Source organism: Pelecanus crispus, chromosome W (genome assembly GCF_030463565.1).
Source record: "Pelecanus crispus isolate bPelCri1 chromosome W, bPelCri1.pri, whole genome shotgun sequence".
NCBI lineage: Eukaryota > Metazoa > Chordata > Aves > Pelecaniformes > Pelecanidae > Pelecanus > Pelecanus crispus.
Genome location: NC_134675.1, coordinates 5,496,754 through 5,568,692, shown reverse-complemented (window position 1 = coordinate 5,568,692; position 71,939 = coordinate 5,496,754). Strand labels below are relative to the sequence as shown.

The 71,939-nt window shown below is 45.0% G+C and overlaps 1 protein-coding gene and 1 non-coding gene across 2 annotated transcripts; one reads left to right on the top strand and one right to left on the bottom strand.

Annotated features, from left to right (window-relative positions):
- Window positions 1–19,756: 19,756 nt before the first annotated feature.
- On the bottom strand, window positions 19,757–19,928 carry LOC142596594 (U1 spliceosomal RNA). Its single transcript, XR_012831843.1, has one exon. It is a non-coding gene; the product is annotated as a U1 spliceosomal RNA (small nuclear RNA).
- Window positions 19,929–36,206: 16,278 nt separating this feature from the next.
- On the top strand, window positions 36,207–47,821 carry LOC142596518 (disabled homolog 2-like). Its single transcript, XM_075725664.1, has 13 exons — window positions 36,207–36,300; window positions 37,490–37,629; window positions 38,365–38,463; window positions 38,775–38,906; window positions 40,916–40,999; window positions 41,245–41,268; window positions 41,532–41,579; window positions 42,639–42,701; window positions 43,797–44,429; window positions 45,264–45,417; window positions 46,001–46,528; window positions 47,050–47,141; window positions 47,759–47,821. The coding sequence occupies exons 1-13, from the start codon at window positions 36,207–36,209 to the stop codon at window positions 47,819–47,821; spliced, it is 2,154 nt and encodes a 717-aa protein (XP_075581779.1).
- The last annotated feature ends 24,118 nt before the right edge of the window (window positions 47,822–71,939 follow it).

Sequence of the window (71,939 nt, the reverse complement as noted above, 5' to 3'; positions counted from 1 at the left end):
AAGGTCGAGTGCTTATGGGTAAGGATGAGGGGGAAGGCCAGCAAGGCAGATGTCCTGTTGGGAGTCTGCTATAGACCACCCAACCAGGATGAAGAGGTCGATGAAGCATTCTACAAGCGGCTGGCAGAAGTCTCGTAAACGCTAGCCCTTGTTCTTCAACTTGGGACTTCAACTTGCCGGACATCTGCTGGAAATACAACACAGCAGAGAGGCAACAGTCTAGGAAGTTCCTAAAGTGTGTGGAGGATAACTTCCTGACGCAGCTGGTAAGCGAGCCTACCAGGGGAGGTGCCTCGCTTGACCTGCTGTTTACAAACAGAGAAGGGCTTGTGGGAGATGTCATGGTCGGAGGCCGTGTTGGGCTTAGCAACCACGATATGATAGAGTTCTCGATTCTTGGCGATGGAAAGAGGAGGGGCAGCAAAACTGTTACCATGGACTTCCAGAGGGCAGACTTTGGCCTCTTCAGGACACTTTGGGAAAGTCCCTTGGGAGGCAGTCCTGAAGGGCAAAGGGGTCCAGGATGGCTGGGCCTTCTTCAAGAAGGAAGCCTTAAGGGCGCAGGAGCGGGCTGTCTCCATGTGCCATAAGACCAACTGTCGGGGAAGACGACCGGCCTGGCTGAACAGGGAGCTTTTGCTGGGACTCAGGGGAAAAAGGAGAGTCTACCACCTTTGGAAGAAGGGGCGGGCAACTCAGGAAGAGTACAGGGATCTTGTTAGGTCATGCAGGGAGGAAATTAGAAAAGCCCAGCTAGAACTGAATCTGGCCACTGTTGTAAAAGATAATAAAAAATGTTTTTATAAGTGTGGTGGTACATCTTCCCCCTGCCCCTGTTTTTTTTCTCTGTCTGTCCTGTTTTTCCCCTTTATTTCGTCTGCTTTACAATCTCAGGAATTTGCAGGCCGCAGCTTTTGCGTAGAGAGTTGGTCAGTTAAGCGCCCCTTAATTGTACCAGAAATTCCTACATGGCTGGAGCAGAGAGCGGCTCTGTTCTTATCAAGATTCATATTATGGCTAACGAGGGAAATGAGAACAAACAGCTACCCCGGACAGGCTTGAAACAGGGTGGTATCATCGTTGCTGGAATTCTAAAAACAAGCCGACCCAAATTGTGGCTCGGATGGAAATTTACTGATGATTAAAGTCAATCATCTCACAATCCTATAAACAGCAGTCCTAAGTCAGGCCCTTTGAGCTCTCCTGGACTGCCGCGGGCCGCACCAGCATCTCCCTCTGATTGAAATGTCTCTCAGAGTCAGCGAAAACTAGCAGACTCCGAAATTCTGCTGCCACCAGAACTCCATTGCCGGAGATCGACAATGGAGCCTGGGCTGCTGATATTCTTCACTCCTCGAGACTCTGCTCTCGCCTGTTGAGAAATGCCAAGGCATTAGACGTATTTCACTAAACTCGAGGGGAATTTTTAACAGGTATACTATTTTCATATATGCATTTATAGTTGTAAATGTGCATGCATGAATCAATTTAAGTAGTTTGTAGATGTATGATTTAATTTTAAAAGGAGTTTTATACTGCTGTATTATTCTTATAGCATTACTCTCCTAAACCGTTGACCAAGTCTGAGACTAAGAGTGGGCCCAGCCGCACCTCGGCTCCTCTCTGAGAAGGAGTCTAGAAAGCAAGGGGGTCCATTCTGAACCTCGTGACTCAACGGGAGGGTTTCCGTATCCCCTACATATGATTTCTCTTTCTCTCTCATATAATCCAATTTCCTTTATATATTTTTCCTATGTACTAGATATACATATATGCATATATATGCACATTATACTTATCCATATAAACTGTTGACCTAGTCTGAACCTTGTGACTCAACGGGAGGGTCCCCTTCCACCCCCCCCCCCCCTTTTTGCCTTTATTCCATATATACGCAATGCTTTTATGAATCATCTTAACTTGTTGTGATTTAATTCTCTTTTATGCGCTTCTGTGTAGTAATAGAGTGAATCTTGCCATCTTCGAATCTGTAACTAAGTCACTGTTTGATCAATTTTGTCTAATCACTTTATTAATCATTGATGATTGAGTGCTATTAAAAATACTATAATCAAATTCTGCAATTCGCTACAAGTAAATTCTAACTTTTACTAAATCAAACTGTGTAAAGTCACTCATTCATAGTGAATCGACATAATCAGCAGGATTCATAAACCTGCATTCGTGACAATAAGTACATCAACAATAAAAGGAGAGCCAAGGAGAATCTCCATCCATTATAATTATTCATTATAATTAATCCAGCCACCAAGCCAGGAAACATGAAATTGCTACTACCCTTAATTGGTTTAGTGATGGACTTGGTAATGTTAAGTTAGTGGTTGGACTGGATGATCTTAAAGGTCTTTTCCAACCTAAACAATTCTATGATTCTATGATAATTTACACACAATCCACCCTTATCTACACTTATCTCACAAAGATTTTCTGCCACCTACTTCTGAACGCCATTGTCCTGGTTTTGGCTGGAATAGAGTTAATTTTCTTCCTAGTAGCTGGCATAGTGATGTGTTTTGGATTTAGTATGAGAAGAATGCTGATAACACACTGATGGTTTAATTGTTGCTAAGTACTGCTTATGCTAGTCAAGGACTTTTTAACTTCTCATGCCCTTCCAGCAAGAAGCTGGGAGGGGGCACAGCCGGGATACTTGATCCAAACTGACCAAAGGGCTATTCCATACCATATGATGTCATGCTCAGTATATAAACTGGGGGGAGTTGGCCGGGGAGGAGCAATCGCTGCTCGGGAACTGTCTGGGTATCGGTCGGCGAGTGGTGAGCAATTGCATTGTGCATCACTTGCTTCGTGTATCATTATTATTATTATCATTATTATATTGTTATTATTATCATTACCATTTTACTTTGTTTCAATTATTAAACTGTTTTTATCTCAAGCCAGGAGTGTTTCTCACTCTTACTCCTCTGATTCTCTTCCCCATCCCATCGGGGTAGGGGGAGTGAGCGAGCGGCTGCGTGGTGCTTAGTTGCTGGCTGGGGCTAAACCACAACAGCCATTCAGGTGATGCCTGGCACCATCCTAGCTGCATGGCACATGCAGATAATTCTTTAATAGTTCTTCAGAGATGCCCGCAATGAGAATGCTGTCTGTGCCATGTGATACCTGCCTCGTTATACAGCAGAGATAATGACAGTCTTAAAAATATTAATTACTGTCTTTTTCAACATAGGCCTGACATCAATAGAGACATGTAGGACAGGGTCCAGCTGCAGGTACCTACTGTGCTGCTGTTACATGAGACATTTTCCTACCTTTCATTGCCCACAGAGGTGTGCTATGTGGGTGCTGACACTAACTGCAGACCCAGCACAGAGTTCCCTATCATGGGGAGATTAAGACTAAGTTTTGCAAACTGAAGCCCATGAGGCAGCAATATCCCTACAGCTCTGCTGTCCAAGGCAGAGGCCCATTATATTGTATCCACAGAGCCCCCTCTGCAAAAGCAGGTGGATTTGCTGCAATATCTAGTCTAAGCAGATGGATTTATCATCCAATACAGAGAGAAAAGAGGAAATCTCCAAAAGATCTCCAACTTTTCAAGAAAACCCAAAGATTTGCAGCCTTCCTATCATAGCAACATCTATTGCAAAGCTCCACAAGCTGTGCAGAAGGTTCCACAGGCACGCAGAGCCCAGAACTAGCCACAGGTAAGTAGGTAATGTGCTAATGCTGCTTTACTGCGCTCATGAAGGATAAACTGGTCCACCCTTACTCTAGTGAATACAGCTCATTTAGGCACACCCTCTGGCTGAGTCAGAGCTGTCACAAAATGCAATAAGCTCCCCTCTTCTTCCCAGGCTGTGGATGGCTTTAACCCTTCCCTTACCAACATGTGTGCCAATTTTTGTTTGATCTTTAATTGCAAAGATTTTGTAGGGAGACAGTTAAACCATGTCTCTGAACAACAGAAGCTTTGGCGCAGGACTCATCCGTAAGTATAACTTGTGCTTACACATCGAGGGTCACCAGCATGCTAGCAAAGAAGTGGAGATATTTTTTTTGCCCTGACAACTACCATAGCTATCATAGTCACAAATGTATAACCACATCTGTCCAAACCCCATTCACTTTTAATCTGTAGGGTTTTTTTCCTTAGGTGCCATACCATATGCTGATTAATTTTTATGAGTTCCATTTATGCAATTTCTGTGTTGTTTTCCAATTACATCAGATTATAGAAGGATTTCCTTGCAGAATGTCAATTACTTCTCTGTATGCTTTACTAACTGAATGCAGATTAGATCTTCATTGCCATACAAATGAAAGATCACCCTAATAGACGATGCATAGGATGAATAACCCAGTTAACAAATTAGTATAAAATACCAAATTAAAAGTCATAACTACAGCTACTGATGCAATTAAATGAAACACACTGGTTATAATTTATCTCAGTTTATTACAAAAAAATTAATCTACTTCATCTCATTAGCTATTGAATTTCAGTCACTAATTATATACATTAGAAGAGTTGCTTTCCTATTATGCGCATGCAAGTTTCCATTTGAGATCACTGGTCGTCCTCATTTAAATTCTACTAACTATCAAATACATCTTCCTTGTATATCTATACTAATTTGTCTTCATTATATGTGCAGGTGCACTCTAGTTCTCTACATACACATGAACACATGAATACTTGCACTTAATCACGTCACTTCAAGTAATATGAGTTTCTAAGCATACAGTTATATTCTTTGGACCCTTTTTCCTGTTAGTAATGCACCTTGTGCCATACAGAAAAGCAGCAGTACACAGGAGTTGCAACACTGAAAATAGCCAGTCTACAATCAATATTGTCTAAGTCAATTCTCCTGGAAAGAAAAGAAAAATATTCACGAGCAAGATAATTCAGAAATTCGGAACACTCAGTTCCCCATATTGCCACAGCTGTAATGCTGAGCTGTTAACAAATATCCCTGTGTCATAGTTATCTTACTCCATTTTCACTTCTCCATGAACCAAATTTAGTCTCAGTCCTGGAAGTGGTGTGTGAGCCACTCTGCACTTCCCAGGGTCAGTAGCATTCATAAAGTTGCAGATGTAAGAGTGGGATCTAACTGGCTTGGACTGAATTCTGAGGTCTGTCCTCACTGGGGCAGGGGGACATTCAAGGGGGACCTTGAATGTGGCTCCCCCACTCTAGCAACGTGGTAGGAAAGGTCTAGCAGGAGGTAACGCATCTCCATTACCTTATCTGGCAGAGGTCCTTCAGCTCCCCAACAGATTAGTTCTGCCATGCACGTACCATCCATGGTCCCCAGAAGCAGGGGTAGAACAAGGAGGGAGGTATGCTGAGGAGGTCTGGGTGGGGGCCCCCAGAAACCAGAGAAACAGTGGAGTCCCACAGGGCAAATTCTGGTCCCACAACAAAATCAGATGATTTGAGAACATGGAAATAATGTGGAATAAGTGAAATAATGGAAAAAAGCCTCCTTGCCCCTACCCACAGCCTCCCTTCACCCCAATTATAGCTAGTTTTATGGTTTCACAATACTTTGTGGTATTGCAATACTTTTTTGGTGTTGGTTTTGAAAAGAATTCAAGTATATCATTCATCACGACTATGTACTGATTTAGCAGAAAATCAATGTACAGTCTTACTTGACTTTCACTTCTCCATGCCATGGGGCCCCAGAGTTTGTCTTGTACCCTTAGCTGAATTGATTATTAGAGACTTGGACAGCAGTGGAGGAGTGTAAATGCTTCTCTCAAGTCAGTAGACTGGAAAGAAATAGGTAGAGGTAGTAAATGGAAGGACACTTTACTCCCTGTTCCTCTTTTCCCTTTACTTCTGACATGGGCTACAGCAGCTGCGAGATCACCTACCCCATGTAGTGAAGGACCCTGCTTTTCCACCCTGACAACCAAGTGAAGGGTAAACAGGGGAGCAAGAGATGGGCTGCTCCTGAGGCAGATCCACTGTGTAAAACTGCAATCTAGACAGATAACACACTTCCCTCTCTTACTCTCTGTTTATACTTCTGGACTTTGTGCTGTATATATAAAACAGGAGCCCCTGTCAACTTCTGCTCCCAGTTCCCCATTTCAGTTACAAACTCCTGTTTTCAGAGGTTGATGATTGGGTTCCAGGATATTTTTACTGCACTGAACTTGGATGTTCCTTTCAGAAAGTTGGAAGGGAACTGGTGCAGTTTTGTCACTTCATGCAAGAAGACAGCAAATAAAATGAAGTCTTCCAATACTCTTTGAAACACAATTTTTTTTTGCTTTGACTTCATGCTTCTGCAAGTGCTAAGATGATAGCAGCAAACAGCAAAGAGTGCATTATCTACAGAGCAGATACATTCAGCTCTTTTAGCACAACCTGCAAGTATACATTACCCCTTGCCAGGGAGAGCTATGCTGTCATCATGGTCCTCCTGTGGTGTCATCTCTTCTGGAACTACAGCTCACCAGTAATAATTCTGATGATAGAAATTTTGGGAGTATCTACTAGGAATTAGACTGAGACCAGTCACAGTATTTGACATAAAGACTACACAGCTGACAGGCAGCAATTGCAGCTTTCAAGAAGGATCTTTCACCAGCTGACTCAGTGTGCTGGCCCAGCACACCAGCAGTGTAGCTCAGGTTCAGTGTTCAGCTTGCCCCAGCATCCTTGGCCACCACAAACCTTCCAGATGGAAATATGCATGCAAGCTGCAACTTTTGCTGAATTTGAATGTCAGGCAAATTCAATTGCAGATCCGTTTTGAGCTCATGTAGCTATCCTATGACATGGATGCAGTTTATATCACTCTAGTTTGCAGGGATACAATTAGGTTATTGTACCACTTAACAATAGCTCTGACAATCTGTGTCCTGTATTGACCTCTGTCATCACATTTCCATGGCTTTTCAAATCTCATCATAAGTATTGCAGATTTTAGCCTTCTCTGTGCCTCCTAATTCTCTTTTCCCTCTGCTATTTGCCTTATACTAACTGAAATTTTTCTTTCCTATCTGAACAACATTCATATACCATTTTTGTTGTCCATAATTTGTACCACATATTCTATCTGGTCTTATTATAGTAGTATTATACTGAGATGTTGGAGTCCTACTCTTGGATTTGCTCACACTTAGCTGTACTGTTAAGGACCTGTTGTCAGGATACTGAGGTACTTTGCTGATGATGGATGGCAGCAGATGACAGGGCTTTTTGAAGCATTTTATCCTACCTACAACAAGAGTTCTCAATCATTGCTCAACTGTCTAGTCCCTACCAAAATAAAACAGTAAGTAGGTAGCTAGGGAGTTGCGATGGGAGCCATATTTTGAACTGTTAGTGAAACTAATGCCAAAAAAAAAAACCAACCCATGATCCACATATATGAATCCAAATATCATAACACTTTTAAAAATCCCTACTGTTTTGTCAGGGAGATACAATAGCGGGGCTGCTCTGCATGGCAAGGCAAGCTGGGAGCCGAGGGGATGGCAAGGCAGGCAGGAGCATGGCCTCACAGCAGGGGCCCATTCCCACAGTGCTCAAAGAAGATGAACAGAACAGGTCCAGTGGCAGTCCACTGACTGCTAGACATGTCTGTAGGGATAAGGCAGGTCTGAGATCAAGCCAAAAAGTCAGATTGGCAAGGCAAGGTGAGAATCAGGAGAGCACAAGGGCAGGCCCAGCACACCTGCAGCATAGCTCAGGAGAGGACCAAGAGCAAGGACCTGATCCTGAACACAGGCCTGAGCCAAGGCCCTTGTTGCGTCAAGAGGGCTTTGGAAGGCACCCAATTTGTCGTTATAAGTCCAGTCACGTTCAGTGCACTGAACTATCACGATTACGGATACAGAAATAATGTAGGCACCTTTCGTCTAGTCGTGCTGCATGAACTACCACGGCCACACTTAAAGCGTCTGGTCGCGTTCACTGAGAACTATCACGGCTAGACCAATAAATCAAAGCAATTTATTGAAGCAACAGACACACAGGTTCTTTGGATTACCGGCGATAAATTCACTGACTGCAAGGCACATGCAAATACCAAAGCATGGATAACACAGATGCATCAAAAGATATAAAGCAACTCTATATAGAGGTTTCTAAGTTTCCCGGGGAGGCACTTGGTACAACCAAGTGTTCGAATCTTACCCAAAGGCGTCCCAGTGCGGGGGAAGAGACACTCAGCCCGTCGACTGATCCCAGAAGTCAGAGTGGTACGCGATGGTATCTTCCCTAACATCCCCTCTCTCTTAGGCTAATTTATACTATTTTTTACCTTTCAGGTGGAGCTTGAGTGACTCTACTCATACATACTTTGTTATGATTGGTGTAAAACTTTCTTGCTTCGCTTTAAAGGTATGGGCTAGGAAAAATTCAAAGCGCAAGCTCAGTGAGGAGTGGTCACACCTTAGAGGCAGGTAGGTTTTGGGATGGAGGTGTGTTTTGGTATTATAAATGATATTATAATGAGAAAAGTTTACCAAAAGGACAGCATTTTGTCAAAAACATGACAGGTTGTTGGCCCAGGGTCTCATATTATACCCTTCCCTATTGTCCTTCTTCATTCATCCATCGTTTGCCCAAGTTCTCACAGTGTTCCATTATACTGCACTCTGTTCCTTTGGTAAGTACATCTACAATAAATTGTTTGCCATGTTCTGGCACAGTCAGGACTATACAGGGACTAAAAGCAGCAGCAATAAGGCGACAAATGCTTTGTCTTTCCATGTCCGTAGATAGACCAAGTCTCTGGGCTTGACGGAGTGTACTGGGGAATCCAGGGGCACAGGAGCTGCCCCGGCTGGGCAGAATGCTTCACAGCAGTCCCATCTGGGGTGCCACACAGAGCCTGGCCGCGGTGTCTCCACATCGCTCCACCCTCCGGGCAGTTCCTCTTAGAGCCAACACACCAAGTTCCCCTGGTGTTGCCGACGTCTAAGGTTGCAGGCCCAGGAACTTCCGTGAATTGGATTCCTTGCATGGCAGCTGCACTCCACCCTGGAGGCTTCTTCAGTGCTGTGCCTTTCCTAAAATTGTGAATCTAAGTTTAATCTCTAAATCACCTCTAGCAATTACTCCACACCATGTGGCGGAAGGTGGTACAGAACGCACCAGCATCGTATGCCAACTCATCGGCAATACTGGCCTGGAAAAACGATGAGGCAACAACGGTGGATGAAGTGGCTAGCCGACTCCGGGAATATGAAGAAAGTATCTCTTCCTCTCTACGGGCCTGTGTCTCGGCTGTGGAAAATCTGTCTGAAAAAATATGCCAAGACTTCCAACAACTCAGAGAGGATCTGTCCTACTCCCCACCTGTATGGACCAGTATCTCAGCCATTAGGAGTCAACGTCCTTATGCTCAAGAGAGAGGATATAGAGGATACACACCACGGAGCACCCTGTGGTTTTACCTGCGTGACCACGGAGAATACATGAGGAAGTGGGATGGAAAAATCCACCTTGACCGTATAGGCACGGGTGCGTGAGTTGCAAGGAAAAACTATTAGAAAAGGCGGTTCTCCCAGGAAAATTGCAGCTCCAGTATCCAGTGAGCAGTTCCTCAGACAGAGTAAGAGGGCTAATTTTACTTCCGATCTTAATCAAGGGACTTCTGATTCACATTTACAAGAAGTGAACAACGAATACTGTGACCAGTGTTAGAGGGGCCCTGCCTCCAGCCAGGTGGAGGAAAGGGACAACTGGGTTTACTGGACTGTGTGGATTCGATGGCCTGGCACATCAGACCCACAGGAGTAGAAGGCCCTAGTGGACACTGGTGCACAGTGTACCCTAATGCCATCAAACTACAGAGGGGCAGAACCCATGTGTATTTCTGGAGGGACAGGGGGATCCCAACAGCTCACTGTACTGGAGGCCGAAGTGAGCCTAACTGGGAATGAGTGGCAGAAGCACCCCATTGTGACTGGCCCAGAGGCTCCGTGCATCCTTGGCTTAGATTACCTCAGGAGAGGGTATTTCAAGCACCCAATGGGTACCTGTGGGCTTTTGGTATAGCTGCCTTGGAGACTGAGGAAATTACACAGCTGTCCACCTTGCCTGGTCTCTCAGAGGACCCTTCGATTTCAGGGTTGCTGAGGGTCGAAGAACAAAAGGTGCGGATCGCTACCACAGCAGTGCATCGGCGGCAATATCGCACCATCCGAGACTCCCTGATTCCCATCCATAACCTGATTCGTCGCCTGGAGAGCCAGGGAGAGATCAGCAAGACTCGCCCACCATTTAACAGTCCCATATGGCCAGTGCGAAAGTCTAATGGCGAGTGGAGACTAACAGTGGACTATCGTGGCCTGAACAAAGTTACACCGCCACTGAGTGCTGCCGTGCCAGACATGCTAGAACTTCAATACGAACTGGAGTCAAAGGCAGCTAAGTGGTATGCCACAATTGACATCGCTAATGCGTTTTTCTCCATCCCTTTGGCAGTAGAGTGCAGACCCCAGTTTGCTTTTACCTGGAGGGGTGTTCAGTACACCTGGAACTGACTGCCCCAGGGGTGGAAGCACAGCCCCACCATTTGCCATGGACTGATCCAGACAGCACTGGAACAGGGTGAAGCTCCAGAACATCTGCAATACATTGATGACATCATTGTGTGGGGCAACACAGCAGAAGAAGTTTTTGAGAAGGGAAAGAAAATAGTCCAAATCCTTCTGAAGGCCAGTTTTGCCATAAAAAAAAGTAATGTCAAGGGATCAGCATCAGGATATGACTCTTACTTCTCGGACTTTGCTCATTCCTCTTGTCGTGGTTTAGCCCCAGCAAGCAACTAAGCACCACGCAGCCGCTTGCTCACTCCCCCTACCCCGATGGGATGGGGGAGAGAATCGGAGGAGTAAGAGTGAGAAACACTCCTGGGTTGAGATAAGAACAGTTTAATAATTGAAATAAAGTAAAATAGTAATGATAATAATAACAATATAATAATGATAATAATAATATACAAAGAAAGTGATGCACAATGCAATTGCTCACCACCCGCTGACCAATACCCAGACAGTTCCCGAGCAGCGATCGCTGCTCCCCCGGCCAACCCCCCCCCCCAGTTTATATACTGAGCATGACGTCATATGGTATGGAATAGCCCTTTGGTCAGTTTGGATCAACTATTCTGGCTGTGCCCCCTCCCAGTTTCTTGTGCCCCTGGCAGAGCATGGGAAGCTGAAAAGTCCTTGACTAGCATAAGCAGTACTTTAGCAACAACTAAACATCAGTGTGTTATCAGCATTCTTTTCATCCTAAATCCAAAACACAGCACTATGCCCGCTACTAGGAAGAAAATTAACTCTATCCCAGCCAAAACCAGGACACGTTGTAATAACTAAATGCCCCCTCTCCTCCTCCTTTCTCTTAGCTTTTATTGCTGAGCTGACATCATATGGTATGGAATATCCCTTTGGTCCGTTTGGGTCAGCTGTTCTGGCTATGTCCCCTCCCAAGATCTTGCCCACCCCCAGCCTACTGGCCTTTGGGGTTGAGGGGGAATGTTGGAGAGACAGCCTTGATGCTGTGCCAGCACTGCTCAGCAGTAGCCAAAACACTTGTGTATTATCAACACCTTTCTAGCTACCAATGCAAAGCACAGCACTATGAGGTCTGCTATGGGGAAAATTAACTCCATCCCAGCCAGACCCAATACAAATGCGCACAGAGGGAGCTACAGCCAGCCAACATGAAACACTGGCAAGAGGGATGCATCTGAAATTCTCCCTCTCTTCTGGACATAGCACCTCTCCAGGGAACAAGTGCACCATGGCCAAAATCCCTTCCTGTATGCACATGCACTGTCATCTGGGCCACAGATACTGGGCACTCTTACTTCAAGACAGAGAGTGGTCACCTCCTACCTTTTACAGAGTAGCCTCACAGTAAGAGAACATGGTTTGGATATTGGCCTTTCTTCATCTTGAGGGCTGCCAAACAAAATATTGTGTTTATTTATTTAATGTGAGTGGGGGCAGTGTACTCTTTCAAATGAGATGATATTGCCTACCAGCATATTTTTTGCTCAGATGAATTCAAGGTCCTGATTGACCATACCAGTAACCAAGCACTGGGTTTCAGAGACAGAAATGTCACTGCTGCTTCAACTAAAATCTGCTGGCCATTGAGCCGAGCACAGCCGTGCTAGGAACAGAGGCACTGTGTAAGCTGCACACCGTGACCACGTTGTGTGATGTAAGAGCATGCCTAGCCTCCGTGCTGGCACACATCCACAGACAGGCCTGAGGCAAACTATGGCTGCAGATGAGAGGAGATATGAAAAAATGCTGAACAGCCCCACAATGTCTCTCTTGTTTTGGAAGGCTGCATTGTGCTGGTGACCACATCGGATGGGTAGAACCTCAGGGCTTGAGAGCCACAGAGCTATAATGGCAATGCATGAGCTTCCAGTCCTAAAATTCACCATCTCCTCCCGAAATACCCCTGCCTGAAGCATGACAGAGGGTAAAGTATTATGGGAAGTCATCCTTTCTCAGCCAAATATTAGTAGTCATCAGCTGAGAGAGAGGTTAGCTTAAATTGTTAGCAAATACCACTGAAGGCAATTTAAAATAATTGGTTTTACCTTGCATTGCAACTGATTAAGGCACAGACTGAGAGAGCTGTTGTACCTTGGGTGAGGGGCAATAGCTCTTACACTTCTCTTAATCACTTCTAAATGGCTGAACGTATTACCAATTTAAATCCCTGTGGTAGTCTAATCCTGAGATGCCCAAACTTGGGCCTCAACAAACATGCCTTGGATTAAATAATTATTCAAGTCTATTCTTGATTCTAGGAGAAACCATTTTCAAGACAGGTTTGAGGTCTGTTGATGATCCAGTATTTGGGTACCAAGGCTGTTACCTGTGGACTGCATTTCCCAGAGATATGCCTAGAGCTATACTAAAATGAACTATAGATTGTAATCTAAGATTTTCAAAGTAGCAAGGATGCTTTTTGCTTCAGATATTCAGTGGACTTTAACTGAATTTTTAAAAAGAAGTGGTCAGAAAGTCCAAGTCACATGAGAAACTTGGCCGAGAAGTCCAAAGGCTGAAGTACAAATTCTTCATGTTTCTTTTGACATATTTCGCCTTCTCTCAGTTGACAGCAGTGAAGCTTCACTGAAAATGTACTTTCTAGGCCAGTTTTCCATTAATTTTCATTCCCATATATTCCAAAGTGAGAATTCTCTAGGGACAACCTGAGCATCTGAACAGCTACTTCATTCCTGTCAGTCTTTTTTTTAACACTAAGACACAAGTTTGCAAATCCTCTTACATTCAGTCACTTATTGTGTGTCTACAACATCTGTAGTAGTGCAAGGAAGCTTCCAGGAGCAGACAGTTTACCTTATGGCAAATTCCAAGGCGGTATTTAAAGTTCAAATGAAATTCCAGCATTCAAAGTGGAAGGTTTAACAAAAAAAAAAAGTCCCAGGTCTGTCAGTAAAAAGTTTAATTATGGACAAGACACACACATAGTAAAGCCCACAAAGGCAGTGACACTGCTGTGGAAGCACATTCCAATAAAATCTTAAAAGATTACTTTAATAATAAACCATGCATTCTTGAGCAAGCCATCGCAGGATTAGCTACCACATTGCTTTGCTGCAAGCAGATTTTTCACAAACTGTTATTGATACCGCTTTCAAGGCACTCATGTTTCTAAAGTTAAAGTTGATGTCTTCCGAAGGTCTCCGCACTTTGGTGTTTTTATTTCACACTGCTACCCCATTTTCCACCCAGACTGGAATCCCAGTGATCCTAATGACATACTGTGGTTTGGGCAGAGTTAATGTCTGGAAAAGCAATAGAAAAACTCACTGAGGTAAAGGTTTCCAGCTGCAACTTCAAGAAAATTTTAGATCTGCTGAAAAATGGCTTGTGTTTGGCAAGTGCTGAGACTGATACTGTTCTGTATAATAAGCGGTTAACTTAAAAAAACCTTGGGTATGGCACTGAACCTACACCAGCAACAGTAAGATCAGAAACAACAAATATGAGAAAAAAAAAGTCATCATCCTGGAAAACACAGCACTCTCTCTACTATAATCTTTTAACAGTCAGGCTTAAAGTCATAACAGCCATTGTCCATTTGATTTTGTTTTTACTGTAGCAAAATAAACATCCTTTTACTTTTCATAAAGTGTAAAGCATGCCCTTTAAGTCCTGCAGTGTAGTATAGATGAAATAACTGAATTCCTGTGGGGCTTTCTGCCTGGATTCCTCCCACGTTCAGAAGGCAATCCTATTACATATGTTTAATGTAACAGTTCTGAATTTTAGCATTTAGCTCAACAATATGTGGGACATCAGGGGAGATGTTCTAAGTTGAATTACAAAATAGATAGTGCAGTCCTTCAAGGTTTGAGACATTTTATTCTCTAAGAAAACTGTATTTTTTTTTCCAGTTAGTTATTAACCATTTAACAGTAAAAAAGTTTTTCCATGAGATTATTAGTAATGTCCCAAGTGCTGGTGGATAGTGAAGGACCTCTTGGCATTTCTATAGTAGATATAATTTCATTGCTCCTCAAAAGGGCTCTTAAACTGCTCTCTATTGGCAAATGAAAAGCATTTTCATCTCTTCCAAATTTAACACCAAATAGTATAAATCATATTTGTAACCATTAGTGCGACTAGTCAAGATATTTCAGTGAAATGTGCCTAGGTTTTGTGTTAGGCAAAGCACAAATGTTAATCCTGCTTATGCCAGCACCAGGCTGGGCTGCTTTATAGAAGTTGCTTTGCTACTGCACCATGTTTAAACTAGGCACAATCTCATCCTTCACGTTAGGCAGTCTGTGTAACTCACTTCCACAAAGCATGCTGAGCAAAGTATTATTCTTTAAAATATATACTGCCCCAGCACCAAGAAGCTCCAGTCCTGCTGGTAGGTCTCCAAGCGCAAGGTGTTCAAAACAATGTACAGTGCAGTGCAAGCTGTACAAAACCAACATTGTTAGACATGAATACAAGTGTCCCAAAGAATTCAGATCTAATCCTGCAAATACCGACATGTGCGTAGCCAGCAACCTGTTAATTGTAGCAAATGCTTCTTATGTAGCATGCGCTTCCTTCCTTGAACACTAAGCTAGTGTGTAAAAACATGTCCCTCACGAGTCCTTTTTGGTTAAAATTAGCACTTCTGAAATGAAAGACAGATACAGGCAAGTGAGACGCAGCTACTAGCTTTTAGTCACCTCAGGCACAGGGCTCCTACTGCTTTTGCTATTCCAGGCCTGAGTGGTTGGTCATAAAAAAAAAAAAAAAAAAAAAAAAAAAAAAGAGTACCACACCATATCAAGGAAAGTATCGTATCATTTGGTAGCTTTGTATATGGATGATGACCAAATGCATCCACCAGTTTTGAGCCCTGAACTCCCTGGTAGTAAAATGATTTTCTATTAAATATTTCCTTCTTCCAAAACACTTAGAAATATCAAACAAATGTATTAAAACTGCAGGGAAAATATTGCTCTTTTTTTTTCTTTTTAAATTGGGTATTGCTGTAGAGGGCAATATCACAGTTTTGAACAGAAATATTTTGCACTGTTTTCAGAAAATAAATGTTAGGCTAAGTTTACAGCCTTAAAAAAAAAATAAGCAGCTCTGTTACAAGGACAAAAATGTGATTTTTTTTATCAGAGGCTCTTTCATACAAGCTGGAAAAACAGCTGTACTGCACTGGGAAACAAAACATGATAGATGTTTGAATAAAAATGAGTGGGAAGTACAAAGGTCAGGTCTGGCTGTGACCCAGAAACTGAATTGCACTGACCCAATATTTTGGTTCAGCTAGCCACAGATTTGGAGGGGAGAGGGTGGTATTTTGGTTTTGGTGCTTTTGCAAAAAAACCAACCAAACAAACAAAAAAACCCACTGTTGGTTTAGACTTGGACTTTTTAACACCATCACCACACCCACATTTATACAGACACGAGGGGACCCATTTTCTAGAAGAGCGTTTAGGGCCCATTGCTGCCTAAGAAGCATAAATACCTTGTGCCCTGCAAACTGTGGGCGCCAGAGGTTTCCGTGCCCCCGCAGGGTCCCCCGGTCTCCCGCTCCACCCCCCTCCCGGCGTGTCCTCTGGGGGGGCTCCGACCCCCTCCTAGGAGGGGGCTGTCCCGGGCCCTAGCTCCCTCCCATCCGCAGCAGGGGCCGGAGCGGCGGCTCGCAAGGGGTTAAGCTTGTGAGCACCGACACGTTGAGGGGGAGTAGCCAAGACCAAGCAGCAAAAACATCATAGCACATTCCTGGGTAGTCTTCAGCTGCCAGCATCTGATTAAAACCATATCTCTCGCTGTGAGTGGCTAACTAATCTGAAGGCGAGAGTACAACTGAATATCTAACCAGGCCCCCGGGCCCCGCTACCGGCTGCAGTCGTCGGATCATGCACAGAGCGGCACGGATCTAGACTGTAAGTAGCTTTGCGAGCGGGGCTCGGCTCCCGCAAAGCATGCGGAGAGCTGTCACCCGGGGGAAAGGGAGAGCTTTTTTTTTTCCCCCAGGGACGTGACAGACGGTGCTTGTGGCGGGGCTGCCCGGGCCACTGGCCCCCTGAAGCGGGTGGTGGACGCAGGAGGGGGCGCTGGGGGGGCTCCAACCGCGGCCGGGCTAGGGCTCAGTCTGTCTCGCCTACTTGCGTCTTACTGCAGCTCTGGGCAAAAGGTGCCGGTGGGGCTGCGCTTTTCCACCGAAAGCTGGCGAGATTACGGCGCTGGCAGCGCGGAGGGGTGGGGGGAGGGTGCTGGGAGCGCTTGAGCTCGGCCGCGCCGCAGCGTGCGGGGGCGGTGGGGGGAGCTCGGCGCTGCCCGAGTAGGGCTGCGGGGGCGCGTGTCCTGGCTGAGACGGGGTGGAAGCTGCCTGCATCCTGCTCTGGGCTCTAGCAGGGCCGGCACCCTGAGGAAGCTTGAGCGCAAAGCAAATTAAATATGCGTTTTCACTTTTGTGTGTGTGGAGAGGAGGGGATTAAGACGTGAGAAAAAAAAAAAAAGTATATAAGCACAAAATTTCACATAAATGTCTGCGATGAAAGAATCTCTAGTAGCAGAGAGGAGGAAAGGGTTAGGATGCTGTGAAGGAGGTGTGGGTTTTTGTTTTGGATAGAGCATCCTTGCTGGGCACCCCTCTATCTGCTGGTAAATCTCAGGATGCTGCTTGTGTCTGTAGTAAATAAGTATAGTTAAAGATGTCCAGGATTAACAGAAATGAGGTTTCTATCTTGTCAGAAAAACTAACTTCTTATTTGGTGAGACTTCAAGTCTAATGATCATCATATGATAACACTTATGTTGGGGTAGTGCCTGTGCTCTGAGCAGTAAGATAAATGCGCATGTTGCTAATACAGCTAGATTTCTCAGTAGCAGAGTTTCTACCCCTTGGATAAGCTGAGGCTGGTTACTTGAGTACTTACTAGGGAAGCATGTAAATCCACTGATAAGGTAGGATTAACTTGGAGGGGAGGGGGAAGAAATTGTTTCCATCTTCTCTTAATGAAACTAGTTTGCCTTAAAAGGCTTTATTTTTGCCTCAGAATTCTTCTGTAACTTCCATAAACAAGACTGTCCAAAATGGACCAAATCTGAGAGCATATAGGCTTAGATCTGCCCATTGTATGCTAAGGAATGGGCATAGGTATGCTTAGGGATGGGAACTCCTGTGTAGATAGACAAAATAGAGATGCAGATTCAATGAGAGAAAAGTAATTATGAAGCTATGTATTCTAGCTGGCTATGAAGACTTACCAGGTACTGGTAAATTGAAAACATGTCCTGATGTCTGATAGTGACCTGTTGGCACTTATAATGCTAGTAGGCCTTCAGATCAGTTTCCATTAGGTGATTATAGGACCTTCTAGGAGGTGGGTGAGGCAGTAGGTGGCTAGAGGGGTGAATCAGATACCAAAAGAAATCTTTTCAGCTGAGAAGGGGATTGTCTGAGGGAGTAATCCACCATGTATGTTTAAAGAATCCCTGCAGTTGCATCCAACACAATTGCTCTGGAGGCATAACTGGGCTTCCAAAATTCCCTGAATGGTCTGAGGACGCAGTCAAGTCTAAAGCAGAAACATCTATTAATAGTAACTCACTAGAGTTTGCATTTGGAGGAGGAGAACCAAGTGGTAGAAATAGTAAGGAGTATGTGAGTGCTAAATGAATGTCAGGTGAACCATCAAAACAGAGGCTTTACTCCAAGTCATGAAGTCTGCTAGTTTAAGAAGGCTCAGGGTAAAGTGTAGTGAATGCCAGGTGCTCCAAGTTTTAAATAAAGAGATGGTTTTGCTGAGGAGAATCATAGAATCCTAGAATCCTTTAGGTTGGAAAAGACCTTGAAGATCATCCAGTCCAACCATTAACCTACACTATCAAGTCCACACTAAACCAATCAAGGGTAGACTAGACTAAACCATGTCCCAAAGTGCCACATCTACCCGTTTTTTGAACTTTTCCAGGGATGGTGGCTCCACCACCTCTCTGGGCAGCCTGTTCCAATGCTTGACTACCCTTTCCGTGAAGAAATTTTTCCTAATATCCAACCTAAACCTCCCCTGGCGCAGCTTGAGCCCATTTTCTCTCGTCCTATTGCTAACTACTTGGGAGAAGAGACCAACACCCACCTCACTACAACCTCCTTTCAGGGAGTTGTAGAGAGCAATAAGGTCTCCCCTCAGCCTCCTCTTCTCCAGGCTAAACAACCCCAGTTCCCTCAGCCGCTCCTCATAAGGCCTGTGCTCCAGACCCTTCACCAGCTTTGTTGCCCTTCTCTGGACACGCTCCAGCACCTCAATGTCTTTCTTGTATTGAGGGGCCCAAAACTGGACACAGTATTCCAGGTGCGGCCTCACCAGCGCCAAGTACAGGGCAACAATCACCTCCCTGCTCCTGCTGGCCACACTATTCCTGATACAAGCCAGGATGCTGTTGGCCTTCTTGGCCACCTGGGCACACTGCTGGCTCATGTTCAGCCAGCTGTCAGCCAGCACCCCCAGGTCCTTTTCGGCCAGACAGCTTTCCAGCCACTCCTCCCCAAGCCTGTAGCGTTGCATGGGGTTGTAGTGACCCAAGGTCAGGACCCGGCACTTGGCCTTGTTGAACCTCATACAGTTGGCCTCGGCCCATTGTTCCAGCCTGTCCAGGTCCCTCTGCAGGGCCACCCTACCCTCCAGCAGATCGACACTCCCACACAATTTGGTGTCATCTGCAAACTTACTGAGGGTGCACTCAATCCCCTCATCCAGATTGTTGATAAAGATATTAAACAAGGCTGGCCCCAAAACAGAGCCCTGGGGAACACCGCTCGTGACCGGCCACCAACTGGACTTAACTCCATTCACCACTACTCTCTGGGCTTGGCCACCCAACCAGTTTTTTACCCAGCGAAGACTACGCCCGTCCAAGCCATGAGCTGCCAGCTTCCTAAGGAGAATATTATGGGAGACTGTGTCAAAGGCTTTGCTAAAGTCCAGGTAAATGACGTCCACAGCCTTTCCATCATCCACCAGGTGGGTCACCAGGTCATAGAAGGAGATCAGGTTGGTCAAGCAGGACCTGCCTTTCATGAACCCATGCTGGCTGGGCCTGATCCCCTGGTTGACCTGCACTTGCCTGTTGTGTTCGCTCAATATGAACCTCTCCATAATCTTTCCCAGCACCGAGGTCAGGCTGACAGGCCTGTAGTTCCCCAGGTCCTCCTTCCAGCCCTTCTTGTAGATGGGCGTCACATTGGCAAGCCTCCAGTCATCAGGGATCTCCAATAAATAAAAAAAATAAACCCCCACTACCACAAATTATGCAGTCGAGTTTCCCGCATTTGGGGAAATCGCAGGGGTCAGCACACCCGGAGTGCAGGGGATGAGCCTCGCCCTGGGAAAACCACCTACCTGATCATGGTGTCTCCCCAACCAGGTAAGTATAACAGGGTGTAACAGGGTCTTTTGTGCTTGTTACTGGAGACAGGAGACTGGGAGAACAATGAGCACTAGCCTGATAGTCCTGCGACTTATGATACTTCTCATCTATTGTGCTTTTACTTCAAAGCAAGCTATTGGCTGAGCATCAGCAGTTGTGCTCAGCACTATCAGTTGGAAGGATGGGCCAAATTCCAAAAATCTGGCATCCGCTTCCTCTTGTGAAGGTAGAGATGGTTATACATTCTAATGTGTGCCTTCTGCTGTGTTTCTAAGTAAGAAAGTTTCTGAGACACCGCCCCACCCACCCCTGGGAAATTTTGGAGTAGGAATGCTAAGAGGTCTTAATGAGCTTCTGCTGTGAAACATAACCAAGAATAAGCCACTACTCCTCTGCCTCAGCATGGATTCCACAGAAATACAATTTGGGGTTATGTTAGAAGGATCAAATAGAATAAGGTGCCTAAGTACTGTAACTGACAAAACAAACTGACTTTAGGAACCTGGTTTTGAGGCTGTATCTGGGTTCAAGGGTCTCAGGGTTATAAAGAAGCTGGATGAAGCATAGTGGCAGGCCTAGTCAATAAACAAGAGGTACCAGTTTCAACAGGATTAGCTTGTTTATACAAGCTGAGTGCTGAACAAAGCATCTTCTTCCATGTAACTCATGTCAGCCCTGGTTGATGGGGACATAGACCATTCCAGTTTCCCCTCTGCTGAAAGAATGTGCCTTGCATATGCTATGAACTGTCTCAGCTGAAATGCCCTGCAGACCTTTACTCCCAACTATCTGTGGGATTTTTAAAAGCTTCTAATAAAGCTTCATAGCTGGTGTATGTTGCCTTAAAGCTCAAAGCTCACACATTACAGGGCTAGTTAAGGACAGACTATTGGCTTTGGAGCTGAATTTCCTGCTGCTCTGTCAGTTCATGTTGCGTCCTTAAGCAATAAGTGAAATGCTTGATGAGGATTCTCTTAAGTGCATGTACAGCAATGCACGTAGCATGGGCAACAAACAGGAGGAGCTGGAGGCCCTTGTGCAGCAGGATGGCTATGACATAGTCGCCATCACGGAAACGTGGTGGGACGACTCTCATGACTGGAGTGCTGCACTGGAGGGCTATAAGCTCTTCAGAAGGGATAGGCAGGGTAGGAAAGGCGGTGGGGTGGCTCTGTATGTTAGGGAGTGTTTCGACTGCATAGAGCTTGACAGTGGTGATGACAAGGTCGAGTGCTTATGGGTAAGGATGAGGGGGAAGGCTGGAAAGGCGGATGTCCTGTTGGGAGTCTGCTATAGACCACCCAACCAGGAGGTAGAGGTAGATGAGGCATTCTATAAGCGGCTGGCAGAAGTGTCGCAATCGCTAGCCCTTGTTCTCATGGGGGACTTCAACTTGCCAGACATCTGCTGGAAATACCACACAGCAGAGAGGCAGCAGTCTTGGAAGTTCCTGGAGCATGTGGGGGATAACTTTCTAATGCAGCTGGTAAGCGAGCCTACCAGGGGAGGTGCCCCGCTTGACCTGCTGTTTACCAACAGAGAAGGGCTTGTGGGAAATGTCGAGGTCGGAGGCCGTCTCGGGCTTAGCGACCACGACATGATAAAGTTTTCAATTTTGGGTGATGCTAAGCGGAGGGGCACCAAAACTATTACCATGGACTTCCGGAGGGCAGACTTTGCCCTCTTCAGGACCCTGGTTGGGAAAGTCCCTTGGGAGGCGGTCCTGAAGGGCAAAGGGGTCCAGGAAGGCTGGGCCCTCTTCAAGAAGGAAGTCTTAAGGGCGCAGGAGCGGGCTGTCCCCGTGTGTCGTAAGACCAACCGGAGGGGAAATCGACCGGCCTGGCTGAATAGGGAGCTTTTGCGGGGACTCAGGGAAAAAAGGAGAGTCTACCGCCTTTGGCAGAAGGGGCGGGCAGCTCAGGAGGAGTACAGGGATCTTGTTAGGTCCTGCAGGGAGGAAATTAGAAAGGCAAAAGCCCAGCTAGAACTCAATCTGGCCAGTGCTGTAAAAGACAATAAAAAATGCTTTTATAAGTACATCAGCAATAAAAGGAGAGCCAAGGAGGATCTCCATTCTTTGCTGGATGTGGGGGGGAACATTGTCACCGAGGACAAGGAAAAGGCTGAAGTACTTAACGCCTTCTTTGCCTCTGTGTTCAACAGCCAGACCGGTCATCCCCAGGGTACTCAGGCCCTTGAGCAAGAGGATAGGGATAGGGACCAGAATGGAGCCCTCATAGTCCAGGAGGAAGCAGTTACTGACCTGCTATGCCACCTGGATGCTCACAAGTCTATGGGGCCAGATGGGATCCACCCGAGAGTACTGAGGGAGCTGGCAGAGGAGCTTGCCAAGCCACTTTCCATCATCTATCAGCAGTCCTGGTTAACAGGGGAGGTCCCTGATGACTGGAGGCTTGCCAATGTGACGCCCATCTACAAGAAGGGCCGGAAGGAGGACCCGGGGAACTACAGGCCTGTCAGCCTGACCTCGGTGCCGGGGAAGATTATGGAGAGGTTCATCTTGAGCGAACTCCACAGGCAAGTACAGGTCAACCAGGGGATCAGGCCCAGCCAGCATGGGTTCACAAAAGGCAGGTCCTGCTTGACCAACCTGATCTCCTTCTATGACCTGGTGACCCGCCTGGTAGATGATGGAAAGGCTGTGGATGTCATCTACCTCGACTTTAGCAAAGCTTTTGACACCGTCTCGCATAATATCCTCCTCGGGAAGCTGGCAGCTCACGGCTTAGACAGGCATACTCTTCGCTGGGTAAAGAACTGGTTGGGTGGCCGAGCCCAGAGAGTAGTGATAAATGGTGTTAAGTCCAGTTGGCGGCCGGTCACGAGCGGTGTTCCCCAGGGCTCTGTTTTAGGGCCAGTCTTGTTCAATATCTTTATCAATGATCTGGATGAGGGGATCGAGTGCACCCTCAGTAAGTTTGCAGACGACACCAAATTGGGTGGGAGTGTCGATCTGCTCGAGGGTAGGATGGCCCTGCAGAGGGACCTGGACAGACTGGATCGATGGGCCGTGGCCAACTGTATGAGGTTCAACAAGGCCAAGTGCCGGGTCCTGCACTTGGGTCACAACAACCCCATGCAACGCTACAGGCTTGGGGAGGAGTGGCTGGAAAGCTGCCTGGCCGAAAAGGACCTGGGGGTGTTAGTAGATAGCCGGCTGAACATGAGCCAGCAGTGTGCCCAGGTGGCCAAGAAGGCCAACAGCATCCTGGCTTGTATCAGGAATGCTGTGGCCAGCAGGAGCAGGGAGGTGATTGTCCCCCTGTACTCGGCGCTGGTGAGGCCGCACCTGGAATACTGTGTCCAGTTTTGGGCCCCTCACTACAAGAAAGACATTGAGGTGCTGGAGCGTGTTCAGAGGCGGGCAACGAAGCTGGTGAAGGGTCTGGAGAACAAGTCTTATGAGGAGCGGCTGAGGGAACTGGGGTTGTTTAGCCTGGAAAAGAGGAGGCTGAGGGGAGACCTTATCGCTCTCTACAACTCCCTGAAAGGAGGTTGTAGTGAGGTGGGTGTTGGTCTCTTCTCCCAAGTAGCTAGCGATACGACAAGAGGAAATGGGCTTAAGCTGCGCCAGGGGAGGTTTAGACTGGAAATTAGGAAAAATTTCTTTACGGAAAGGGTGGTCAGGCATTGGAACAGGCTGCCCAGAGAGGTGGTGGAGTCACCATCCCTGGAGGCGTTTAAAAAACGGGTAGATGTGGCACTTCGGGATATGGTTTAGTCTGGTCTACCCTTGATTAGTCTAGAGTGGGCTTGTTAGTGTAGGTTAATGGTTGGACTGGATGATCTTAAAGGTCTTTTCCAACCTAGATGATTCTATGATTCTATGATTCTATGTTGAAGAGAACAAGTAGGTCGGAGACAGGATAGACCTTTACCTTGACATTCAGGAGGTTTCATGACCATGTCAGCTAGGAACTGGCTCTTCTAGCAAAGTATAGTGAATTCTTAATCCTGATATGTTGCACAACTGCAAGTCTCCCCCTATGAGAACTCTAATACACCTGCCCTATGGCTAAAACACTTAGGGATGAGACTTTCTTCCTAGGAAGGGACAGGACAAGTTGGGAACACTAAGGATGTAGTGTTAATATTGCAACCTGCATTTCTACCTTAGACTATCTTCTGTGCTCCCTCAAAACAGGGTTATTTGTGCTTTAAAGGAGGGCACGTGGGTCACTGAGTAAGAAGTAGCTTTCTAGTAGCTTGAATAGCAGATCTAGCTGCAAACAGCTGCTAGCCTGGCTGATGGAAGGTAAGCTCTAGAACAGGATAGAAGGCTGATGCTTGTCCTTGCATGCTTCTGATGGATGGGGGCATCACATAATCTGATATCAAGACCATCATACAGATGGAAATTTAGAGGGAGCCTGGTCAGGATTACTTCAGAGTCTGGATTTAGGAGCAATAATGTAAACTTCCTCTAATGTACATCACAAACATGTAGCTACAATTACCTATAGGAAAACTTAATGCAGAAGAGTCATCTGTGAAACTTGACTAGCTGTTCAGTAGAACAGCTACTGAAGAAGCTGCAGTGGAGCTGAAAAATCATGGTTAGATCTTTTTTTTACCTCTGATATAGATATTTAGAATAGAATCATTAAGGTTGGAAAAGACCTCTAAGATCATCTCGTCCAACCATCAACCCAACACCACCATGCCTACTATTTCTGTACCTCCTTTTTAGAGTTGCCTCTTGTTTAGTTATTCATTGCCTTTCTTGCTGCATATACAAGGGAGAGCTGGGGCCCTTAGTAATGATTAATCCTGAAGGCAAGAGTAACCCTTGTGTTAAGCAGTATGCTTGATACTACCTAACTGAGGATTGAAACTGCTGTAGAAGAACCTGTCTTAAGGTGCAAACAGAATCATCAGCCTTCTAATAACACATCAGGAACATAACTTGCATTTGTTAAAAGAGACAGTAAGGAGCGACTCTTGTGACCAATGACTGCTATAACAGCTTATGTAACCAGAGGCTAGCAAGTAGCTGGGGGCTAGGTAGAGGGTTCTTCAAATACTGATGAAACAAATGTTTAAGGACAGGTTTCTGGCTGCTCATGGTATCATCAGGCTGGGTAAGCACATTCTGGATAAGCAAGCTGCAGTACCTTGACACTGTGGTAATGACTATATGGTTTTAAGTTGGGTGAACTCAAAGAATAATGCAAATAATGCAGCAAAATCCTGTTTCTCATGCAGATACATCTGTGAATAGGTAGAGAACACTTACAGTTCAGCATAGGCTATGAAGAACATATGCAATCTCTCTGAGTACAGCTTGCACACACCCAAACTGCAAAGAGGGATAACTCTGCCAGCACTGGACAGTTAACAGCATGCAGCTGAAATAACCTATGATAACAGCTTCAATATGTGTCAAGTTCCTGCTCTGAGGAAGGGGGGTGAAAAGCATGGCTACTGACAAGAGTCCTTTGTTGCACTAACTAGTAAGAAGAACAGAAGCAGTCCTTCTAGGCAGGAGGGAGTTAAGAGTATAGTTGCAAGTGAAGTGTTTGAGCTGTTGTCTAGTTCAAACTCTAGTTTGCATCTGAGTAAACACTAGCTGTCTTGATTAACAACTGCTTTGCTTCCAGGTTGCTTGGTGTGTGGTTTAACCTCAGTCGGCAACTAAGCACCACACAGCTGCTTGCTCACCCTCCCCCCCCAGTGGGATGGGGGAGAGAACTGGGGGGAGAAAAAAAAAAAGGTAAAACCCATGGGTTGAGATAAAGGCAGTTTAATAGGACAGCAGAGGAAGAGAAAATAATAATAGAATATACAAAGCAAGTGATGCACAATGCAATTGCTCACCACCTGCCGACTGATACCCAGACAGTCCCTGAGCAGCAATTGCTGCCCCCCAGCCAACTCCCCCCAGTTTCTATACTGAGCATGATGTCATATGGTATGGAATAGCCCTTTGGGCAGTTTGGGTCAGCTGTCCTGGCTGTGCCCCCTCCCAGTTTCTTGTGCACCTGGCAGAGCATGGGAAGCTGAAAAGTCCTTGACTAGTGTCAGCACTGCTTAGCAACAACTAAAACATCAGTGTGTTATCAACATTCTTCTCATGCTAAATCCAAAACACAGCACTATGCCAGCTACTAGGAAGAAAATTAACTCTATTCCAGCCGAAACCAGGACACTTGGTATATCCAGTGACTGTCAACAAGTAGTATTGACAGAAGGCTGAGTGGTAGGCACTGCAGGCACATGGTCTGAGATTCCTCATCCTGTGAGTAGGCAGGTGATACTTTCCTGAGCAATAGCTACAACAGACAACTGAACTCTGGCTCAGGAGCCACTGACTTATAGGGCTTTAGCACTAGAGACAGTGGTATAGAGGAGTGGCCCCTTAGCAAGTTGCAAAGCATGCTGTCTTTCTGGAAGACTGATATGAAGAAACTTCTAGTGGATAATCTAACTATATAATCTAAGCATAAGCCTGTGTTACCAACTGAATAGCTCTCTAACAAGAAAGTATACTAGAGTATCTATCAGTCTCTTTGTAAAAGAAGAATCTGGAGTTAAGATGCTGGTATTGCTGGTGCTAAGAGTGAATGGGTTTCTTAATCTGAGAAATTAAATAATAGGTTGGTATGCTAAATACTGAGCACACAGCTTGGAAAGACTGCTACCAAGACTTGTTGCAAGATGCTGCATTATTCCTGGAACAACTCATAAGTTGAGATGAGCCAGCTAGGTGTCTGGACACTAACTTTGAACACTGAAGTGCCCGGTTGAAGAATTACTCTTGTCTGTCAAACAGACTGACAGTGCTAGTTCCCTTCAGCTTGAGATGAAGTCTTCAGGGAACCAGATAGTAATAGCACATGAAGAGCATTTCACTTCCTTAATTAAAAGTAACCAGATAGCAATAGTTGCTAACATATCATACCAGTTTGTTTAAAGTAGTCATGACTTCTCCTGAGACCTCTGTTCTAATAGTCCTGCAACAGCTATATTGATTCCCATGACAGGTGTTGGGGGGGGGAATCCAAAATAGAGCTACTGTGGTAGCTGGGTTGAGAAGTAACTAATCATCTCATCAGAAATTATGTGCTCAAAAGCATAGTACAATGGTAAAAAGTACTGGTTCAATTGCACCACTTGAACTGAGTGATCTGTTCAGTTCCAGCTGTTAACTTAGTGATATTCACTTGGCTGTAATTACAGTGATTTAAGTATGCAGAAAGCACTTTTGGGAACTTAGTTTAAATTTCTATGTTCTTGCTAAAAACCAAACAGATCAGAGGAGACTGAGAACACTGTTCTGTTCAACTGATGAAATAGCAGTTGGCAAATAGACTGAAGTGGTAAGATGTCTGGGTAGTGGTTCACAGGCATGATCATGTACCAGCAATGGTACATGCCAACAACTGTAGCTGACATGACTAATTAGAGTAATAAAGTCTCTATCTAATCACAGTAGGTACTGGAGCAGCATGAAGGAGGTATTCCCTGAGGTGTCTATTACCACACTTCTATCCTGCTAAGCAGATGAATGTAACCCTTCCCTGTTTATCATTACTGGCTGTATATGATCAAGACAGCTGGACCATGTGCCCTATTCTCCAATATGTAAGTACAGCTGTAGCTTATTCCAAAAGGGTATTCCTGTTGGTAGAGGAAGCCCTTGGCATAAGGCTGTCTTAATACCTCTGCAAAGTATTGATCCATACTCTTCTAGGTGAGAGGACATCAAACAGGGCTTTAGGGAGCTGCCCCTACTTCTTTCATGCAACTTCCTTTAAGTAAAATCCTGTTAATCTGGAAATATTCTGGCCAACAGGCCAAGTGTCTGGCTTAACCAAGGCCATAATACCAAGAAAATGATCTCTTAACCACAAATTGGTTTTCTGACTACCTATGGCCTAAACAGGACAGCTGAGTAGGTTTTTTAAACTTAGGTTAAAACACTGATCTTGGTTTCCCTGCTATCAAGGAATCACAGGAGAAACTGAGTGGTGGGGGCATCATTAATATAGACTTTACTGATTGAGGGAATGATAGATAGCTTCACTTGTCAGGTAAGGTAGGTCAACATCCCAACATCCTCTTCAGTTGTCTCTCTCTTACAAGACTAACCACAGGGGCTTGGGTTAGACTTGGCAGAATAAGAGCCTGTATTTAGTCAATTTTCTGGCAAGTGATGCTGTCCTTGCATTCCAGACATGGCATAAACTGGAGGAGGAACAGTTCTCAAGCTGTCTATGAACTCTTCCACCGCTTGTCTTCAAGCAGGTACTTGTTATATATTAGTGTGAACAATATATATCAGGTATAACCCTATCTGTAGGTAAGGCTATCTTTCATGTGTATTAGTCACTGACTATGCTAGTTCTTAACAGACTAATTTGATTATTTTCATAGAGGAGACAAACTAACGATAGTGCTTGCATCAGAGCAAGCAGCTGGAATTTTCCATCTAAATCATAGTAATCTTGTGTCATGTTACAGGAGGTTTATTTAACTTGAACTCAGACACTGTCATATGCTAGAGCAATGGGTGTTCTAGTAATAAAACAACACTTATGATATTTTATTTAATGCCTTGGCATGAATGACCCTGTTTAAAAGGTAAAAGTCTGAAAAGCAAATTCATGTTTCTGGTTCATTAATGCATGCCTAGTGCTTCTCAAGGCTACTTGGGGCACTGTCACTGCAGCAGGAACTAGGCAGAAAATGTGATAGCCAGTTATGCACATAGGGATTTGTTAGATGCAAATGTCAATCAGTCATACAGGGGCTCACACAAATGCACTATTATACTTCTAATGTGGGTAGAATCATGCTAGTCAGGACTGTCCATTATTAGTAAATGTATCTGGCTTTACAGCTTTGACTCTTGCTAGTCATTGTATGTATTGCTGTTAGCCTTTAGTCTATTTCTTCAGCCTGCAAAACTGAAGTCTTGAATTCACTCAAGTGGACAGCTTGTCTACCAGCCTTCTGAAAACAGCTCTTCTGTCACGAACTTGATGGCTAGAGATATTTCTGAGGATGCATTGTGCAGGTCCTGATGCAACCTTCTAACCAGAAGAACATGACTAATTCTTCAAGAAGGGGGGGGACAACCTGCCTTGGAAGCATGTTCAGCACTCAAACTATTGCTGTACTTCTGGTTACTATTTCATCCTAACAGGCTATATTGCACTTGGCAGTAAAAGTTTCTCTTGTCCTCTCCTGGCCTCTCAGATTCTAATTTGAGGTTAATATTTACATGCAATAATTCTTTAAGCTGAATCATGTACTTGCAGTATCAAGGGACGAAGGAGGAGCATGGGCTGTGAAAAGGACAAAGTATTAGAGTGCTGAGCAGGTGTTTAGTTTATCTGTCTTGCCTCTGACTTTTTTCAGTGTCCCTAATGTCTTCTCAGACAGCATTTCATCAACATTAAGGCAATTATTTTTGTCTGCTGAGGGGAGAAAAAGCCTGTCTGGGTGAAGATTATTGTCCAGTCTTTAAATCTTGTGACTGACTACAGCCATAATGAAGATTCTCAATTCCCTGTGCACAGGACAAAAATCTAATCATTAAGGATAGCTACTGTGTTGCCACCCCTTGCTCAAATAAGGGATAACTGTGAAAGCATCTCTTAAGGGAAACTAAATGTTGCTCAACAGAATTGTTTGGCACAGGCTTCAATTCTTGCTAAGAAACAGGTATTTCAAGGATGTCTTGTCACTTCCAACAGCTCTCCTTGTAGGAAGTTCAGAGAAGATACCAAGAGCACAGTATGCCCAAAGTCTTAAGACTGACTTTCCTGGGGTAGATGTGTGGAAATTAAGTACAGTGCTTGAATGGAGAGTTGCCTGACTTGAGATAGTAGGTAACAGCTCATACTTCAGGGCCCAAAATGGTCTTCCCCTAAGGTGTGATCAGTATTCTTCACAGGATAGTCCTTATAGGAAAGGAGGGAGATGCTACTAGTGGCCTCTTAACTAAGTCCTTTCTGTAGTAAATTGAAAAGTGGGTGAGCAAAATGTTGTATGTAGCTACTGATACAGGCAAGAGTTTGGGGCACTTCTCCCAGGGTAGCAACATCCAGAAATCTGTAGTCTAAGACTTTTGAAATGGTGCATTTAGCATAGTAGTTAAAATAGGCCATACAATTGCATAGCAAGTAATTAAGCTGTGGTGATAGCAATGGACTTATCTACGTGGAGAAGATTTGAAAGACATCACTTAACAGTCTGCTGACATAGTTGCTGTGGGAATGATCTTGCTCTTCACTATGCCAGCATAACTGAAGGCACGACTGTCCCTGCATGAAAGCACATGCATCTCACCCTTCCACACTGCTGGCTGGCTCTTTTCAGATGAACTCGGAATTTAAGTGTAATAGACCAGTTCTAGTCTCTTGTTGCTTTATTCCTGCAGTCTAAGGGACTGAGTACTTCAAAAGGAAGCCTCCAAGCAAGGGCAAGAACTGCAAACAGAAGATTTTAACTTCACTTCAGTTTCTTGCATGTAGACCACACCAGCACTTTCCATTAAGAAAAGTCAAACTTAAGTGTGGCAAATACCTTGCACTGTAGCACAGCTTTAACTTGGGTCTAAAGCATAGAATTCAAATTTAGTTGTGGCTGAGACTCTTGTACCTCAAGCAGATTAGATTACTGCTATGTACTGTTGCTCCCTGCCCCAGTGAAATTTTAAAGTAAAGCTTGAGGGGATTTTGTGCTAGTCTAGTGGCTTAACTAAGATGTCAGTAGTAGTTATTTAAAATATGAACTTGTATTAAGGTAGCCTTTATCTATCCTTCCATTCTTCGTTTAGCAGCTAATTATCTTGCTCCAGAGATATGATTCTCAATGATATTGAGTTCTCCAAAGGCATGATAAATAACTGTCATGTATTGTGAGCTCTCACCAGGTGAAATGAGCTGTGCCAAACCTCAGATAGCAGAGTTTCTCCTGTAAACTGGCCAGAAAGCTGTCATTAACCTTCTCAAACTGAATTGTTAACACTGAGAATGGCTGGAACCTTGCAAATACCCCTGTCTTACATACAAATCTGAGCTTCTCCACAGTATCCCATTCCCTGTCCCCCTGTGCTGCTCAGGGGGAGGAGGTAGAGAAATTAGGAGTGAAGTTGAGCCTGGGAAGAAGGGAGGGGTGGGGGGGGGAAGGTGTTTTGAGATTTGGTTTTATTTCTCACTATCCTGCTCTGATTTTCATTGGCAATAAATTAAATTAATTTCCCCAAGTTGAGTCTGTTTTGCCCATGACGGTAATTGGTGAGTGATCTCTCCCTGTCCTTATCTTGACCCATGAGCCTTTCACTGTATTATTCTTCCCCCCATCCTGCTGAGGAGGGGGAGCGATAGAGTAGCTTGGTGGCCACCTGGTGTCCAGCCAAGGCTGACCCACCACAGGACTTTTTGGCACCCAGCTTGGGGCATGAGGAATTCAAGACAAGGATAGTAATTGGGAGAGGTAACAGGCAGAACATGGACTGAACATAGCTGGAGAGCAAAGAGCAGAATGATCATGGGGAATTTTGGTTATTGTAATTATGGTGAAAGTATGAGGGGTGGATTGTGTGTAAATTATCATAGAATCATAGAATCGCTTAGGTTGGAAAAGACCTTTAAGATCACCCAGTCCAACCATTAACCTAACATTATCAAGTCCACACTAAACCAATTAAGGGTAGAGTAGCAATTTCACGTTTACTGGCTTGGTGGCTGGATTAATTATAATGAATAATTATAATGGATGGAGATTCTCCTTGGCTCTCCTTTTATTGTTGATGTACTTATAAAAACATTTTTTATTATCTTTTACAACAGTGGCCAGATTGAGTTCTTGCTGGGCTTTTCTAATTTCCTCCCTGCATGACCTAACAAGATCCCTGTACTCTTCCTGAGTTGCCCGCCCCTTCTTCCAAAGGTGGTAGACTCTCCTTTTTCCCCTGAGTCCCAGCAAAAGCTCCCTGTTCAGCCAGGCCGGTCGTCTTCCCCGACAGTTGGTCTTATGGCACATGGAGACAGCCCGCTCCTGCGCCCTTAAGGCTTCCTTCTTGAAGAAGGCCCAGCCTTCCTGGACCCCTTTGCCCTTCAGGACTGCCTCCCAAGGGACTTTCCCAACCAGCGTCCTGAACAGGCCAAAGTCTGCCCTCCGGAAGTCCATGGTAACAGTTTTGCTGCCCCTCCTCTTTCCATCGCCAAGAATCGAGAACTCTATCATATCGTGGTCGCTAAGCCCAAGATGGCCTCCGACCATGACACCTCCCACAAGCCCTTCTCTGTTTGTAAACAGCAGGTCAAGCGAGGCACCTCCCCTGGTAGGCTCGCTTACCAGCTGCGTCAGGAAGTTATCCTCCACACACTCTAGGAACTTCCAAGACTGTTGCCTCTCTGCTGTGTTGTATTTTCAGCAGATGTCTGGCAAGTTGAAGTCCCAAGTTGAAGAACAAGGGCTAATGTTTACGAGACTTCTGCCAGCCGCTCGTAGAACGCTTCATCTATCTCTTCATCCTGGTTGGGTGGTCTATAGCAGACTCCCAACAGGACATCTGCCTTGCTGGCCTTCCCCCTCATCCTTACCCATAAGCACTCGACCTTATCATCAGCACTGTCGAGCTCTATACAGTCAAAACACTCCCTAACATACAGAGCCACCCCACCGCCTCTCTTTCCTTGCCTATCCCTTCTGAAGAGCTTATAGCCATCCAGTGCAGCACTCCAGTCATGAGAGTCGTCCCACCAGGTTTCTGTGATGGCGACTATGTCATAGCTATCCTGCTGCGCAAGGGCTTCCAGCTCCTCCTGTTTGTTGCCCATGCTACGTGCATTGGTGTAGATGCACTTGAGCTGGGCTATCAATTTCGCCCCCCAACGTTGCCATGCCGCCCCTGGGCTCTACACTAGCGGGCCTGTTTATATCCCCTTCCCTATTCGAACCTAGTTTAAAGCCCTCTCAATGATTCCCACCAACTCATGGGCAGGAATCCTTTTCCCCTTTGGAGACAGCTGATCTCCATCAGCCGCCAGCAGGCCCAGTGCCTTGTAAACCTCCCCATGATTGAAAAAACCAAAATTCCACTGATGGCACTAGCCTCTGAGCCACCTGTTAATCAGGTGAGTTTTCCCATTCCTTTCAGCACTCTTCCCTGCCACTGATGGGATTGAGGAAAACACTACCTGTGCTCCTGATCCTGCAACCAATCGCCCCAGTGCCCTGAAGTCCCTTTTGATTGCTTTAGGACTTCTCTCTGTAACCATCTCATCACTGCCAACCTGTACAACCAGCAGTGGGTAGTATGAGATCAGGGAGTTTCCTAGTAATGTCCCTAACCCAGGCCCCAGGGAGGCAGCAGACTTCCCTGTGGGATGGGTCCGGACAGCAGATTGGGCCCTCAGTTCCCTGCAGGAGGGAATCGCCTACCACAATTACCCTCCTTTTTTTCTTAACCGGGGCAGTCGTAATCCGTGGGGCTGACTGACTGGCCCTTGGCAACCCCCTGGCTGGACCTTCACCTTCACCTCCCTCCCCACTTGCCTGGCCCTCAACTCCCAGAGCCCCATATCTGTTGTGTAAGGGCAACTGGGAAGGTGAGGGAGGCCAGGAGGGGACTCGCCTGCCTCCCTGGGCAGGGACCTGTTTCCATTCCCCCCCATCTCTTGGATCCCCTCCTTCTGCTTGCCGGCAAGAGTGTAGGGGATCCTCCACTCCTTGTGGGGCCTCTGCCTGCTGCCTTGGCCCCAGGGATGGTAGGGTGCAGCTCCACCAGTCTATTTCCCTCTCATACTCCCTGATACTCCTCAGCCTTTCCACCTCCTCCTTCAGCTCTGCCACCAGGCCGAGGAGATCATTTACCTGGTCACAGCCAAGACATTTGCTGTCTCCGCTGCCCTGCGGTACAAGCGACAGGCTCAGGCACTCCCTGCAGCCGGCGACCTGGACGGCTGCATGTTTGTGCGGGAGCTCCATCTGGGGCGCCTCATTCCTTCTGGAGGAAGGCGGCTTTCGGGCAAGTGGTAACCATAGCTGCCAGGTATTCTCCTGGGAGGATGATGACCACTGCCTGAGTTTCCCTTTGGAACTAGGAGCGGGGTCACTTGGCCTTCCCCGCTCGCCCTGACCGCACGAACTGACATGCCACGCCCTGTTTGCCCGTCCTGGTCGCCGCGCTCCCTGGGTGCTGCTTTTATAGGTGGGGGTTTGGCCGCCGTCACTCCTGGCCCCGCCCATGCTGCGTCAGAGCTGCTGCACGTCTGCAGCTCGCCCTTTCCCGCCCTTCCCCGCTCTAGGCGGGGGGCTGGACTGCCTGCTCTCGCCCTGCGCTTTTGCCGCCTTAGCAAGGGTGCCCCGGCACGAGCGGCCGCTCCGGAGCCCTTCGCCTCGGTGACGTTGTCCACTTCTGTTGGTGTTGAGAGGATGTTATTTTGGTTTTGGTGTGGGGAATTCTTTTTTGTTGATGTGAGTGAAGATTGTGTGATGAATGTGTATTTTAATGATAATTCTTAAATATGTGATTCACAGAGGCGAGGGGTGGAATGGTTTGCGTGGCAAGGTTTGGGGGGGGGCGGCAGGGACTACAGGGGTGGCTTCTGTGAGAAGCTGCTAGAAGCTTGCCCCATGTCTGATAGAGCCAGTGCCAGCTGGCTCCAAGACAGGCCTGCTTCTGGGCAAGTCTGAGCCCATCAGCGGTGGTGGTAGCACCTCTGTGATAACATATTTAAGAAGGGGAGGCGGGGGGAAACTGCTGTGTAACAGCAGCTGGAGTGAGGAGTGAGAATATGTGAGAGGAACAACTCTGCAGACACCAAGGTCAGTGAAGAAGGAGGAGGAGGTGGTACAGGTGCCCCTGCAGCCTGTGGTGAAGACCATGGTGAGGCAGGTTGTCCCCCTGCAGCCTATAGAGGCTAATGGTGGAGCACATAGCTGCCTGTGGAGGACCCCATGCTGGAGCAGGTGGATGTGCCCAAAGGAGACTGTGACCCTGTAGAGAGCCTGCACCGGAGCAGGCTCCTGGCAGGACCTGTGACCCTGTGGAAAGAGGAGCCCACGCTGGAGCAGGTTTGCTGGCAGGGCTTGTGACCCCCATGGGGGACCCATGCTGGAGCAGTCTGTTCTTGAAGGACTGCACCCTGTGGAAAGGACCCATGCTGGAGCAGTTCATAGAATCATATAGAATGGTTTGGGTTGGAAGGGACTTTAAAGATCATCTAGTACATGAAGAACGGCAGCCCATGGAAAGGACTCACATTGGAGAAGTTCGTGGAGGACTGTCTCACATGGGAGGGACCCCATGTTGGAGCAAGGGAAGAGTGTGAGGAGTCCTCCCCCTGAGGAGGAAAGAGCAGCAGAGACAACGTGTGATGAACTGACCGCAACCCCCATTCCCTATCCCCCTGTGCTGCTTGGGGGGTTGAGGGGGTGGGGAAGGAGGAGGTGGTAGTAGTAGAGAATTCAGGAGTGAAGTTGAGCCTGGGAAGAAGGGAGGGGGGGAGGTGTTTTAAGATTTGGTTTTAGTTCTCATTACCCTAATCTGATTTGATTGGCAATAAATTAAACTAATTTCCCTGAGTTGAGTCCATTTTGCCTGTGATGGTACTTGGTGAGTGATCCTTCCCTGTCTTTATCTTCACCCACGAGCCTTTTGTCATATTTTTCTCCCCCTGTCCAGCTGAGGAGGGGGAGTGATAGAGTGGCTTGGTGGGCACCTGGTGTCCAGCCAGGGTCAACCCACCACACCATCTTTCTCCACCTTGGGGTTTTGTGGCTGCCTGGGTCTATGCAAATAAGTGGTCTGGCCTCCATGGGGCGGAGGCAGATGGCAATAATGGAGGGATGACTAGAGTGTAAAGATGACAACTGTCTATCTGGAGTTCTACCACTTTACAGTTGCCAAAGTGAGGCCTTGCTTGTGTATATTTGCTCCTTCCTTTGTTATTTCCCCTTAACTTTACTTCAGAGTCAATACTTACTGTGGCTGTATGACACCAGAGCTGGGTGTAGCTCTGCTAACTAAACTGGGGAAGCAGGATCACTGACAGGCAGGACTCAGTGCCTTGAGGTTGCTGTTTCTTCTTTCCAGCATGGAGCTGGGCAGAATGTCCTCAAGCTCAGCTCCTAGAGAGCATGTCTTCAGGCATTAGTAGGCTTCAGTGTTCAGCAGGAAAAAAAACTGGACTAACGGGTCTAATGAGAATATTTATTCTTCAAGGTAAAATATTATGCCTGCCTACTGATTGTTATTTGGATTTTTAAAAACTACAGCAAGCATAGCTGACCACCATCTCATCATGTCTACTGAAGCTGAAACTACTACTATCAACAGCCAGCCTGAGCAACAGGCTCCACTGAAAGCACAACCTTCAAAGAAGGAAAAAAGGAAAGGTAAGGAATACTTACCTCTTGAACACTTCCTCTAGTCAGTCTCCTTAGTCTTTTGCACTTGCCTAAAACTAAGATCACTCTTACACCATAGTTGAAATAATTCTGAGGTTTCAAGCTGACTTGGAAGAGTGAATAAATAAGCTAGTAAAATAAATCTAACTAGAAGGTAGGCTTTTAGCTTGAAAGGTTTTCCTAGCTTTATTTTCCTAGCTTTAATTTCTGAAGCTCTCGGTTCCGCTTGTTAAATGACTCATTTGCTGAGCCTGACAAGTCACCAAAAGCCTGGAGAATTGAAAGCCTAATGAGGAGGTGACCATACCCAGGACCATCCCAGCAGCTGTCAGTCTGAACCTGAACTCACTTCTTCCCCTCCCTCTAGAGAGGGAGTGACATGCTGGACACAGGTATAGAGTCTAGTCCAGAGAAGCTAGAAAACTCATTTCATGAGAATTATTGTAGATTAGATAATATTTTTTTTGATAGATTAGGTCATGTAAATGTAATTACCTCAGAGGTACATACCTAGGCGAATACTCTGAGTATGTTGAGCATGCAGAGAAGAAAACCAAGCAGTTCTCAGAAGTAGTGGGAACAGTGGAAATAGCAAATATAGCTAAAATACCAAGTGATTACAGGGCTGGGGGTACCAGGACTTGTAGAAATGATGGTGCTGATAGAGAAAGTTCTAGTACAGGGACTAGGTGATCCTTGCATGCCAAGAAGAGATCTGACTATGCCAGAACTAGAGGCTAACATCTGAAAGGCTTATTGAACATTCTGTATGGCCATGGGAAGTACCACTTTGCTTGGTGTTGTTGCTTAGCACTTATATCTACTTGGCTGTTGCCTATAAATATTTTAGTCTTTTATGTGTGTTCTTGAAGTCCCCAAATATTAAGCATTGAGCTCCACTCTTTGAACTGAGGCCAGATTCTGTAAGAACACTGTAACCTTAAAGGAGTAACTATCTTGCAGTGCATGCACTACTGGGAGGATTAAGGTTGTTATTCAGTTATACTTGAGGGATAGTTTTAATATGTACTAATATGATGTATTTTTAATATTAAAAAAAAACCTCTTGAAGCCACAATATAGACATTTCTCTCTCTCAAACAAAAAAACAAACAAACAAACAAACAAAGACAAACAAAAGGAAAAAAAACCCACACAAACCTTTCTCTGTCTCCAGGGCCAGAAAAGACAGATGAATCTCTCTTGGCCAGATTCAAAGGTGATGGTGTAAGATACAAAGCTAAACTCATTGGCATTGATGATGTCCCAGAGGCAAGAGGTGACAAAATGAGTCAGGATTCAATGATGAAGCTGAAGGTAAAAGCTTGAGCTGGCATGTAAGGAACATCTTCTGGGTAGCCTTCAGAAAGCTGATCAAACGGTCACTTTGGCATAACTTTAAAATACAGCTTAATGGTAACATAGTAATAACAGCACCATCCTAGATGGACACTACTTCCAAAGGTGTAACCCCTTGCTCAAAGGACAGTGTTTCTGTAATGGCTTGAGAATATTCCTTTGGGTCTCTTGTTGGTATTTAGCATGGATGCTAATAGCATGAGCACAAACAGTGAGCTTGGGTTTTGGGTGGGGAGGGGGAACTTTGTGCAATTTAACATAAAAACTCAAAAGCACAAGCTGGCATCCTATGGCAATGGTGACACCAAGAGATATAGATAAGCCAAAGAATAAATGAGACCCTGCAGCAACAAAGATGATTACTTCTGGAGGGCAGAACCCTCACATAACTTCAATCAGGCCACAAAAGCTGGTAAGGATGCTGCTACTGCAGCAGTTCTGTGTCCTAAGATAGGAAGCTTTAAAGCTCTTAAACACTTACAGAGGAAACACAATCTAGTTCTGAGGTATTGCTTCTAACCTAGTCAGGCATTTGTTGCAAGAAGAATGCTGCTCTAATTGTACAGTTGCATAGGAATAACTAGATTAGAACTAGTACAGCCACAGCCATGGGCTCATGAGAAATGTAAGGAAACAAGTTAAAGCTCAGTCTAACAGAAGTCTCATCAATACTTTGATATTCATCCTTTTCAGGGAATGGCAGTGGCAGCCCGCTCCCAAGGTCAACACAAACAGAAGATCTGGGTGAACATCTCCCTCTCTGGTATCAAGATAATAGATGAGAAAACTGGGGTAAGATATGACTCATTATCTTAATGTGATTCTTAAAGCAAGTGAGGTGCTTGGAAGTTAGGCCAATCTGAACTAGATTCATCAATAGCATCATGTTCCCCTTCTGCATATAAGAATTGGCTTGTGGAATGGGTTGTAAAGCTGAAGCCTCCTGCCAGAAAGATAGCTACATCCTATTGTGGTTAGTCAAAGCCTGATAAATCCAAGTCTTGAACTAGAGCCTTCTAACAATCTTAATTCTAACTACAGAGAAGAGCAGATATTATGTCTTCTGCAATTTAAATTAGTATTTCCCCCCCCCCCCCTTCTAGGTCATAGAGCATGAGCATCCAGTAAACAAAGTCTCCTTTATTGCTCGGGATGTAACAGATAATCGTGCCTTTGGCTATATTTGTGGAGGAGAAGGCCAGCACCAGTTTTTTGCAATAAAAACAGCACAACAGGTATGGATCAGAGGCCCTTTTTCACTTGCTATGAGTAATACTATTGTGTAAATACTTAACATCTGATAAGGGTGTAGTGTTTTGCTAGTAGCCCTATGAGGTATAGGGGAACATCAGCACAGATGGATTGGTTCTCCTAGAGAAGGGCAGTAGGAACTGACTGTATCACAAGTGGCTTTTATCTTGTTCAGCTTCTCTGTAGTCCAGAATAAAAACACTCAAGTAGCCTTGCTTACTATGATTAATCTTGCTTAACATGTCCATGCACCATGGAAGTCATTAGTGAGATGAATGGAGCCATTATCATAGGTTTTCCTGTACAGTGGCCTGTTGCTCTCAGTGAGAATGCTAATTCTTGAATCGGATATCCAGAGCTTCACTCAGAATTAGCAGGAGAGATGTTCGAACTGCACTAGTCTAGTTCTTATGATGCTTTGTCTTGTGCAACAGAGTTTCTGGGGCCAATGAATGGCAGGTCTGGTCCTCCTAGAGTTACTTCTGGGAGGGATTCTGATCTTTCTGTTACAGGATTTCTGCATGGGGGAACTCATATGCAGGGTCTGTCTCTATGAAGAGAAACTGTACATAAGCAGTACTGGAAACAAGTACTTGGAATTACTGCTGAGTATTATGCAGCTTCCTAAATGACTTGAACTTAAGTTGAATATTTATCATTTACTAGCTTGTCATTTTAATGACTATTATAAAGACATTATAATGACTCGAAGAGCCAAGGCTTCAAAGCTAGTAATGTCCTCATACACATCCCTGCCCTCCTGGAGAAGTTGGCAGCTTCAGACCCACTACAGGTGAGACTGAAGGGTTCCTTGTTGGAGCATGTTATTACTTTAGTGATAGCTGTAACACCCTCTCCTAAGCCTGTTTTATTAGTTTATCAAAGTCCTGTGTTGTACTGGCTTCACTGGAATTGTAGATCAAGTACAAAAGCCTTCTGTGTGTGGAGTGGTCTGTTCTCTGAGCTTTTTGCCATGGGGTGCTGCTTGCCAGCCTATAAGCTTAGCCAAGCTGTAGAAAGCTCTTGACTTGCTGCTAGTTGTTTTTAACACAAACTTGTCTGATAAGTAAAGACTTCTGCAGCTCTAGACTGCTGCAGCTGTACTGTTTGTCAAAGGTGATAACTCTTGAAATGGCTCTTCCTGCAGTTGCATGTCTAAAACCCTTGATTAGGAGAGGATGATGCTCACATGTAAACAGTGAGATCTGTTCAGTAGATTCTCTGCTTGAGCTAAAGGTAGTGCCTGAACAGGAGGACTTGTCCTACTCTTAGATACTGACACAGCTGCTTATGCACCTTAAGCAAAAGATCCAAATCAGTGTAGCTGAACCTGCCACCATCTCAGCAACTACTCAAAGCATTCTTGTTAATGGGTGTGCAGGGAATGCAGTACCTTTCTAATTCACACTAAATTTCTATCTGGATACAGATATCACTTAAAGCTGGTGTCTGCTCCACACATTTGAGGTGATGATAATCTTACCTTATGCTTGCATCACTGATTTACCATTTGCACAGTGATTAAAATAAATGTAGTACTAACTATAGAAGCTTTCTCCCGGTTCAGTGTTAGAGTTAGTAGAAAGCAGAGGGATACAAATTGCTTTTCTTCTCATGAGACTACTAGAGGGTTTGGATACCCTTTGTACTTTTGAGGAAATATGATTACGACTTGCCATGTACTTATGAAATCTTGTGCTACATGATTTTAGCAAAAAAAAAAAAAAAAAAAAAAAAAAGCAAGCTAAGCACAAGTACAGTCACTTTCCCTGGGGAGTTAACAACAGTTCTAAGCTGGTTGTGCCCCATTGCCCTTGGATTCTTGCATAAGCTCTCTTATGCAGAGACTAGATGGGTATTAAGCTCTTGCTTTTCCTGTTATCTCAACCTTACTGTTGCACCATTTAGGAAAGTTTGGCTTGCTGCTGCCTGGACTTCTACTGAAGCAAGCTGTGAAGTAGTACATGGCCTAAAATCTACATTCTTTTTTCAGGCTGAGCCTCTAGTTGTTGATCTTAAGGACCTCTTCCAGCTAATATATAATATGAAGAAGAAGGAAGAGGAAGACAAGAAAAAGGCAAGTAAAATTACAGAAACTGCATCAGTCTGCATAGAAATAAAGCTTGTTTCAGCTTTGGCTTGGTTTTTGGGCTCTTGTGAAACTTGACACTAAGGTCTGTCTAGAGCCAGGATCATTTGAGGCTATCTGTTGGTAGTTGTACCAGCAGTTTGATTACCTCCTAGATCTGGTAAGATCTCCAAAGCAAGAGGCTTTGGATATTCTACATGATATCTAGGTACTAAAAGCCTTCTCTTCTTTAGAGTGAAGAAGCAAGTAAGACTGAGGTAAGTTACTCCAACTCAGCCTCACTTGATTAGGTATACTGCTGTGATACAACTAGCTTGACTTTCTGCTGGCATTATGGAGGCAACATCAGATGCCCAATTGCATTGGAAATGAAGTAAAAGGGGTCTCCAGAATTAATATTAAGTAGTGATCTCCCTCATACTTCCTCTTTCCATTACTTGCTTTTTCAAGCCTGCAAGTCCCTTGCTTAAGGCAAGTTTTGATATTCCAATTCATTGACACTGTTGTCCATCTATTACAGAATGGTGGTGAAGCACTACCTGCTGATCAAGCTGACAAACTGAAACTGGTAGGTTAAATTTTGGAGCTTTATGCTGATGCCATTAAGGAGTTCATAACTGACTGTCTCCACATTGTGTGGGAAATTGTATTGGGTTTGTGTGGCAAGGCTTTGGTAGTGGGGGGGCTACAGGGGTGGCTTCTGTGAGAAGCTGCTAGAAGCTTCCCCCCATGTCTGATAGAGCCAATGCCAGCCAGCTCCAAGATGGACCTGTTGCTGGTCAAGGCTGAGCCAATCAGCAACAGTGGTAGCACCTCTGTGATAACATATTTAAGGGGGGGGGGGGGGGGGGGGGGAACTGCTGCGCAACAACCTGCAGCCAGAAGAGAGAAGTGAGAATATGTGAGAGAGACAACTCTGCAGACACCAAGGTCAGTGAAGAAGGAGGGGGAGGAGGTGCTCTGGGCACCAGAGTAGAGATTCCCCTGCAGCCCATGGTAAAGACCATGGTGAAGCAGGCTGCCTCCCTGCAGCCCATGGAGGTTAACAGTGGAGTACTTTGTGGAGGACTGCAGCCTGTGGGAAGGACCTCACGCTGGAGCAGGGGAAGAGTGTGAGGAGACCTCCCCCTGAAGAGGAAGGAGCAGCAGAGACAATGTGTGATGAACTGACTGCAACCCCCATTCCCCGTCCCTCTTTGCTGCTTGTGGGGAGGAGGTAGAGAAAACAGGGAGTGAAGTTGAGCCCGGGAAGAAGGGAGGGGTGGGGGGAAGGTGTTTTAAGATTTGGGTTTTATTTCTCATTATCCTACTCTGATTTGATTGGTAATGACTTGAGGAAAATTAGTTTAATTTAAGTCTGTTTTGCCCATGATGGTAATTGGTGAGTGATCTCTCCCTGTCCTTATCTCAACCCATGAGCCTTTCATTATATTTTTCTCTCCCCTGTCCAGCTGAGGAGGGGGAGTGATAGAGCAGATTGGTGGGTACCTGGCATCCAGCCAGGGTCAACCCACCACAGAAATGCAGTATTTATAGATGTGTTTGCAGTAGATCTGTGTAATGCTTGATTCTTGCTCTTGCAAGAACTGTAACACATACTGATTCTTTCAATATTTCTGGCTTCAAGGGAGTTGACCAGATGGAATTGTTTGGGGATATGTCAACACCTCCTGATGTGAGCAGTCCCACAGTAAGAAGAATCTAGCTTAGCTGTCTTGGTTCTTGCTTTGAGAGCAAACTTTGTCCTAGTAATAGATCTTTTGGGGGATTTTTTGGGGGGGTGGGGTTGGTGGTTTTTGGGGTGTTTTTTGTTAGCTCTGGTTTCACTGAGACATCTGTTTAGCTATCATCAGTGTACAAGTGTCTTAGGGCTATAATAGTATCTACTTACTAACTAGAGTAGCTAATGTCATGCTTATCTGGCAGAGTTCATTTGAAACTGTGTGACAAATAATCATGTATTGTTAGTCAGATGCCTTTAGAAATATGTACTAGCAGTACATGCTTCTGCTGTTATGAGAGCTATTACAGAAACTCAACTGAAGACCCTTAAAGCTGAAGCTCATTTTATGGACAAGCAAATATTTAAGTCACTCAGAGTGGACTCCTGGCAATTCTAGATGGGTGGCCCTAGCTCAAGATGTGGCTTAACTCCACAAAAGTATGCATTTAGCTTGTCAGCTCAGTGTGACCCCAAAGATCATACTGGTTTATTCTAGCACTATAAGCCACAATCAGCCATGATACAATTGGTGCTGCAATAGGTGTCAGTCCAGCTAGTGACCAAGTCTTACCCTTCTACTGCCAGCTTGATGGAGAGATGGCATGTTCACATCTTCCACCTGTAAATAGCTCTCTAATCTTACTCCAAAGCTGAGACTGCAACTTGAAGCCACACTAAAGCAGTGTGATTTCACAACTTGTCAAAACAAAGAACTAGAATTCAACCAGGGCTTCTTGACTCAAGTGAAAGCCTAGGTACAATTAGCGCTTAATGACTCTACAGGCTATAGAACAAGCATCTGATATTTAACTAAGGGATCTTAAAACAGGTGCTTTTAACATTGAGCTTCTGACACTAAGTAGCTGTGACTTGACCACAGCTTGTGGTGTTTGCTTTAATGGCTTATAAGATGAAGCTTTAGTGTAACTTCATTGTGACATCGAATGCTTAGTATGATGTGTTGGATACCAGGATCTCTCCTTTTGCAGCTATTTTCCTTGAGCTTGTGTACTATGCAGCAATACATAAAGCTAACTTTATTTTTTCTTTCTGAACAAATAGGAAACTAAAGAGATTCTGTTAGTGGATCTAAACTCTGAAATTGAGACCAAACAGACTTTTGTAAAAGAGGATCTCTTCTTGAATGGCATCACAACCTGTCTTCCACAACCAAAGCCACAGCCACCCTTCTTGCCTGAGAGTTCTTTCTCTGCCAACCTCAGCTTCTTTCCCACACCTAGTCCAGACCCTTTCAGTGATGATCCTTTTGCACAGCCAGACCAACCTGCACTGCCTTTATTTGATTCTCTAAAATCTGCTGATCAGAAAGAAAGTCTGAGTACCTTGACACCAGTGGGTAATGGTGCTTCAAACAGTGATTTTGACTACTTTGGTAAACAGTTTGACCAGATTTCTAATAGAACTGGCAAACAAGAAGCACTAACAAACCAGTGGCCATTTGAGAGTAAGTTGCCTGCAGCAAGAACTCCAAATGGGGTACCAGAGAGAGAACAGAATGGCTTTCTTAAAGCCCCATCAAACCTGTTTGTGGAAGGTCCTTCCAAAGGAATATCTCTGCAGAATGGAGTAAAGCTGGATTCTGAAAGCAATATCCAGCTCGTGTCACATGAGTCTATAACAATTAGCCCACCGCCACAAAGTACCAAGCCAGGAAGAGGAAGGAGGTCTGTCAAGGTGAACAGTGTTCAAGTAATTAATGGTGATATGCGTGCTCTTACTTAAAGAAGCTGGATGAAGGAAGCTTTTCTTTCTTCATACTGTGTAACTGGCTAAACAGCTTCACAGCACATCTATCTTTCACCTGCCATGCTTACTCTAACCTCTCTGCAGCCATGGTACATTCTAACATTCATGAATGCTTCATAGTAGCTATGATCACTAAATTATATACTTTCTTCCTTAATGCTGCCATACTTCTGTAAAGGTCTGGTAAGTATACTGCTATGTGTATTGACACTTGATCTAATGTCAGAACCTGTTATGGTAGTTGTATACCCATCAGCCTGTGGTTTCATAACAATGAGGTACTAGTACTAGCTTATAGAAACCTATGTAGTTTTGCAGTACTTGCCTACTGAGGGCAATCTCAATGACTTGCCTGATTAGACACAGGGTGGCTCTGGGTCAGCTGCATTTGTCTTGCACTGAAACGATGCAAAACTCAGTTGCCAACCTTGCCACAACTGCAGGGGTCACTGCAGACTGAGCAGGAATGTTGGGGAGGAGGGGGAGAGGAGCTCATTATGCTAGCAAATAATTCAGTCACTTTAAGTCTTATTCTTCTGCTGTTGACTTGTAACTACTGTATATTATACCTTGCCATGCATCTCAGTAGGTGTGAACAAAATGGTGAGGTTTGAAACTCTTGTACTTGATCTCTAAAGGATGTATCAAAGTTCTCAGCTCTGCTGTAGCTGAAACAAAAGCTTGTAGTTCTGAACTGGTGGGTCTTGATCAACCTAGCATGTGTTCTGCCATGCTATCTCATAACAGCTTTTTTCTTTCTAGACTGCATTGAATGACTTATTTAGTTCAGACTTGTTTGTGCCAACTACAGAGAGCCTCAGCTTGACCTCAGTAGCACAGATAGGACCTGTGCCAACTAATCCACTGGACCTCTTCAAAACAAGTCCTACCACAGCACCTCCATTGGCTGGTCTAGGTTAGTTCACAAAGCGAAGATCTTACTCTAGTCTAAGATATCTGTTAACACCAACACAGGGGTTCTAGTTGTCCTTTACTTCATGTGCAGTGCCCTGCCCTTTAACCCATGTGCTGTCTGCCCTAAACTATTCAGTTCTGTGAATAGAGCCCTAAACTTTGCATCCTTAACTGGAACAGGGTTTTTTGCTTAAACTTTGACAGCAGCTTGCTGCTTTGGGTACACAAGGTTCAAGTGTGCCAAGCACAACTTGGGAGGCCAGGGTAGCAGTGCTGCAGAGTCTTAGTAATCATTTACACAGAAGTAACCATATGATAAATATGTAGTCCCAGCACAGAAGTGATAGATGTATGTGTTCCTACCCCTGTTCTATCAACCTCAATTCTGTTCTTCAGGACCAAAATGGAGCCAAGTAAAAAATGTTAACCCCTTTCCCCCCACCGATGACTTCAATTTAATTGTAAATCAACAGTCTTTTGCAAACAGTACATGAAAAATGTTTTGCCAGTACTCTTGGTGGAATTGATACACTCCTACTTGAGGTCTTCAGATTACTGAAGTGCTAACAACAATCTCCCCCCAGGTGGCTTGCCAGTAACTTCATCACCATGGAGTGCACAGACATCTGCCTTCACTCAGGCTGCATCAGTCTTTCCTGTGTCTATGATGCCTGCTCAGTCTACAGGATTTGCTCAACCGCTTGTCTTTGGCACTCAAGCAGTGCCAAGCTGGAGCCAGCCTGCATCTTTTGATCTAGCAGCCTCTCAGATCTCTGGTTTCTGGGCACAGCCAGCACAAGTTCTATCTACTTCATGGGCACAGCCATCCAGTACTGTAAATCCCTTCCAGAGTAGTGTGTTCTCATCTTCAACATTACCTGCTCAGACCTCATCTGTACTGCCCTCCATGTCAACAACAACTAGCCCACCTCAGCCACCACCTAGAACTGCACCTCAGAAGGAGCTATCCAAGAGAGAGAGTGATGCTTTTATTGCTCTGGATCCACTTGGTGATAGAGAGATGAAGGATGTCAAGGAAATGTTCAAAGACTTCCAGCTGACAAAGCGACCTGCAGTGCCAGCAAGGAGAGGAGAGAAGCAAAACCTTTCAGGTGCTTCTGGATCTTTTCAGCAATTATTTTAGTAGTAAAGTAGGCATTCCTCAAGATAGTACAGATCATGATGACATGGAAGCTAGCAAGCTGTCTGCCAAAATGACTGAAAAAATCTTTATTTTTTTCTGCTTGGATAGCTGCTCAGGCAATGGGATGGCTAATCACTATTCTGATAGAACTAAAAAATTTGATTTAATGGTTACTGAAACAGGGTTGAAGGACTATCTCCCCTAATAATGTTAAAGAATTGACCAATGTCAGTGGCCAAACACTGATACCTAGTGCCTAAACTACTTGACTAGACTGAGGTAAACTAGGTCTGTACAGTGTTAGAAGTCCTATCTAGCTTAAGTGTACTGAGGGACAAGCAGGAGAGAAAATTGTGAGGCCACTCAAAGCAACTTCTGTGTGGGTTTTTGTGCACCTAATTAGATGAGCTTTGGTATTGCTATACAGACAGAGCCAAGTACTTGTTAAAGCTGTTTAGTGATATAGCAGTATGTCTCTTTCTTCCCCAGAACCACCAAAGCCTGTTTCCCGACAAACTGTGCTGCCAGCTGACGGCCTGTTTGAAAGTCAAGCTAAACCAGACCTTTTAAGTGCCTCATCTGTAAGTAGTAAAAAAACCAAACACCACCCTCCACCCCCCCTTGGGGAGTCTGTAACCAGTTCCCCAAGCTGCAAGCCCTACCATGAAGTTCTTCAGCCCTGTACTGGGAGCTTCTACAAAAGACTGTAAAATAATGTAGCTGCAGAAGTCTTCCACTTTGGCTATGCTTACCTCTCTGCAGAGTAGACTGAGTGTGGACTGTGCAGCTCTCTAGCTGAACAAATGGGAGGCTCCCATGTTCAGTACCCCCTGGGGGAGGAAGTGGCTTTACCACATAGCTCCATTTGGGACACAGCACTTGAAGCCCTTGGTGGAAACTCTGGATCAGTTCTGGAATGCTGACTTAAGACATCTAGCATTTGGCTAAAACAGACCTTGTCATGACTATACTGGCTCAGCTCCAAATGAGTGTTTATTAAGCACACATGACTTTTCAGAAAGATATCTTGCCTCAGACTAGGATAACTGCTAACATGGATTAATGTGTATTTAGCAGGCACTCTGCAGTATTCTCTTTCCAGAAGGTGTTTGGAACAGGAACTATCTGATACAAACATGCAGAATAAACCTGATGGAACCTGGAAATCCACTAACAGCCTATGATCTCTCTTTCTTAGAAGGGATCTCAGAAACCACCTTCTGGTCCTTTTGGTGATCCTTTTGGCAACCCATTTGCATAGATCAGGTAAGTCTTCCACTAATAAGACAACCTACTTCATTCTCTGAAATTGATTTGGAAAACCTTTGGCAAAGAGCTGGCTAAAAAACTACACTTTTTTTTTTAAACTTTTAATGCTCCTCTGAAGTATGGTAAACAGTCCCTAAAATAATACTTCTGCTAGAGTACCTCTACTCAGACTTGTATATAGCTGTGTTCTGGCTAAGCCTTAGCTGGCTTCACTTTCTTAGAAATAAAGATTTTTATTCTTCCATGGACTTAAATCTCAAGGCCACAATAGATCTAGATTTCCCTTCCTTGAGGAAAGTTAATGAGTAAATGTGCTGAAAAACTCAGAGGAGCTGACTAAAATCTTTCAGATATTTCTTTAGGAGAGTGTTAACACACAGTGCCCTATACAGCTTTCTCAAGTTTAATCCCCTAAATATTGTGGGTTTGTACTCTGGGTGAATTACAGTAAAAACAGGATAAGGGCTATTAGAGCTTTTGTCACTAGAAAGTAATGTAACTCAAACTTTTTTTTTACCATTGACTAGAGAACATGAACTGTCAAACTAGCAAATCTATTTTTCTGCCACACCTCTAAGTCTTCCCCTGAAATACTGTCTAGCTTCTAACAGAAGACAAGTATTGTTATTTATTGCTTTAATTATTGATCTTAGTGGCTCTAAGCTAGTTTAAGCAATAAAACTATAACTTATAGCCATCCTAACCTTAAGTCCTTTTCATCATGCTAGGCATAACCAGAAAAGGACAAATGGAATAACTGGACCTCTTTTCAACATGACTTTTCTACTCATTTCATTTGGCTGTCTGCCACTCTTGCTGCCGCTCCATGATGTCTGTAATCTAAAACATGTCTGGGTGGATTGAAACATGAACCCTCAAAGAACATGCTGTGAAGATGATAATTCAGGGCAAAGCAAATGGAAAGTTGGACTTATGCTGAAGACCTAAATTCAAATTGGTGGATGTTAATTTTAATTTAGTTCTTTGCAATCTTCCACAGAAGAGCTTAGCAACACTAAGTTGTGTGTCTTGTAAATATGGTCACCACAATTCCTCTTTCTGTAGCACTTACTGTCCTAAAATATAGGAACTGAATGTACCTGGGGAAGAAACACTGCCTTCACATAAGGGAATTGAATTAGTAGCTAAAACTCCACACCTTAAACAACTAGGTCAGTTGCATATTATCACAACAGCAGCCAGTTGTGAAGTTAAGTGGACACTACTCCTAATTGGTGATTGGACATATGACTTGGTCTCTGAGCCACAAAGATGTAAACTGTATGGTGGTGGTGGAGAAATCCAATACTTGTCCATTTAACTAATGGTAAAAGTAGCACTCTGCCATGAATGTGTAATAAAAGGACTAACTGTGGGGTCTGTAACAGAACTGCTGGGGTCCCGAGTACTAGAGGTCTATGCTGTAGGGTCACATAAGCTGAAGCACTTCTTCCAGAACATTGAGGTAGTCATGGACACTAACTGTTATCTTGGTGCTAATCTGGCATTTTTCAGGGAGGAAAATCTACTAGGATTGCTTTTTTTTTTTTTTTTTTTAAGGTGGCTTGGCAGACAAATGGAACAAGCAGATAGGCTCCTTGCATGTGTATATCAGTGAATGTCCCTGATGTTGCTCAGTTTGAGTTGTCACATGGTGTAATGTGGCATGTTTCCAGTATGTTAGACAGCAGAAAGACAATCATGGCTTTATTCCATGCCTAGATTCCTTGTGAACAGATGTACCACCTCTGTGCCATTAATGTGAGGTAGTCCTCAATCTCTTGAAAACAGTGCCTTTTCTAAAGAACCTCTTTACTAACAGATCTCTAAATCAGTTGGTTATAACTGACTGTAACAGCTACATTCTTGGCTAGTGGTGATGGCTGATGTGTCAGAGGTTTTTCTGTTAATGCTAAGTATAAACTTGAAATAGTATTGTTAAATCAAATGCCTAAACAGTTGCTGAACTGGAGAGTTAAGTCAACTTGAAGACAGCCTTAGTACCAAATTCAGCCAGTCATACAATTAGTCTTGTATATAAACTTCTCTTGCACTTTCTGTAATACAAAAAAAGCTATGAATTTAAGTATTTGTCTCAAACTGGAAATGTAGAAACTTATAGATGTTACACTTATATAAAACTGTAGTATCTCAAGTGATGTTACCTAATGACATTAAAAAGAAGCAACTCTTCATAGCAAGCTAACATCAGCGTGGCTGTTGATTGTGTCCTCCATAACTCAGTCTTATGGTCTAGTTGACACTAGGAGTTCAGAGCCTGCAAAAAATTTTCTGTCTCACAGGTTCTTACCGTAGCTGTCTGATAGCATGGTCTTAAGTCTTTCTGTAGCTTCTTGCATCAGGCCTGTTCAACATGAGTTGCCCCACAGCAAAATGTAAAATCTCCAGCTGCCTTAATAAAATCTCACTAGAGGCTCATTCCATTAGCTGCTCAGCCTGAGTTTGCTACTACTAAAGATGCTTTCTTGCTCCCTTCTGCAGGACCATGGAAGCTGGGTACTTAAATTGCATTGCATTCAGAAGTTTCATTCATTCAACTTGTCTATTCCAACTCTGCAAGGGGTCTAAACTGATGCTGGGAAAACTAAATTAGAATGGAGAAAACATTTAACTCATGTTCAAAACAAATTTTACAGTTACATTAATGCAGATGGCTAACAAGAATAAATTGATCAGAAAGTTACTTTAGTACTGGAGACAGACCTGTAACTGTCAGCCTAATGTATCACTGGATAAATGGAATGGATGCTTACTTACTTCTTTCGGTACCATTTGATTGGGATGGTTAAGGGAGGGAAAACAACTCATTAAAGGGGAGTTGGTATCCAGCTTGAAATATAGGTCTTAGAGTGCTTCAGAGAATCACTGATTTTTTTTTTTTTTTTAATTATTTGGCTGCATGGTAACATGTAATTTAGTTTTAGATTAGATGGTATCTTTGAATACTAAAAAACCAACTGTTTCAGTGCTTGAGAGAAGGGATATGTTTACCAGCATTTGAGCTGAGTATCTAAATGACCATTTGCTGGTCTAGCTAAAATTAACAGTCCTACTATGTTGGAGTTTTGCAATAGCTGTTGGGATGATAGCTAAGAGCTGGTTAATAGGACCTCTTACAGGCTGGTCAAAGATGCTTGCTGGTCTGCTATCTTAGTTTGAATAGCTGTTTACCCTGATTTAGTCTCTGTCTTAAAGAACCATGAACTGTGGTAGCGTATATAGCATCAATTGAAGCAGGTATGATGAAACAGTACAACATTGCAAGTGTGTCTTGCATTCTTGCTCAACATATGAATTTAGTGCAACTGGACTCATCAAGCTGGATTGAGTCTGCATCAGATTTAAATTCCTCTAAATGAGATTATCCCAAATTAAGGATTGAATGGGGGGGAAATTGTCTGCCATATTCCACATTTCTCTCTCACACATGCAAAAAGGGGAACAGAAAAAATTAAAAGTCAATTTCTTTATTTACCCATGGTAATGTAGAATATCTATATACTAGATGATTATTTTAAGCTTGAGTCCAGATACTTAAACAATTCTTAACTGCTAAACAGTAGGCTATTTATGAGCTGCTTCTGTCTTGTGACTGTGTCCAACACATGATGCCTTTAATCTGGATTACAGCAAACTGCTGAATAAGAATGCCCTTCTAAAGAGCTAGCTTGTGGTTTGGGTTTTGGTGACAGACTGAAAACTAGAAGAGTTTTAGGCTCCTTCAAAACAACAACAACAACAAAAGTGTGATGTTATTTTATATTGGTGGGGAGAAGAGAGGAAGAAAAAGGAATATTGGGCCTTTATTCCTCCAACATTCTAAATGAGGATTCCAAAGATGTTAGATGCTGAATTTGCTCTTGTAAACAGCTCTGCTTTAGGAACTACTTGTTCCTTGCATAAGTCACTGCTATGACAGCTTTTACTAGGCAGTTAACTGCTCTCTAATTAAATAGAAAACGTCTTTCCCGTATTTAAAAGGTACTAGTAAACAAAAATGGTTTGTTTTCAATCTTGAAAGCTATTCTACTCTATTTCCCAGTCTCCATGCAGGAAAAAGTAGAATTTTCTGAAAAGTGGACTTTGAGTGCTTACTGTAAGTCAGTTCCGGCCAGTAATTGGCATTCTTCAGTAAGCACTGCTTTTTATTTGTTCTCTTGGTAATAAATAACAAAAAAGAATTACAAATTGTTATGGTAATTCTTCTCTATTAAGCTACAAAATGAGAAACATGTATGTTATCCTGCAGCTTATATCCGTACTATGCAGTTTAGAGGTGGCTGCCTCACTTTTGGGAGAAAGCAGAAGGTAAGTGTCCTTGGTCTTCTGCAGATGTCTATACTGTTTTGTTTCTCCACCACAAAGCATAAACCTCCAATGCACACAGTTCCAATGGTAGCTTGTTGAGATATCCAATGAAAAAGGTTTTTTTCTTTTAACAGAGCCTTTTGTTGTTTTTTTTTTTTTTTTTTCTCTCCCCCTGTCCAGCTGAGGAGGGGGAGTGATAGAGTGGCTTGATGGGCACCTGGCATCCAGCCAAGTCAACCCACCACAACATCACTCAGAATAAATACTCTTGCAGAAGTGGCTCAGTTGGGTAAAAACCTTCTATGTAAAAAAACAAACAAAAAAACCCAAACCTGTGCCACCTCAAAGTCAGCTCAAAGACCACCATCACCTCTGGTTTGCAGACAGTTGTTGCAAAGACTTCCATTTACATTGAAAAGTTCCACTTTTTATTTTACACTCAAAACAATGGCTTATAGAACTCCTTGGGAGAACTTTTAAGATCTCTATTAGCTTGAGTTTGATCCCTCCTTTAGGCTCTCCTCATAGACACTGCTCTTCATGGTCCATTCTTACGGTCTGCAACGGATTTTGGCTGCATTTTTAAAGTAATAATTTAAAAGTTGAGAAATGCATTTCAGTGTTGTCATGGTTTAGCCCCAGTCAGCAACTAAGCACCACGGAGCCGCTCGCTCACTCCCCCTACCCCGATGGGATGGGGGAGAGAATCGGAGGAGTAAGAGTGAGAAACACTCCTGGGTTGAGATAAGAAGAGTTTAATAATTGAAATAAAGTAAAATAGTAGTAGTAATAATAACAATATAATAATGATAATAACAATAATAATATACAAAGCAAGTGATGCACAATGCAATTGCTCACCACCCGCCGACCGATACCCAGATGGTTCCCGAGCAGCAATCGCTGCTCCCCGGCCAACCCCCCCCCCAGTTTATATACTGAGCATGACGTCATATGGTATGGAATAGCCCTTTGGTCAGTTTGGATCAACTATTCTGGCTGTGCTCCCTCCCAGCTTCTTGTGCACCCAGCAGAGCATGGGAAGCTGAAAAGTCCTTGACTAGCATAAGCAGTACTTAGCAACAACTACAACATCAGTGTGTTATCAACATTCTTCTCCTACTAAATCCAAAACACAGCACCATGCCAGCTACTAGGAAGAAAATTAACTCTATCCCAGCCAAAACCAGGACAAGTACCTAAACACCTGATAATTGCTAGGAGTAAGATATCCAGCTGGCTTTAGAAATCCTATTAGGTGTCTCAACATATCTTGAAGGTCTGCAGTCCAAGGGTTCCCACTGTCTTTAAGGACAACCTGTCAGTCTTCAACCCAAGATGCCAGAAGAGATGTTACTATTCAGAGGCTTACAGTCCTACATCAGTAAGGAGATAGAAAGGTCATATATTCAGTCATTGTATATGCAGACAGAGTAAGGAAGAAGCTGATTCTCATCCATTTGCCTCTATTGATGTTACTGTCATGCTGAGTTGTGGAAAAACTTTTAATGGAACACTGTACAGCAACTTCTCAAAGCATTCTCTGCTTATTATGAAGTTACAATAATTATATTGCTTACGTGTTTGTAAGATGAGCTAATTACAGGTGAAGGCATTGGTTTTTAAGAGGCTGGAGGGCAGCAGGGCTACATCCAACATCAAATATATTATAACTCTTCCATGATTCTACAGTTCTAAGAAATTCTGGAGAGTTTAACATGGAAGGGACTGCTGGAGATCTGGTACAAGGGTCTGTTGAAATCAGGGCTTTAGATTAGGTTAATCGGGGTCCTGTCAAGCAGTCTTGAATATTTCTAGTGAGGAACACTACTGTTTCCCTGGGTAACTGCTGCGGTTTAACCCCAGTCAGCAACTATGCACCACCCAGCCACTCGCGCACTCTCCCCGCCCCGCCCCCCGGTGGGATGGAGAGAGAATTGGAAGAGCAAAAGCAAGAAAACTTGTGGGTTGAGATAACAGTTTAATAATTGAAATAAAATAATAATAAATTGTAGTGAAAAGGAAAACAACAAAAAGAGGAACAAAAACCAGAAAAAGCAAGTGATGCAACCGCTTACCACCCGCTGACTGACACCCAGCCAGTACCTGAGCAGCGATCGCTGCCCCCCAGCCAACCCCCCCCAGTTTATATACTGAGCATGACGCCATATGGTATGGAATAGCCCTTTGGTCAGTTTGGATCAACTATTCTGGCTGCGCCCCCTCCCAGTTTCTTGTGCACCTGGCAGAGCATGGGAAGCTGAAAAGTCCTTGACTAGCATGAGCAGTACTTAGCAACAACTAAACCATCAGTGTGTTATCAGCATTCTTCTCATCCTAAATCCAAAACACAGCACTATGCCCGCTACTAGGAAGAAAATTAACTCTATTGCAGCTGAAACCAGGACACCCTGCCTTCTTCCTGGGCTCAACTTCACTCCCGATTTCTCTACCTCCTCCCTCCCAGCAGCACAGGGGGATGGGGAAAGAGGGGTGCGGTCAGTTCATTACATGTTATCTCTGCCGCTCCTTTCTTCTCACACTCTTCCCCTGCTCCAGCATGGGGTCCCTCCCATGAGAGACAGTCCTCCACAAACTTCTCCAATGTGGGTCCTTCCCATGGGCTGCAGTTCTCCACGAACTGCTCCAGCATGGGTCCTTTCCATGTGTCCCTTCCATGGGGTGCAGTCCTTCAGGAACAGACTGCTGCAGTGTGGTTCCCCCACGGGGTCACAAGTCCTGCCAGAAAACCTGCTCCAGTGTGGGCTCCTCTCTCTCCATGGGGCCACAGGTCCTGCTGGGAGCCTGCTCCAGCTCAGGCTTCCCACAGGGTCACAGTGCTCCTTCATGCACATCCACCTGCTCCGGTGTGGGGTCCTCCACAGGCTGCAGGTGGATATCTGCTCCACCATTAACCTCCATGGGCTGCAGGGGGACAGCCTGCCTCACCATGGTCTTCACCACAGGCTGCAGGGGAATCTCTGCTCTGGCACCTGGAGCACCTCCTCCCCCTCCTTCTTCACTGATCTCGGTGTCTGCAGAGTTGTTCCTCTCACATATTCTCACTCCTCTCTCTTCTGGCTGCTGTTGAGCAGCAATTCCCCCCCCCTTCTTAAATATGTTATCACAGAGGCACTACCACCATTGCTGATGGGCTCAGCTTTGGCCAGCGGCAAGTCCATCTTGGAGCTGGCTGGCATTGGGTCTATCAGACATGCAAGAAGCTTCTGGCATCTTCTCACAGAAGCCACCCCTGTAGCCCCCCTGCTACCAAAACCTTGCCATGCAAACCCAATACAATCATGCATATTTTATATGCTTTCAAGTCTTTCAGTTTTTTGAAGTCTCATAAGAAGTAGTCCCCTAAGAAAGCAAAAATCTGTTTTTGACAAAAAGATTGCTTTTTATTTAAAAAGGGAATAGGTATTAAAAAGTAATGTTCTTAATAGAAACATCAACATGGCCAAAAAAGATAATGTCTTTCCACAAAACATTTTGAATAAGAACACTTGACCAGTTTCATATATCTGGATGTAGTATTCTCTTACTATTAAGGCATCAGGTCTGAAATGATTACGGGTTTCATCAAATCACAAACATACAGTATTAAGAGTTGCAATCTAATATTTTCCTATAACCAAAAGTCAGACATATTGTCCATTTGGTTGTTGCTTTGGAACAAAGACTTCCAGCTATAGCTTACCCTTTGATAGGTGCACGGGTCGCAAGGCTCCCATGCACTCCAGGTGCTCAGATTACAGTCAGTCAGAGATGGAGCATTCAATTGTCTTGTCCCCCTGTGGAAAGCTTTTTTTGAAAAGCTGTCAAACAAACCATTCCAGTACAGTCCTGGGCATTACACTAAAATCACATCCGTGTTTGTATTTAAACCATAGACCAATATTTTGGAAGCATCTTCAAGCTGTTTTCTGCTTCACTTTCATAGCAAAACTTGGTACTTAGATGTATAAACAGCTGCCTAATCTTAAATTCTTTGCTGGTTTAAAATTATGTAAAAAAAAAAAACCTCAGAGATTTAATGTCAGCTCTTTTTCCCTTTTAGATCTTTGTGCATACTCATGCTCTTCTGGTGGGTCATGTTATTGAAGAGAATGAAACAATAATACACAGAGAACACCTGCAGTTCCCCTATTCAGAGAGCAGCTGTGTTCTTCATACTCAAAGCTGAAGACAAAGGCACAGCAGCACATCTCAACTAGGCATAGGACTTCAGTACACGTCTTTGTGATTTTTGAGCTTATTAACTTTAATGGGGTTGCTCTTAAGCCTAAATAAAGATTTAAATGCTTTCCTGAGTTGAAAGAAGGCTCATAAAGAAAGGTATTATTTGCTAATAGGCTAACTTATACAGTTGGAAAAAACAGACAAGGATTTAGCTAAGTATTCTTCAGCTTGCCAATTTGAATACTTTCCAGTTAGGCCTATATTTTCTAGAGTCACTCTTCACTCTTCATTTTGGTGCCAAGATTTAAATACCATGAAACTCCTGGCAGATCTGCAGCTCCCACAGTGTAATGTATGGGCTTTCAATGCAGGCAGGGCTTTGCCCTCCACTCTTTGACCCCCTTCCCTTGTACAAATATGTCACGAGACCAAACAAATGTAACCTGATTCCACAAAACTGAGAAATCTGCAGTTTGGACAAGGAAGGCATACTACTCAGTTCAGCTTTCTGGTGCCATTTATTGTATGTTCAGGTTACATACATAGTAAGTTGTTAGTGAGACGCTAAATCAACCTATGTCTCTTTCCAGCTATTGAATCTTAAACAGCTCGGGGATCACAGGGTGGTTGTGCAACTCTTTATATACTCAGCTGACCCTGACTGGCTCTGATGCCTCAGACTTTCCACTGTCACACACACCAGCAGTAAACACACACCACAGCTGCTGCTGGAAGTATCTGTATCATGCACTCCCACTGTCTTGCCTGCTGCTCCTAAACAACTCTCTTCACAGAAGTCTCCTGACCTCAAGCTAGGGCCTGCAGTAAATGGATCCTTGGCCAAGGATGTTTCTTTTAACAGGTGAGATTCTAAAAAAGGAAACAGCACAAAGCACAAATATGCCTAATATCTACGGACAGTAGAAATGAGATAAAGAATTAATAATTCTCTCCATACAATAGGGACCTCCCAAACTCTTAGCTGGTAGGGAAGTGTGAAGCTTTGCTGTGTGCCTGGTACCAGGAATTGGGGTACCTAGTTGTCCTGGTTTCGGCTGGGATAGAGTTAATTTTCTTCCTAGTAGTGGGCATAGTGCTGTGTTTTGGATTTAGGATGAGAAGAATGTTGATAACACACTGATGGTTTAGTTGTTGCTGAGTACTGCTTACCCTAGTCAAGGACTTTTCAGCTTCCCATGCTCTGCCAGGTACACAAGAAACTGGGAGGGGGCACAGCCAGAATAGTTGATCCAAACTGACCAAAGGGCTATTCCCTACCATATGACATCATGCTCAGTATAGAAACTGTGGGGGGTTGGCCGGGGAGCAGCGATCGCTGCTCGGGAACTGTCTGGGTGTCGGTCGGCGGGTGGTGAGCAATTGCACTGTGCATCACTTGCTTCGTGTATCATTATTATTATTATCATTATTATACTGTTACTATTAGCATTACTATTTTACTTTATTTCAATTATTAAACTGTTCTTATCTCAACCCAGGAGTGTTTCTCACTCTTAATCCTCCGATTCTCTTTCCCATCCCATCGGGGTAGGGGGAGTGAGCGAGTAGCTGCATGGTGCTTAGTTGCTGGCTGGGGCTAAACCACGACACTAGTACAGGATGCAGATCCAATCTTGAGAAAATTCCATTTTACACAGAATTCTCTTTCACTAATTTTGTGCTGGACTCTGAGCATCTAAATCCGTAACTCACTTGTCCTGGTTTCGGCTGGGATGGAGTTAATTTTCTTCCTAGTAGCTGGCATAGTGCTGTGTTTTGGATTTAGCATGAGAAGAATGCTGATAACACACTGATGTTGTAGTTGTTGCTAAGTACTGCTTATGCTAGTCAAGGACTTTTTCAGCTTCCCATGCTCTGCCAGGGGCACAAGAAACTGGGAGGGGGCACAGCCAGAATAGTTGAGCCAAACCGGCCAAAGGGCTATTCCATACCATATGGCGTCATGCTCAGTATATAAACTGGGGGGGGTTGGCTGGGGGGCAGTGGTTGCTGCTCGGGAACTGGCTGGGCATCGGTCAGCGGGTGGTGAGTGGCTGCATCACTTGCTTTTTCTGGTTTTTGTTCCTCTTTTTGTTGTTTTCCTTTTCACTACAATTTATTATTATTATTATCTTTTTTGTTATTTTTTTATTTCAATTGTTAAACTGCTCTTATCTCAACCCACGAATTTTCCCACTTTTGCCCTTCCAATTCTCTCCCCCATCCCACCAGGGAGGGGAGGGTGAGCAAGTAGCTGTGTGGTGCTTGCTTGCCGACTGGGGCTAAACCACAACAGAGGGATGGGGGGAAGGTGTTTTAAGATTTAGTTTTATTTCTCACTATCCTTCACTGAGTTTGATTGGCAATAAATTAAATTAATTTCCCCAAGTTGAGTCTGTTTTGCCTGTGACTGTAAGACGGTAATTGGTGAGTGATCTCTCCCTGTCCTTATCTCGACCCATGAGCCTTTCGTTGTATTATTCTCCACACCGCCACCCCCCACCCCCCATCCTGCTGGGAGTGATAGAGCAGCTTGGTGGGCACCTGGCATCCAGGAAAGGTCAACCCACCACAGTCCTTTTTGGCACCCAACTTGGGGCAGGATGAATTCAATATTAGGATAGTAATTGGGAAAGGTAATGGGCAAAACATGGACTGAACACAGCTAGACAGAGAAGAGTGGAATGATCATGGGGAATTTCAGTTATAATTGTTGTGAAGGGATGAGGGGTGGATTGTGTGTAAATTGTCCGCTTTTGTGGACCCCTCACCTCTGTGAATCACATATTTAAGCATTATCATTAAAATACGCATTCATCACACAATCTTCACTTATATCAGCAAAAAGAATTTCGCACACCAAAATCAAAACCAACACCACCAAAAACAGTCCACCCCTTGTTCCAGGTGCCCACCAAGCTACTCTATCACTCCCCTCCTCAGCAGGACAGGGTGGGGAGAAAATAAGATGGAAAGAACTCGTGGGTCAAGATAAAGGTAGTTTAATAAAAGCAAAAGTAAAAGCCGTGCATGGAAGCAAAGGAAAACAGAAGATTTATTTATTTATCTCAGCCAGACCAAATACATCCTTCCACACCTTATTCCATACCATTTGCATCATGCTCAGGTCCCACATAATTTAATACATGATATATATCTTCTAACCATCCCATTGTATTTAATTCTCATTACTGAAATCCCTTCTTACCAACACTTACAACTTATACTACATATTTAAACCATCTTTATACCCAGCATACAGAGTTATACATTCTCATTAACTACTGTCCCCTGTCCCTTAAGGACTAGATATTATTCTCCCATTCCATGGGCTTCCTCCACTCCTCCAAATGTTCATAAGAACAGGCTATTACTTGGGCCCCATCTGTCAAGATGGGTGCTCAGGACAGGAGAAGCAGTATGTTCGATTGTTGGGCACCAACACCGGCTTGGTTTGGGTCATCGCTGCACTCACCTGGTTCCTTGCAAAACTCACTCTTTGTCAGTTCAGGTCATTCCTGCTACATCACTTCCTACAACATACAACTCACATCACAGATTATTTTTCCCCCCAGGTTAAATCTCCTTAGGCACACATGGGCTCTCCCCATCCTTCGGCATTACCCACCAAGTACACCCAGGTCCTTGAGCGAAGACAATCCCATGAATGGGTTTGCCTTTTCCCATGGGAGGAGCAATCCACACCACCTCCCCCAGCCACTTCCCCATGTGCACTATGGGGACCTTATCTCCTCCCACAGTATGTAGAGGTTTTGTTTGGGCAGGACCAGGATGGTCAGCAGATCCTCTGGTGTTAACCAGCCAAGTGGCTTTGCTAAATTTATATCCCAGTGCTTCTGTGTCCCATTGCCCAATGCTCTCAACATAGTCTTTAACAGTCCACTATATCTCTTAATCTTTCCAGAGGCTTCTGGGTGATAGGGGATGTGATACACCCACTCAATGCCATGTTTCTTTGCCCAGGAGTTTATGAGGTTATTTTGGAAATGAGTCCCATTGTCTGACTCAATTCTTTCTGGGGTACCATGTCGCCACAGAATTTGCCTTTCAAGGCCTAAGATGGTGTTTCGGGCAGTGGCATGGTTTACAAGGTGTGTTTCTAGCCAACCAGTAGTTGCTTCCACCATGGTGAGTATGTAGCGCTTGCCTTGGTGTGTTCGTGGCAGTGGTCCAATATAGTCAATTTGCCAGGCCTCACCATATCAAAAACCCAGCCACCGCCCTCTGTTCCAGGGAGATTTTACTCGTGTGGCTCGCTTGATTGCAGCACATGTTTCACATTCATGAGTGACCTGTGTGATGGCCTCCATGGTCAGGTCCACCCCTCGATCACGAGCCCATCTGTATGTTGCATCTCTCCCTAGATGTCCCGATGTTTCGTGGGCCCATCAAGCTACAAATAGCTCACCCTTATGCTCCCAGTCCAGGTCCACCTGAGCTATTTCAATTTTAGCAGCCTCGTCTACCTGTTCATTGTTTCGATGTTCTTCAGTGGTGCAGCTTTTGGGCACGTGAGCCCATGGTACATGACATACCTTTAGAGCCATGTTTTCTACCCGGGCAGCGATGTCCTGCCACAATGCAGCAGCCCAGATGGGTTTACCCCTGTGCTGCCAATTGGTCTTCTCCCACTGCTGTAGCCAACCCCATAGGGCATTTGCCACCATCCAGGAGTCAGTATAGAGATAGAGTACTGGCCACTTTTCTTGTTCAGCAGTCTCTAGGGCTAGTTGGATGGCTTTCACCTCTGGAAACTGACTTGACTCACCTTCTCCTTCAGTGGCCTCAACGACTTGTCGCATGGGACGCCACACAGCAGCTTTCCACTTCCAACAGTTTCCTACCACACAAGAGGACCCATCAGTAAACAAAGCATAAAGCCTTTCATCTTCTGATAACTCATTATATGGTGGTGCCTCTTGGGCACAAGCCACCTCCTCAGGCAATGCTCCAAAATCTCTTCCTTCTGGCCAGTCCATGATCTCTTCCAAGATTCCTGGGCAGCTGGGTTTCCCCAGCCAAGCTTGTTGCGTGATCAGTGCTACCCACTTACTCCATGTAGCGCTGGTTGGGAGGGAATGTTTCCTTTGAACATCCAGTGTAGCACGGGCAATTGCGGTGCCAAGAGGAGATAGGTTTCTGTAGCAACAACTTCTGAAGCATCTTGAACCCCCTCATATGCTGCTCTTTTTCAGTTGGGGTGTAGTGGGCTTCTGGTCCTTGATACCCCCGGTTCCAAAACCCTAATGGTTGACCTCGGGTTTCTCCTAGTGTTTTCTGCCAGAGGCTCCAGGTGACACCATGCTCCCCAGCTGCAGTGTAGAGTACATTTTGCACAGCTGGTCCTGTCCGGACAGGAGAGGCCCAAGATCTACCGTATGAGCTATCTCCTGTTTGATCTGCTCAAAGGCTTGTTGTTGCTCAAGGGCCCACTCACAATAGTCCTTCTTTTGGATTACGCGATAGAGAGGGCTCACAAGCTAACTATGACCTGGAATATGCATTCTCCAGAACCCCACAAGGCCTAGGAAAACTTGTGTTTCCTTCTTGTTAGCTGGTGGACACATAGTTGCTATCTTGTTGACCACATCCATAGGCACATGACGGTGTCCATTCTGCCATTTTATTCTGTCCTGGTTTCAGCTGGGATAGAGCTAATTTTCTTCCTAGCAGCAGGCATAGTGCTGTGTTTTGGATTTAGTAGGAGAAGAATGTTGATAACATGCTGATGTTTTTAGTTGTTGCTGAGTACTGCTTATGCTAGTCAAGGACTTTTTCAGCTTCCCATGCTCTGCCAGGCACACAAGAAACTAGGAGGGGGCACAGCCAGAATAGTTGATCCAAACTGCCCAAAGGGCTATTCCATACCATATGACGTCATGCTCAGTATATAAACTGGGGGGGGTTGGCCGGGGAGCAGCGATCGCTGCTCGGGAACTGTCTGGGTATCGGTCGGCGGGTGGTGAGCAATTGCATTGTGCATCACTTGCTTCGTGTATCATTATTATTATTATCATTATTATACTGTTACTATTAGCATTACTATTTTACTTTATTTCAGTTATTAAACTGTTCTTATCTCAACCCAGGAGTGTTTCTCACTCTTACTCCTCCGATTCTCTCCCCCATCCCATTCCGGTAGGGGGAGTGAGCGAGCGGCTGCGTGGTGCTTAGTTGCTGGCTGGGGCTAAACCACGACATATTCCTAAGGACTGAATGTCCTGTGCAGGTCCCTTGACCTTGCTTTTCTTTATGGTGAACCCAGCTTTCAGAAGAATCTGAATTGCTCTTTTTCCCTACTCAAACACTTCTTCTGCCTTGTTGCCCCTTATGATGATGTCATCGATGTATTGTAGATGTTCAGGGGCATCACCCTTTTCCAGTGCAGTTTGGATTAGTCCATGACGAATGGTAAGGCTGTGTTTCCACCCCTGGGGCAGTCAATTCCAGGTGTATTGGACACCCCTCCCCATGAAAGCAAACTGTGGCCTGCATTCTGCTACCCAAGGAATTGAAAAAATCACATCGGCAATGTCGATTGTAGCATACCACTTGGCTGCCTTTGACTCCAGTTAATATTGGACCTCTAACATTTCTGGTACAGCAGCGCCCAAAGGTGGCGTGACTTCATTCAGGCCACGATAGTCTAATGTCAACCTCCACCCTCCATCAGACTTTTTCACTGCCCATATGAGAGTATTAAAAAGTGAGTGAGTCTTGCTGATCACTCCTTGGCTCTCTAATTGATGAATCAGCTCATGGATGGGAGCCAGGGAGTCTTGGTTTGTGCAATATTTCCACCAGTGCACCATCTTGGTAGCAACTGGCACCTGCTGTTCTTCAGCTCGCAGTAATTCCACAATAGAAGGGATCTTCCGAGAGGCCAGGCAGGGTAGATAACTGTTTGATCTTCTCTGTGTTCACAGTGGCTACACCAAAAGCCCATTGGTACCCCTTTGGGTCCTTGAAGTACCCTCTCCTGAGGTAGTCTATGCCAAGGATACAAGGGGCCTCTGGGCCAGTCACAATGGGGTGCTTTTCCCACTTGTCCCCTGTTAAGGTCACCTCAGCCTCCAGTACAGACAATTCTTGGCATCCCCCTGTCACTCCAGAGATCCAGATGGGTTCTGTGCCCCTATACCCTGATGGCACCAATGTACACTGTGCACCAGTGTCTACCAAAGCCTTATACTTCTGTGGGTCTGATGTGCCAGGCCATCGCATCCACACAGTCCAGTATACCCAGTCATCCCTTTCCTCCTCCTGGCCAAAGGCAGGGACCCTCTATTCCTGTTCCTCATCAGAGTATTCACTGTCTGACCCTTGCAGTGCCAGACCAGAAGTCCCCTCACCAGGGTCAAGGGAGGTGATCTCAGTCCTTCTATGTCTGGGAGATCGCTGATTGCTGCCTTGTGTCTCTACAGCAACTAAGCTGACAGCCTTCTTGGGTGGCCCCTTCTTAACAGCTGTCTTCCCTCTCAGTTTGTGTACACGGGCTTCCAGCTTAAAGGTGGGTTCACCATCCCACTCCCTCATGTCCTCACCCTGGACACGCAGGAATAACCAGTGCACTGCATGGCATGCACCTGGGGCTCCCTTTCCCTCTGACTGGGGCAGGAGGGGACTAACTTCTTGGGGCACCCCTGACAGTCAAGGCGCTGGCCCGTAGGGATGAGGAGGTACAGAGATTTTCTTCAAAATTTTGCAGCCAGGAAGACACTCTCTCCACAGTTGGTGTATCCATATCCGGGCAATACATCGCTGCCAAGCTGTTAAGATATGATGCTGGGGCACTTTGAATCACCTTCCTCCACATGGCCCATGTGCACAGGACATCCTCTGGATCTCTGGAGACCTCATCATTGTCTAGATCACTGTAGATGACTTCCCGCACCGCTAATTCTCTCAGGTACTGGATGCCTTCATCTGCAGTAGTCCACTTTCCTGGGTAGTTCACAAGATCTTCCTTGAATGGATATCTTGCCCTCACACTTGAGAGGAGCCGTCTCCAGAGACTGCAAATTGCTGCCTTTTTTCCAATTCCTCTCTCAGTTCCCCGGTTCCTAGCAAGGGATCCCAGCTGTTGGGCTTCCTTACCTTCCAATTACTGTCACCCCTGTTATCCCATCATCGGAGCAGCCAGGCAGCAATCCGCTCACCTGGCTGGCGGCTGTAATCTTTCTGCATGTCTCGAAGTTCTGATGAGGTCAGGGGCTGGGTAGTTTCTGCTTCCTGTTTGAATTCTCTCATTTCTTCTTCCTGTTTCTTTGCTGAAGGACTGGATGCTTGATCAAACCCTTCCTCTTCTTCCTCCTCCCTTACTAATCGATGATATGGACCCATTGTTCTCCTTGTCCACTGTTTCTTTTTCACTACTGGGGCAATTACTGTAGTTGTTGTTGTTTGAGTCCCTCTCAACCATGGTGTCCTCAGATGCAGTTTGGGTCCCTATCTCTACTATCATGTCTTCAGATGTAGTTTGCACCCCAGTCTCAGTCAAGTTATTCTCAGAGGTGTTTTGGGTCCTTTCCTCAACCACAGTCCTCTGAGAGTACTGAACTGTTGCTTGGTAGGCACAGGCCAGGCCCCAGTACAGTGCTAGAAGCTGCTGGTTTTCATTGGGGTAGGCATGGCACCCTTCTATCAGGTGGCACGTCAGTTTGCCAGGGTTGTTTGCCTGTTCAGGTGTAAAGTCCCAGGCTATGGGAGGTGATAACTGCCCTAGGAACCTGCCCAAATCCTTCCACACACCCTTCCACACAGGGACCGGCCGCCTCAGGGCACATTTCAGTATTGCCTCACCCAAAAGTTGTCTTCTTTTACACCAGGACGACACCAGATTCCAGCAAACCCCACAATATACCAACAGTGTTAATTAGTAGTATTAAACAGCTCACATAAGGATGAGCAAGGACCTCAGGAGCCTGCATAATAAAACCACCCACATCAATCCTGGGTAGGAAGAGGGAAATGTATTCCCTCATCCTCTCCACAAGATAGCTCCCCCAGCACAGTAAGGCCATCAATGCCAGGGCAAAGCACATAGCCATTGTTTGCATTAATATGTTCTCAAGCTCAGCAAAATAAAGAGATAAGCAGTGCAGCCAATAAACTCCGTGACCCGCACAGAAGCTTGCCACTAAATAACTACTATAACTATACCATGCTTAATACAAAACTGTTGTTGTCTTGTGCCCCATGTTGGGTGCCAAAAAGGACTGTGGTGGGTTGACCTTGGCTGGACGGAGGGGGTGGGGAGAAAATAAGATGGAAAAAAACTCATGGGTCAAGATAAAGGCAGTTTAATAAAAGCAAAAGCAAAGGCCGTGCACGGAAGCAAAGGAAAACAAAAGATTTATTCCCATCAGCAGGTGACGTCCAGCCACTTCCCAGGAAGTAGGGCTTCAGTATGCATAGCGGTTGCTCCAGAAGACAAACATCGTAATAACTAAATGCCCCCTCCCCTCCTCCTTTCTCTTAGCTTTTATTGCTGAGCTGACGTCATATGGTATGGAATATGGGGGTACTGGTGGATGAAAAGCTGGACATGAGCCGGCAATGTGCACTTGCAGCCCAGAAAGCCAACCGAATCCTGGGCTGCATCAAAAGAAGCATGGCCAGCAGGTCGAGGGAGGTGATTCTGCCCCTCTACTCTGCTCTGGTAAGACCTCACCTGGAGTACTGCGTCCAGCTCTGGGGCCCTCAGCCCAAGAAGGACATGGACCTGTTGGAGTGGGTCCAGAAGAGGACCACCAAAATGATCCGAGGGCTGGAACACCTCTCCTATGAGGCCAGGCTGAGAGAGTTGGGATTGTTCAGCCTAGAGAAGAGAAAGCTGCGAGGAGACCTTATTGCGACCTTCCAGTACTTAAAGGGGGCCTACAGGAAAGATGGGGAGAATCTTTTTAACAAGGCCTGTTGTGACAGGACAAGGAATAATGGATTTAAACTAAAGAAGAATAGATTTAGACTAGACATTAGAAAGAAGTTTTTTACAGTGAGGGTGGTCAAGCCCTGGAACAGGTTGCCCAGAGAGGTGGTAGAGGCCCCATCCCTGGCAACATTCAAGGTCAGGTTGGATGGGGCTCTGAGCAACCTGATCTAGTTAAAGCTGTCCCTGCTCACTGCAGGGGGGTTGGGCTAGATGACCTCTAAAGGTCCCTTCCAACCCAAAGCATTCCATGATTCTATGATTCTATGCATATCCCTTTGGTCAGTTTGGGTCAGCTGTCCTGGCTATGTCCCCTCCCAAGATCTTGCCCACCCCCAGTCTACTGGCCTTTGTGGGTGTCCTGGTTTTGGCTGGGATAGAGTTAATTTTCTTCCTAGTAGCAGGCATAGTGCTGTGTTTTGGAATTAGTAGGAGAAGAATGTTGATAACACACTGATGGTTTAGTTGTTGCTAAGTACTGCTTATGCTAGTCAAGGACTTTTCAGCTTCCCATGCTCTGCCAGGTGCACAAGAAACTGGGAAGGGGCACAGCCAGAATAGTTGATCCAAACTGACCAAAGGGCTATTCCATACCATATGACGTCATGCTCAGTCTAGAAACTGTGGGGGGTTGGCTGGGGAGCAGCGATCGCTGCTTGGGAATTGGCTGGGTATCGGTCAGCGGGTGGTGAGCAATTGCATTGTGCATCACTTGCTTTGTATATTATTATTGTTATTATCATCATTATATTGTTATTATTATCATTACTATTTTGCTTTATTTCAATTATTAAACTGTTCTTATCTCAACCCAGGAGTGTTTCTCACTCTTACTCCTCCGATTCTCTCCCCCATCCCATTGGGGTAGGGGGAGTGAGCGAGCGGCTGCGTGGTGCTTAGTTGCTGGCTGGGGCTAAACCACAACAGTGGGTGAGGGGGGGGGATGTTGGAGAGACAGCCTTGATGCTGTGTGAACACTGCTCAGCAGTAGCCAAAACACTGGTGTATTATCAACACCTTTCTAGAACTCAGTCTGGCCACTGTTGTAAAAGATAATAAAAAATGTTTATATAAGTACATCAACAATAAAAGGAGAGCCAAGCAGAATCTCCATCCTTTGCTGGATGTGAGGGGGAACATTGTCACTAAGGATGAGGAAAAGGCTGAGGTCCTTAATGCCTTCTTTGTCTCTGTCTTTAATAGCCAGACCAGTCATCCCCAGGGTACTCAGGCCCCTGAGCTGCAAGACAGGGACGGGGAGCAGAATGGGGGTCTCATAATCCAGGAGGAAGCAGTTAATGACCCAACACCACCATGCCCACTAAACCATGTCCCTAAGCACCATGTCTACATGTCTTTTAAATACCTCCAGGGATGGTGACTCCACCACCTCTCTGGGCAGCCTGTTCCAATGCTTGACTACCCTTGCCGTGAAGAAATTTCTCCTAATATCCAATCTAAAACTCCCCTGGCGTAGCTTGAGCCCATTTCCTCTCATCCTATCGCTAACTACTTGGGAGAAGAGACCAACAGCCACCTCACTACAACCTCCTTTCAGGTAGTTGTAGAGAGCAATAAGGTCTCCCCTCAGCCTCCTCTTCTCCAGGCTAAACAATCCCAGTTCCCTCAGCTGCTCCTCATAAGGCCTGTGCTCCAGACCCTTCACCAGCTTTGTTGCCCTTCTCTGGACACGCTCCAGCACCTCAATGTCCTTCTTGTATTGAGGGGCCCAAAACTGGACACAGGATTCCAGGTGCGGCCTCACCAGCGCCGAGTACAGGGGCACAATTACCTCCCTGCTCCTGCTGGCCACACTATTCCTGATACAAGCCAGGATGCTGTTGGCCACTTGGGCACACTGCTGGCTCATATTCAGCCGGCTGTCGACTAGCACCCCCAGGTCCTTTTTGGCCGGGCAGCTTTCCCGCCACTCTTCCCCAAGCCTGTAGCATTGCCTGGGGTTGTTGTGACCCAAGTGCAGGACCTGGCACTTGGCCTTGTTGAACCTCATACAGTTAACCTCAGCCCATCAATCCAGCCATTATGATATTATGGTCCTGCTTGGGTTTCCTAATCAGTGATGACTTCCTCTGTCCCAGTGAAAAAAAAATCTAATAGACTTTTTGAGATTCAGATTATGACTTTTGGTGCAGTTTGAATACCAGAAATGTTGATGATCTTAGAAAGATGCATCAGTCAGATGCATTTCAGAAATCAAAGCAAGTATTTTGCTTACCAAATGCTTTGCCTATCACTGTAAGTAGGAACTTAATAGAACAATGACAATTTAAACCAGATCCTGCCCAAAATGAGCAAATCTGATTGAAAGATCATTGCTCATATTTGTTTTTGATACATAACTATTTTCAGGTACTAAAACTCTATGTTCTGCTAAAATATACAAAAATAAACAACACTGAAATAGGTATTCTGAATTAGCTATACTATAGCTGTACTATAAAAACTGACATACAGCACTGTCTTTGTATTGGTATGAGTTTTCTTGGGACAGAAATGGATCATTTAAATCTAAAAGCATTCATCTTCACAGACTCAAAAAATCAGGTTCTGTAGCTCAGAGTTTATTACAGGCTGCTTGTAGTCTAATAGGAGTTTTGGCCTTAAATTCTTGCTCAGAGGTCAGTTGAGAAAATTATTTGTGATCTGTCACTGGCAGAGGTCTATCACTGTAAACTCACATTGCTGCAGGTTAGTGGAATGGCAGTCCCTGGTCAAGAACCCTCCAGGACTCACCTGCAAGTTAAAGCCAAGAGCAGCCTGGGGACATCAGGAGAGTAAGGGATTTTGTACATGCTGGATGGCAGGAATATTTGCACCTACAAAAATTTCCTCACAGACCTTTAGATGCCTGAAGATTTCTGCCAGTCCTAAGCAGCATCTGAATCAGCAGTATAAGATCCCTTAAATGGTGCCAGCTAATGTGATGGTCAGTTGCTAAATCCCTTTTATGTACCTCCTATTAGGCACTACTGTTAAGGGAGCCGCATAAGTACTACAGATAACAACAGGGTTTGGAAGGCATGTATTTGCTTAGAGCCTTAAGTGCAATTATTTCACAAGATGTCATGTGTTACAGGCAGCAGCTAGGTCCTAGTTTAGATTATGATATAAAACCATCCACAGTGTAATTTATGAAAATATCAGTCACTAAACCTAGAGTTAGAATGTATGTATGGGTCACATGCCTCAAAGGGATTTTTTTCCTGATTAATTTTCATTTTATGATGTTATTTTGGATTTTTTGTTTTTAATTGGAGCTGTGCCCTTCCTTCTGACAGTCTGAGAATAACAGAGAAGTGATCCAAAAAAAGAGATAACTTAGTTCTGCTCTGACTATAAACAAAGACAAAACTCCAGCTGACCTCAGTGGACAGCTTCTGTTATCTGGCAAGCCGTATGGAATTACTTTTCTATGTTATGAAAGTCAGAAAGGCACTTTCAGTAGATATTGTACTTAAAGAGAAGACCTTGTTGTCAAATAGATCACAAAGGGCTTGATGAAATTAGCAAGGGGAGAGTTCTGCAAAACTGGAAGAACTGAAAGGATCTAAATCTCTTGCTGCTTCCTCAGTTTAAATTGGAGAACTTTTAATTTCAATTAAACAAGTTTGTTCCAAAATGCTAGACTGCATACCTTGTTTAAAAGTGCTACAGTTTCTTTATAAGTATAATAGAACAGATTTTCCTGCTGTGCTGCATACCAGAATGGTGTTCTCATCTGCTTTCTTCTTCCTGCATTCTGAACCAAACCTTTCTGCAGGTAAAAGGAAAGATTGGGCTGGGAAGATTCCAAATCTGGAGTTGAGATGTCCGTCTCACAGATAGTTTCCTTGATGATCTAAACTTTCTGCTTGCTGAATATGATAAGGGGGAATATTTCAAATTCCTAAAAGATTATGGAACTCACTGTGCGGTCTCTGGAACTCTGGGAGGAAAATATGAACTTGTGTATGTGCTGGATGATTACGCTATGTCTCGAATAGGTATGCATTCTGTTGGCCTAGCTATGGTATGCAGATTATCACTAAGTCTCCAGTCATGCAAAGAGATGGATGAGGATAGACTTGTGTATATGGAGCACTACTGAGAACAGCACAATTCAGTGTGTGCTGCTTGTGGCACACCAGTGACATTACAGAATTACATGAGTTCAACAAAGATGAGAGCCAGTCTTTATAACTTCTAGAATTATTTTAAGTTTGTATTTTAAATCTGCAACTGAGAAAAAAAAAACCTTAAACCTCTTGAAAATATTAGCAATATTAATTGGTGTGTTAATTGGGTTGTGTGGCAAGGTTTTGGTAGCAGGGTGACTACAGGTGTAGCTTCTGTGAGAAGCTGCTAGAAGCTTCCCCCAAGTCCGATAGAGCCAATGCCAGATGGCTCCAAGACGGACCTGCCACTGGCCAAGGCCGAGCCAATCAGCGATGATGGTAGTGCCTCTGTGATAACATATTAAGAAGGGGAAAAAGTTGCTGCATGACAGAAATTGCAGCCAGAGAGAGGGGTGAGAATATGTGAGAGGAACAACTCTGCAGACACCGAGATCAGTGAAGAAGGAGGGAGAGGAGGTGCTCCAGGCACCACAGCAGAGACTCCCCTGAAGCCCATGGTGAAGACCATGGTGAGGCAGGCTGTCCCCCTGCAGCCCATGGAGGTCCATATTGGACCAGGTGGATGTGCCTGAAGGAGGCCATGACCCTGTGGGAAGCCCGTACTGAAGCAGGCTCCTGGCAGGACCTGTGGACCCGTGGAGAGAGAGGAGCCCACACTGGAGCAGGTTTGCTGGCAGGACTTGTGACCCCATGGGGGACCCACACTGGAGCAGTCTATTCCTGAAGGACTGCACCCTGTGGAAAGGACCCATGCTGGATCAGATCATGAAGAACTGCAGCCCATGGGAAGGTTGCACATTGGAGAAGTTCATGGAGGACTGTATCCCGTGGGACGGACCCCATGCTGGAGCAGGGGAAGAGTGTGAGGAGTCCTCCCCTGTCCTGGTTTTGGCTGGGATAGAGTTAATTTTCTTCCTAGTAGCTGGCATGGTGCTGTGTTTTGGATTTAGGATGAGAAGAATGTTGATAACACACTGATGGTTTAGTTGTTGCTAAGTACTGCTTATGCTAAGTCAACGACTTTTCAGCTTCCCATGCTCTGCCAGGTGCACAAGAAGCTGGGAGGGAGCACAGCCAGAATAGTTGATCCAAACTGCCCAAAGGGCTATTCCATACCATATGACGTCATGCTCAGTATAGAAACTGGGGGGGTTGGCCGGGGGGCAGCAATCACTTCTCGGGAACTGTCTGGGTATCGGTCGCCAGGCTGTGAGCAATTCAATTGATAATCATCAGCTCGTTTAGTAAGGGATGAAGATGAACCAGGGCCATCACGAGAACCAGAGGAGGAAGAACCCATAAATGAGATGGTAACCACCCGATCCCTATCTCTGAGTGAGCTGCGAGATATGCGAAAAGATTTCAGTCATCGTCCAGGTGAGCACATCATCACCTGGCTGCTCCAGTGCTGGGATAATGGGGCCAGTAGCCTGGATTTAGAGGGTAGGGAAGCCAAGCAGCTGGGATCTCTTTCTAGGGAAGGGGGCATTGACAAAGCAATTGGAAAA

Excerpts from the sequence above, each read along its gene's own strand:
- LOC142596518 (XM_075725664.1), top strand. The coding sequence starts at position 36,207 with ATGTCTACTGAAGCTGAAACTACTACTATCAACAGCCAGCCTGAGCAA. Across the intron at positions 38,907-40,915 it reads CAATAAAAACAGCACAACAG|GCTGAGCCTCTAGTTGTTGA; the intron begins GTATGGATCAGA and ends TTCTTTTTTCAG. Across the intron at positions 41,580-42,638 it reads AAGCTGACAAACTGAAACTG|GGAGTTGACCAGATGGAATT; the intron begins GTAGGTTAAATT and ends TCTGGCTTCAAG.